General features: G+C 50.3%; 1 protein-coding gene across 1 annotated transcript; it reads left to right on the plus strand.

Annotated features, from left to right (window-relative positions):
- The first annotated feature begins 10,032 nt into the window (after positions 1-10,032).
- CXXC4 (CXXC finger protein 4) lies at positions 10,033-27,780 on the plus strand. Its single transcript, XM_082758611.1, has 4 exons — positions 10,033-10,168; positions 11,051-12,005; positions 12,090-12,281; positions 26,089-27,780. Exons 1-4 carry the CDS (start codon positions 10,143-10,145, stop codon positions 26,131-26,133), a joined length of 1,218 nt encoding a protein of 405 aa, XP_082614737.1. The 5' UTR covers positions 10,033-10,142; the 3' UTR covers positions 26,134-27,780.
- Positions 27,781-70,779: the final 42,999 nt, after the last annotated feature.

Below are 70,779 nucleotides of genomic sequence, written 5' to 3' on the forward strand. Positions count from 1 at the left end.
GCCAAGGAAGAACATCAGCCAAAGCGAACAGTGAACTAAATTTTGGAGGCTTAGCATGGGTGTCTACAAGCATGGGGTGCATATATTAACTGTGGACTCGCATCACGCTAGAGAGAGCAGGATGCAGGCAGATACTGGAAATAGAGACTCGGTAACAATAGGAATGACAGATGAATAACCCTGAAATCCCTAAATATAAACAAAAGGACGTCTGTCGTTGCTGCTGCAGGGTGTGAGACCCGGGAATGTAGATAGAATTACACACAGCTAGGAATTTCATGTGGTAGGCAAATGTGTGACCATTTCAGGACATGAAAACATGCATTCCTTAAGATCTATTTCTTTCACGTTCTCTGTTGGTCTACCACGACTCCATTGTTTTATGGTCACAGCACGGCATGAACGGAAAATTTGATTGCTCCTGTCTCAGTGAACTTACTCTCCCATCTACAGCCTGCTGCACATTCGACAGTGGTGGGGTTTAGCAGCTCCACACAGGAGAAGGAGCAACGGGGGAAGCAACAAGGAGCTAACTCTGACTTTCACAAGGAGAGAGGCTAAAAAGCTCCCGTCATTAAAGTCAAAATATTTAGAAGCCTTCCCAAAGGATACATTTAATTTCTGATTCAGAACCAGACTAATGTACCATTTAACCTACAAGTTTACAGGAGACGTAAATGATACACAGTAGGAACTCTCTCCAAAGAGATACAAAGCTCCAAATATTGCAGCGTGAATTGAATGGTGCATGAAGACGTCTATATTTTTGAGGTAAACATATTATTGGTGTTCCCAGTACCTTGCTTTTAAAGATGCAAAATCAATACCTATTAGGCGACTATTTATTCACTCATACTAGTGCTTTTACAATAACACAGGCATTTAAGGAATCATAAGATAACACCTGCAATTTGTCTAGAAGTACTAAAAGAAAATAATGTATTGTTACACAAAATGATCAGTGTCTGAGGTCTTTGACAGCTGTAAAAACAACACCCTTTCACAGGCAGCACTATTAAATAATTTTTAATTTGCACTAATAGGGGGGTTCAGGTTCGGTAATGATCCTGTGAAAACATCTACGGAAATACTGAGAGAAGATTTATTTTGTGGCAATACTAATTCTAGGTGACAGACAGTGTTCTCGAGGTTTTTTTGTTGACAAAGACAACAATAATACTTCCTCATAAATAGCTGTATAATGACTACAATCTGCAAAATCCAAAGTCATTAAAAAAATCTACATTCAGAGAACACAGTCCTCACTCTTTCTGAAAGACAGTTTCCTTATTATGACTTTTTTCATTTTGATGGAGCCAGATGCCAACAAATTTCTTCTCGGGTCTATTCTTTAAAAAGGGAGAGCAAATTATTAGCAGAAGCCAGCAGCAAAATAACAACAGAGTGCAGTTTGCTACAACAAACTTGAGAAATAATTACCAGATCCCTTCTGCATCCTTACTTTCTCCGTGGCTTTGCTGCTGAAGAAGAGGATCATCATTTACATGCAGATGCCAGGGTGCAGCTCTTTGCTCCCAGCAGGACTTGGTTCAGCACAGCTGAAGCGGGGACTGTGGCTTCAAACCACCTTAATATGCCATCCAGCAATCCCCAGGGCTGCAGAAAACTGGCACGGCCCCTGCATTAATCTCAAAGAGCATCATTTTGTCCCACGTTGCCCTCGGGACATCAGACGCTGCTGACCTCGTGTAAGTTTGACCCACGTCTTGTGGTCAGGGCCAGGAAATAAGCATCGGTGTCTAATTGGCATTCTTCAGTGTCACAACCCCATTACAGCTGGCATAAACACCAGCGAGAAGCACCGCTTCCCCCTGCCCACCTCCCGGCTTCCTCCTAGGATAGCTGTGGCCATAAAACAAAGATCATTAAAGAGGACTTTTGTATTAATGATTGAGTGTGTGTTACAGTAATCAGATAATGGCTATATCAGCTTTCATTAGACGTCTCAAGAAACCCATCTTTGCTATGCATGATAAACTAATTTCTTCTAAATACGTTGACAGCGTTCTCGCTTAATGCCCGCTTTATCTGTAAGGGCGGTTGTTTGCTGGCCGGTTTATTGCTCTGTGTAACAGCAAACTTGCATATTAAATGGGCTTGAGGGGTGTTAAGGCAGGCTCTGCATGCGGTGCATGCTCTGCCCGAAACTATTTGTGCAGTTTTCTCCATGCAATCCAGGTAGGAAAGAAAGAACCCTGTTAATCTCAATTACCAGCTAAAAAAAAGTCACGGGCCATTAAGCGCCGAGCAATAAATGAATTAACAATGGGCATTTCTGTCATCCCGCTCAGAATAACACTTTGTGGCTTTGAATCAAGTAGATCCAGCATAGCAGGGAGAACAGGCAAGGACTGCGAGACCGAGGGTATATTGGTCCGTGTCCAAGTGCTTGATAATATCTCCTGGCCTGCCTCTGGCGTGTTCTGACACGATGCCTCTCCTCGGGGCCTCGTTTCGTGCATCGGGCGGCCGCAGTGTAAAGCAGGTGTGTGTCTGCTCACGGGGGATATATTACACCCAGGGAGCAGGAGCTGAAAGGGAATCACCTCTCAGAGCAGACAGGACAGCATGCAGGGAATCTGCTGGCACGCCAGCCGTGGGGGAGAGGTGAGAGGGCTTCCCCCGGCAGCTCGCCTGGGCCCTGCAGCACCGGCTGCCCTCAGAACGGCTCTCGCTGGCTTAGGATTGCAGCTTAAAACCTCTCTGTGACAGCACACCTGGACGGGACGGCACTGTCTGAGAAAGGAGAGCTGTCCTGTTGAAACCAGGAAGTTTGCCTACGTCCCTCCTGGCGCCTCCTGTGTATTGTTCTGCCCTAATTTTCTTGTGAACTCCTCACCACACAGCTTATCCGTCTCTCTTCCACTGCTCTTACCAGCTTTTCCTGTTCGCTTTTCAACGCGTGCCTTTCTTGTCCTCCCTCCCAGGTCCAGGAGCTCGCATTTTGTCGCCCTTCTAAGGATGTGTTCCTCTGACAACCTGCTGGCAGCTGGGGTTTCGTCTCCCTTTCCCGGCATCCACTTTCTCCAGCCCTTGGGGTCGCACTGGTGAGTAGGTGAATGCTGAAAGGCATTCGGGGAGCTGGGGTGGCAGTCACAAGCTTGTGGAAGCCAGCAGGATCTGAAACGCAGCAGTTCCATTTCTGTGAGATGATACCTGCTGCTGAATGTCCCGCCTCGGAAAGGAGATGATTAATTGCAGTCATCTAGATGACAGACAGCGTGCTGTCGGCATCCAGCTACCTGCAGCATCTCTTAAACCACCCGATGTGGAGAGCGGCCAGCTGGCCTCCACACCGTTACTCATCCGTGGGCCCCTGCAATACCTCTGAGGTCAGAAAGAAACAAGTTCTGGGGACATCAGTAGGTGATTATCCGTCAGCCCTACACGTGCAGCATGCAGAGTCCCATTTTTATGCCTTCTGACAGAAAAGCTGGAGGCTGATTAACATGACCTCAGGGGACGGTAAGGGAAATGACCATCCGCTGCGTGCTGGTGCTTATTGCAAGTCAGAATGGTGGCCTTTGGGAGGGTAGGACTGCTTCTGGCACTGACACCGTCTTTGAGTCATGATTGATTGTCATTCTTCCCAACGAAGCCTTAACCATAAATAATAGTGTTGTGTGAAATCAGGTATTTGAAAAACATAAGCTTATTCCAGATGAGTCTGCATCTTTAGTAGCGACAGTGTGACAACAGATGAAGGGAGCAAGGCATTTACAGAGCCAGATAGTAAATATACACGTGCCTTTTGTCGCAGCCTGAGAGTTGAGATGATAACAGAGTCTGTGGCTAGTTCAGTGAGAAAGTGGCCAAAGCCATGCAACGTCACAACTACAGAGAAAGTATTTCTCTGGAGTAGGATCTTGTTCAAAATTTCCCTTCCTGTGGTATTCTCCTTAGGCAGACACTATTTTTCCTTTTGTTGTTTCCTGGGGCATTCAAAGAGTTGGGCTTGCTTACTGTTTTGGTTTCAACCCAAATGCTCTTACAGCATCTGTAAGAGCATTACCCCATCTCCACACATCCCGACTTCAGAATTTCTGTGGGTTCTCTCTACGGTGCCCGCGTCCTTCTCCAACATCGGTGGGTCTGTCTCCACAGGCTGGAAGTGGGATCATGCTTGTTTTGATAACTTGCTAGAAGAGATCACACATTTGAATGCTCCGTCACAGCTGCTTACCTTTCGCCACTGCCAGTATGCAGGAAATGCATTTGCAGAGGAAATTTTATCAAAGTGTAGTTAAAAAAAAAACAACACCTCAGAGATGTTACCTGTGGTTATTTCTACCAGTTCTCCTACATGTGAACTAAGGTTTTCTTCTTGTAGCTGAGAGACGTGTGTAATTTGGCTGGATGAGATGTGTTTACAATGACCAAATTTCAAGCATCTGCTTCCAAGTGCGAAGGTATCAGAGCTCCTTAGAACAGCAGCTCTTCAGGAGCTATGATTTTAGCATGGCAAGTGCGTTTGCTATGAGCCAAGTCTGGAAACCAGCTGAACAGTTTTAGAAAACGCGTAGCACTCGAACAGGAAACTCTTAGTCCAAAGAGGTGAAGCTTGACAAACTGAGAAGTACCTGAAATCAGGGCTTGGAAGAAAAAAAAAAGAGAGATCCTGAACTGTCAGGCATCCTTGACTAGCAGGATTGGAACAAACTTTTCTCATAGTTTCCTGGGAAGATGCAAGTCCCAAGAGCACAAATACGTTTCCTGAGCAGCTGCCCCAGAGCAAGGTTCATGCGATGCCGTCGGACAGGCAGAGTACAAGGCACTTCGCAGCGAGGAGCCCCAGAGCTGATCAGGAGAGCAAGTCCACGCTCGCTGCGTGCCAGCCGGGCAGCACTGCGTGTCCTAAACCCCCTGGCTAGCTGCTGGCACACCGCTTCTGCCACGGCGTTTAGATTCCTACAGCATCCGCGAGGCAAAAGCCACTCCACCTCCCCGATAAAGGGCAGCTTTTTTTTCGGAATCAGCGAGCAGAAGCAATTAAGAAATGAAACCGTGGCACCGGCGGGTGGGCCATGGTGAGCGGAGCGGAGACATCTGGAAGCACTGAGGTGCTCTGAGCACAGCCCCGGCCCTCCCAGGTGTTTTCTGCAGCTGGCTCCTCGGACACAGGTTTCAGGGCTCTCGGTCTGCGAGGATCCCAGCGCCGGGACCACGAGGGTGAGCGTGGGTTTTGTTTTGTCCGGGTGCTGCTGTAGCTCAGCCTGCGTGAGCTGGCAGCGCTCCATCGAGCTCCATTGACTCACAGCGGCGAAGGATCGAGCCCTCCGGGAGCCGGCATAATTGGAGATCAGCAACCTGGACGCCTGCCTGGGAAGCAGCAAGGAAGTGGCCGTGCTCGGAGCAGAATCCAGCCAGATTCGGGGTGGTGAGGCTCTGTCAGCTTCTTTAAAAAAGCGCCCTGCTACATTATTTTAGTAAATATTTGTAGGTGTGTGTAGCAGGGGGTAATCACCGCGTTTCCCTTCAAACACAAACGAGGAGAGCAGCTTTCACTAATACCGGATGATAAGCAAGGCATTTCAAGGGATGGTTTTAACCTTATTTTCGCTAGCAGATTATGCGTTACTGCAGTTCTCAGGTGCTTTTTTTTTTTCCCTGCAGCACACAAAGACAAGCTCATGTCTGGCCTTTCCTTCCCTACTGCAAGAACCGTGCGGCAGCTGGCAGTGCGCGAGGCGCTGGGATGGGGTGGATTAAAGCAGCAGGGGTGGGCACGAGGGAGCTGCACACCGGAGAGGGTCCCTGGCCGTGGCCAGAAGGAGGGGTGGTGCACACACACCAGCGGAGAGGTGGGCATCAACAGAGGAAGGAGCACGGGTGCCCGGTGCTGCCAGAAGTCACAGAGGCGAACCACTGTCCCTAAGGGCATGCAGGTACAATGCTGTTGTGCTCCCGAATGAAAACCAGCCAGTCCCAAGTGTAAGCTGGGAGATCTTCCAAAGGCAACGCGAGGGGAGCAGGAGCAAGGGCTTTGCTGGTCCCCAGCCCTCCCGCAGCGTTGGCTGGGCACACGCTGTCGGGGACCTCTTAGGGCAGCTGGCCCTGCTGGAAGGGAGCGCCAGAACAGCAGCCGGGCCAGAAGCCAGCCCTGCCGTGGGGTCTGTGGGCTTTGGGAGCCCCAGGGAATTGGCACGCTGAGAGAAGATTAGCAAAAAAGAGCCAGCCAGCAGTCTCTCGTGAGCTGCTGTCTTCGCCAGGGGATTGCCTCACCCCCAGCTCCCCCCTTTTTCTCAGTGGATCGGGATAGGGTTACGATGGCCACTTTGCGGCTTTGCACCGAGTGAGCAAGAACAGAAAAAAATTAATTTCAGTTTTCTTTCATTTTTCTTTGCAAGTTTCTTTCTGAACAACCTCAATATTTACAAAGGCAGGGCAGCTCCTGCGCTCGCTGTGTTGCAACATATCGCTCGCTCTGCATTCCTGCTAGAAACGAAATAGCCATGGTCTCTGGATGAAAAACAGAGCCTGCGATTCTTAACTTTCTGTCCCTCCCATCAAAGCGGGGATTATGGTGAAAAGGACAATCTGGAACTGCTTTCTTAAGACTCATCGTGAGAAAGTTGTGGCTGGAATGTTGGCTGCTCGGCCGATAAACACCTGTACATTTTCCACTCTTCCAGTCCTCTGAAGCTCTCGGGCTGGGGGCAGACTGCAGGATAAAGCAGATTCGTATCTGAGAAGAGAACAAAACAAAAAACCTTTTCTGGCCAGAAGGTTTCGGAGGAAGCCCGTCCAAACTGAATTCCACGCTTCTTCCCAGACTCTGGAGAAGCCTGCAAGTTTTCCAAGCCGGAGCAGATAGATTATATATAGCACTGCGACCTAACTCACATGACAATTAAAAAATACATGAAGCGTCCTTCCTTATGCATGAGGAAAGATTATCAGAGTTTTTTTCCCTTTTCCTCCTTTAGGTTATTAAAAATGTAACTCCTTGAGAGTAATAAATTAACTCGGAAAGGATTGCTTAAGTGAGGCTAAGGCTGTGATTAAAGGAAATTTGCAGTTTCAGGAGGATGCTGTGTTTGAAAAATGTCTCGAGTGTTTGGAGTATTGCAAATGGCATTTGACAGCTAACTGGGGAGAAAAGTGGTGGGGATGAACCTCAGCAAGAAAAGCCCTTGGCTTTTGCCACTTTGTGACGTTACCAAAACATCGTTGCGCCTCTTTGATATTTTTTTCCCAAAAGTTTTTCCTGAAAGAGCCGTCCTAAGGGATCGTGTGAGCTCCTTGGAAGGTTACGCTTTATTATCTTAATACCTGTTTGGGGGTGTTTTAAAAGGCACACGGTGTGAGTAGAGGCAGGTTACCGGGTTGATAAACTGTGCTGGTTCCAAAGCGTGCCGATCCAGAATGCCGCGGCTTCTCAGGGACCTGCGATCGACCGTGGCTGTCCGTGTTCGGTCTCAGCTTCTCTTAATTGCTGGAGTAATTAACCACGAGCCCTCGCAAAAGCCCTGGGCTGAGATTCACGTCTCGTGGCCACTCCTGGGAGAAAGTTCCCGGGCACGTGCTGCTTTCCCAAATGCAGCCCCCTAACGCCGAGGATGCCGAGCTCGATCTCAACCCGGGGTGGGAAGAAATAAAACTGCCATCGGTAAATAAAGCTTTCGTTCACTTCCACACATAAAGCCAATCAAACGGTACGACTTTCCCTTCCCTTTCTGTAATTTACAGAGGGCTGAGATGATTCCTCTGACAGAGACATCCATTTATTAACCGCTCGCTGCCTGCGCTCGCGGCAGCCGGCTGCGGCAATGCTTCTTAGGCTCTGCCTGGAGGTGCCGAGAGGAGCTGGGCGAGTAACTCGCGGCGCATAATTTATTGGACGAGCCCAGTCCCTCGCAAGAACTCCTCGGAAGACAGGTGGGGATGTTTCTGCACTTAGTTTTTGTCGGAATTGTTGAAGGGGAGGCCGGCCGTGCGCTCGCAGCGGAGCAGGGAGGCGTGCGGTGCGCCGCCAGGAGCCTTGCGAGCATCCCCACGTCGCGCCGGGGGCCTGGGTTTTTCGGAGCCCGCTTCCAGCAGGGCTGGCGGAGCATCCTCAATTCCCAGCCGTTCGCTTCAACGGGAACGAAGGTGGGGAAGGGGGGGCAGCAAGGGGGTGCGCGATGAGGAACGGGGTCCGCGAGGAGGGCTGGCGGCTGCGGAGCAACTTCGGCGGCGGCGTGGCTTTGCCGGGGAGCTGAGAAAAGGGCAGGAGCCGGGCGGGCAGGGCAGGAGCGAGGCGGGCAGGGCAGGATCCAGGCGGGGAGGGCAGGATCCAGGCGGGGAGGGCAGCACGGAGCCTCCCGGAGCCTCGGGCAGGGGCCGCGGCCCGTGCGCGCCCCTCGGCGGCGGCACCGCGCCGGGTGCCCGCAGCGCCGCGTCCTTCCCCGCCCGCTCACCTCGGCGGCGGTCGCCTCCACCGCCACCACCGCCACCGCCACCACCGCCTCCAGCACCGCCACCACCGTCGCCTCCCACCCCCGCCGCCCACCCCCGGCGAGGGGAGGCAGCGGGAGGCTCCCGCCCGCCCTCGCACACGGCGGCGAGCAGCGCGGCGCGCACACCGCACACACACACACACACACACACACAGACTCACGCACACTCCCTCGGTGCCTGCTCCTTCCTCGCCCCCCGCCGCCTCCCCCTCCTCCTCCTCCTCCTCCTTTCTCTGCAACGAGACGGAGAGAGAGAGAGAGAGAGGGAGAGAGAGAGAGGGGGAAAAAAAGCCACTCGCAGGTATTTTGTTCGGCGGAGCGGCGGATTTATTTATTTCCAACCCCCCCCCCCCCTCCATCCTTGCACCCCTCCCCGCCGCCCCTCGCAGTTTGTTTACAAGTAGCAAAGTTGTAATTGAGGAGCTGCCAAGGCACATCTGGAGATTTTCTTCTTCTTCTCCTTCTTCTTCTTCTTTGTGTTAGGGACTGATGTGCAACTAATTAAAGGCAGGCAGGCTGGTAGCGTCTGCAAATCCAAGCCCCCCCAAATAAAGAGCCTGGTAAGTGACTGGTTTGATTTTTTTTTTTTTTCCTTTCTCCCTCCCCCCTTCTCCGTATTTTTTTTTAGGGGGTGGGTTTTCTTTTATTAATTTATTTTGTGTGTGTGTGTGTGTGTTTTTCGGGGGGGGAGGTTTTTTTTGTTTCTTCTCTCCTTTTTTTTTTTTTTTTTAAATTTATTTTGTTTTGTTCTCGCCCTCTGGGATCGCAAAAGTAGATAGATTAACGCCAGGCTGGGGCAATAAAAGGCGCCGCGATATTAATTTATTAATTAATCTGCACCCGCCCCTCCTCCTGAATGCTAAATATGACCTTTGATCTCCCTGTCTTCGCCAGACCAGACATGCAATATTGCACATGTACGGTCGCATTTGGCTGAGGCCGGAGCGCAATGGAGAAGCCGGGGCAGCGATTGCCATTTCTTTAGCTCGCCCCAGGGCTGCGGTGCGGTGCCGGGGGGGGAGCGGGGACCCCGCGGCCGGGGGCACCCCCCTTGTGCCGGGAGGGGGCGGCCGGGGGGGGACGGGGCAGCAGGAGGAGGAGGAGGAGGAGGAGGATCGGGCTGTCGATGCTCGCCCGATGCGATGCGGGGGTTCCCTTCCCAGAACTAGTTGGAGCGAGGAGTTGGCACCGAGGCCGTGCGGCTTTTTTATTATTATTTTTATTTATTTTTATTTTTTTTCCCCCTTTCTGGAAATGGGGGTATAGGGTAGGGGTGGGGGGCGCTCTGCCAGCCCCGCCGACCCTCGGCAGCTCGCCGGGGCAGCCTTTGTACGGCCGCCAGACCTCCGGGGAGGGAGATATCGTCTCGCTGCTTCCCTTTTGGGGGGGCCCCGGGGGGGCTCCCTCCTCCCAAACCTTTTGGGGTCGAGGTTTCTCGCCCCTTCCCCTGCCCCCGGCTCACCCGGAGCCCCCCACCCCCGGCGCTGCGCGGCAGCGGGGGGAGATGAAGTTTGCGCGCTCGGGAGGTCGGGCTCCGAACGGTTCATTAATCTAATTATGATCGTAATTACCGTAATTGATAACCGTTTTGAACCCAACGTACCGGCGTCTGGAAACGAGACGCGGCCCCATTAGCGGCCCTGAAGCGACCGCTTCCGATCGATCGCCGTCCCTCGGAAAAAGATGCTAGAAATGCCTAAACTGTGCAGGTAAAAAGCAGCTGGAAAACAAAGAGCCAGTGTTCCTCCACCGGGGGCTTTTTAAGTTCCGCGGATGTTTCGCCTCACTTCTCGCAGGCTGCCATAATCCGCCTGGCTCCCGGCTGACCCCCCCCCCCCCCCCACACACACACACCGCCGGCCTTGCGGGGAGGGGGTACGGGGGGACACGGCCCCCTCGCCCCCTCCGAAACTTTGCCAAAATCGCCGGGGATGGGCAGCCCTTGCCCGGCGGGGAAAGCGCCGACCCCTGCCGGCTCGTCCCCGCCTGCACGCCCGGCGCAGCCCCCCCGGGGCCCGCAGTGCCTGCGGCAGGGGCTGCCCGACCCCCCCCCCCCCACGGCGGGGAGCTGGGGGAGAGCCCTCCGGCTTGTGCACAGCTGCAGGCGCCGAGATCACACGCTGTGAAATTGCCTGGCTTAAGCAGTATTATTACTATAGCTTTTTTTCTCTTTTTTCTTTTTTTTTCTTTCCCAAACCCAGCCGTTTTCCCTGCACCCCCCCCCCCCCCCCAAAGCCGGGGAGGGAGCGACCTGCCCCCCCCCGGAGCCAGCTGTGCCGGCAGGCAGCTAATGACCGCCGGGCGCAGAAGGACACGGTGGCAGCTGGCGGCTCCCTCCCCCTTCCTCCTCCTTGTGCCTTTTCATTTTATTTTTTTCCCTTTTTTTTTTTTTTTTAATCCTATGGTAGGTGGGCAGCCCCCTCTGCCCCACGGCGGACTTTTTGCGGGACTCGCCCACGGCCCTTAGAGCGGGGCTGGGGCTGGGGGCGATCCCCGGGGGTGCTGGGGGTGAGGGGGCGAGCCCGGGGGTGAAGCCGGGGGTCCCGGCGCCCCCCGGCCCCCCCTCTGGGAACCGACTTTGTGTGTTTCAGCTGCGGCGGCTCCCGTGAGGATGCAGCGGGCGCGGCTGCCCGGCCGCTCGGCGTCGGCGGGGACGCGCCCTGCGGAGGACTGAGCCCCCCGGCCCCCCTGCCCGCCGCCACCATGAACACCAACGTGTGCGTGGAGAGCGGCCCCAACCCCGAGGCGCCGGGGCTGCCCAAGGACAGCCACCTGCCCGAGGGGGCCCTCAACAGCCTTGTGGATTACAACTCGGAGATGGAGAGGTACCGCTCCTTCGCCACCTTCTACAAGACCAACGGCGGCGCCTTCCCGCAGGCGGCCAAGATCGCCCGCATCACCACCCCCATCTTCCCCAGCGCCGCCGCCGCCGCCGCCGCCCGCATCGGGATGTCCCCCTGGAACTGCGACACCGCCACCGCCGCCGCCGCCACCGCCATGCTCTGGGGCAGCGGCGGCGCTGGCGGCGGTGCCGGCGCGGCGAGGAAGCCTTCCTCCTCCTCCTCTTCCTCCTCCTCCTCCTCCTCCTCCTCCTCCTCCTCCTCCTCGGCCGCCGCCGCCGCCGCCGCCTCGCTGCACGCCGGCAGGGGCAGCATGCACCACCGGAGCGACTCGCAGCGGCTGGGCAAGCCCGGCTGCGCCCCGGGCGAGCAGCCGGCGCTGCCCATGGCCAACAACAATTTCCTCTCCAGCCTGGCCCCCGAGCACTGCCGGCCGCTGGCGGGCGAGTGCATGAACAAGCTCAAGTGCGGCGCGGCCGAAGCCGACCTCATGAACCTCCCCGAGCGTGTCGGCACCTTCTCGGCCATCCCGGCGCTGGGCGGCCTCTCGCTGCCGCCGGGGGTGATCGTCATGACGGCCCTGCACTCCCCCGCCGCCGCCTCGGCCGCCGTCACCGACAGCGCCTTCCAGATCGCCAACCTGGCGGACTGCCCGCAGAGCCACGCCTCGGCCGCCCCCGCCTCCGCCCTGGGCGCCGCCGCCGGGGCGGGGGGCGGCGGGGGAGGCGGTGGAGGAGGAGGAGGAGGAGGAGGAGGAGGAGGAGGAGGAGGAGGGGGGAGCGGCGGTGGTGGCGGTGGGGCCGGGGCCGGGGCGGGGAACCCCGCCAAGAAGAAGCGGAAACGCTGCGGGGTGTGCGTGCCCTGCAAGCGGCTCATCAACTGTGGAGTCTGCAGCAGTTGCAGGAACCGCAAAACGGGACACCAGATCTGCAAGTTTAGGAAATGTGAAGAGCTTAAGAAAAAACCGGGCACTTCGCTAGAGGTCAGAGGAGATGATTTCTTTTTCCCCAGCCTCCCGCCGTCCCTCCTCAACCCCCTGCCCCCGCCCCTGCAGTGCTTCTTGTCTAGCTTCAAGATGCAGCACCCCTTTTCCGAGGCCTCCTTCAGGCTCTGAGGGTCCCCCCCCCCCGTCCCCCGGCCCCGGCCCCGGCGCCCCCCTGCGCCGCCCGGCCCCGGCCCCGCTCCCGGCCCCGAGCCGGGGAGCCGGAGGCGGCTCCGCGCCCCCCTCTCCTCTCCCCCCGCCGCACGGGGACAGCGCTCGCCCGGCCCGCCCGTGCTCCGAGACCGGTGGCTGGCTCTGGGCTCTCTCTCTCTCTCTCTTTCTCTCTTTCTCCGGCTTTTTTCCTCTCTCTCTCTCTCTCTCTCTCTCCTTTTCGGTTTGCGCCGAGCCGTTTTGCTTTGCTTCGCCTTTTCCTTGGTGGGTTTTCTTTCTCCTGGTGGCGGTGGCGGCGGTGCGGGGTGGCGGGGAGAAGGGTGGCCGGGTGTGATGCACAGCTTTGGGGTGGGGGGGACACGCAGATACAGCGCAGGCTTCTGGCCGGACTGCACCCGCATCTCTTTTACACTGTGCCCTCGGACCTGACGATGCGTTACTGAATGCTCCCCGGCCCTAAAGGCAGGCTCTCGAGTTGGCTAGGCGTGCAGGCAGCTTCGACGGCGCAGAAATTTCGGTGACCGTACCCGAGCCCTGCAGACAATGGAAGGCAAAGTACCCCGCTGCACCCAACACGGCTGGTGGTTGATGTCGGTAGGCAAAGGAAACGAGCGAGGGGAGAGACTAGCAATCATACTTAATCCCTTGTCATTATTAAAATTATAGTGTGGCTGGCGAGGTGCATGTATCAGATGTGTCTGGAGGTGTCGAGGATGATGGATTTAGTACAGAGGAGCGGTGCACACGGGGTGACATCAAGATGTGTAGCCGCAGGAATTAGCAACTCAGTGAGGAGTCACAACTTCTTCCCCTGTCCCCATGCGCGCGGGGCGGCCGGTGCCCCGCTCACTGCTCGCAGGAGCAGAGGTGGGGTGAGGGCCCTGGGGGGAGCAGCAGCGAGAGCCCACCCATCCGCCCCGCGCTAAACACACGCAGACAGTGGCACTACGTTGGGACGAAGGCAGCGCTGGGGTTGTGAGTGACGTTTGGCCGATGGCGTTAACTCTTCTGAGGCCGGCCTCATCAGAATAACCGATGAATTTCCTCCCTTGCAAGAGCGGCCTCTCCTTGCTGGAAGTTTGTAGCTCTGCATCCTCTTGGCTGGTGTTGTGCATGTGTAAGGGCCCGGCATCACTGACCTCCAGCCCAGTACGGACTCCCCGGGTGCTGGACGGGGCTAGCAACCCGTGGTTTATCCCAATTACACACACACCGCGATTGCTTTCGTAGAAAGTTTGCCAAGAAGACGCGTAGTACCCCGGTCTAATCCCGATGGACTATCGTACCGAGCACAGCCCAAACGAGACTTCTCTGGCGAGAGGTGTGGAGCAGCCCCGCGGCGCCCAGCCGTGCACGAGGGCCTCTCGCCAGCCTGGGTGCTGCTGGGGCTTAAGGGGCGTGATAAATGGCAGCTTCTGATGGCTTATCGATCTGTGCAGAAAGTGAGCTATCTCTGGGAGAAGCGCGTTTGCACGCTATCAGATCTTCCGATGGGCTTGCGTGCGCCTCGGCGTGCATCTCCAGAACTTCTTCGCTCCTGACAGGGGTGTTTGGCAGCCTTAAAAGCCGCTCAGGCGTGTTATGAGAATGCCGCCCATTAAAATTGTTTAACCGCTGCGACTAGTAAAAACCGTGCTTTTATTAGCCACTTGTGTGCTCTCATAACCACCTGCCTTCGCGTCTTCTCTTGGCTTTCTCCCCGCCCCGTTTGCGCTCTGTCAGACGGATAAACACACACAAGCTCCTCTGCTGCTGGGCTGGGACTTTTCTCTCGGTTCCCACTGTGGAGGAGTCAGCAGGGCATCACCCCACTGCAGGCCGTGGCCGGCCCCAAAGCGTGCCACGGGACACAGCTCACCTCCTCACAGGAGCATCCGTAGGCCAGGAGGAGTCCCCAAGCAGAGCAACTTTCCCTTTTCGGTTGTTTCTCCTATTTCTGCTTCTTTCTTTCCTCTAATGGAGTAACGACGCGTGGCAGCGTCACTGCTAAGGCCGCGTGTGGCAGCGCGGCGCTGGCCTCGTGGTCAGGAGCGGCGGGGCCAACAGGGCCGAGCCAAGGCAGGGGCTGTGGTGGGTTCCCCTACTGCGTGGGCATCTCGGGCTCCTTCATCCTGCAGCCCTGGGGAGCCAACGGGGCTGCTCTGGCGATCCCTTGTCATCTGCGTAGGCACGGTCCCGAGGGAATGCAGCGAGGATGGAGGAAGGGGTGGCCGCGGGTGGCGCGTTCGTAGGACGTGAGAGTTGGGCTCGACGTCGGCTGCGAGTCGTGGAGAGGGTTCAAATCAGGGGCGGGACTGTGCTCAAAAGCGAAATAAACGGGAAACAAGAATAATAACAATAAACAGCAAACTGATTGATCCCACTGCAAGCATTTCTCTCTTTTTTCCTTTAAATCTGTTCTCCTGCTGCTGCAACGAAGGCCTACGATACAATTCTCAAGGTTACTACACCGAGTGTAAGACAGATTCACGTTAATACTTTCCAGTCCCCGACCCGTACATTTTTAATGGAGTGCTTCCCTCCCAGCATTTTTTTTTAAAGACCAGAACTACTTTTTCCTATTTTTCTTGTACCGTTTTCACCCTCAAAGTGTCCCAATGCTCTAGTATTTTACATAGAATGTTATTATTACTAGGAAATTTTATGTATGGTAATAATAAATCTCTAAAACTAAGATTGACGTCACGTTGCACGCTGCCTACTTGTGTATGTATATTCTGTCTTCATGCAGATTTACAGTTGGTTTAAAGAGGCATAATCTTTATTCACCCGTGGAGACTACTTATTTTCCTCTGATGGGCGTTCGCGTCTGTAACTTCTGCAGCAGGTTAGGAGGATCAGGAGCCAGATACGACTCTTTGAAGGAGCCCACCCTGACTCAGGTGGTTTTCCAGGTCCTCATTCCCATTAGCGCGGTAGCAAAAGCAGGCGGAGGGGCTGGCTCACGGCGGCAGGGTCTGCACGGCTCAGTACCGACCTGAAATACCAGCCCCCACACACCCACCCCAAATACCAGCCTCCAGATCCCACCGAGGCACCTCACCGAGCCGCATTTCGAGGGAATTTGGGATCCTTCCCTGGGGGTTGGTTTCCACAGAAGCGGCGCCCGACCCCGGCCATCTTACCGCCACGCGGCCTGGTCACGGGGCAGCGAGGCCAGGTTGGGTGGGCCGCCACAGGGCTCTGTGGCTAGGCGTCAATTTTTGGGGGCCTTGGAAGAAGTGATTTCCCCCCACTAAACATGCTTTCTGCGCTGAGCTTTCCATTCAACCTCTGGGGGTCCCCAGGGACGGCTCCATGCCACAAGGCCTCTCGCTGCCACCCCCGGCACAGGCCTGCCATGGCTCTCCATGCCCTGACCTCTGCCTCTCGGAGCACTCGTGGATGCTGTTTGACCTTCTGCTGTGGGACCACATCTCGCAAGGCTTCGTGCTGAAGTCAGTGGGAGACGTGTGACTGAGGGAAGCCCTGAGGGCCCTGCAGAGCTGAGCTCGTGGTCTGCCTACGGCTCTGGCAGATTAGCGAGCCTGAAAAACCTAGCGCAAGGGGGATCCTCTGAAATGGAGACGGATGTAGCCCGTTTTGCTCCTTCGTGTTTTGTTGTTTCCCCCTTCTTCATGTGATGCTTACAGAGCAGAGGAGCTGCCCCAGCCACGTGACGATAGCTGTGTTCAATCCAGAATGCACCTCGTGGAAACTGCTGGTTGATATCGTGCAATAGCATCTGTGTTTTGTAAAACGGGGACAAAAGGCACATTTTTTTGTTCCACATGAAGTCCCTCCCAAATGAAGATCACTCTCTTAGTGCTGGGATCTGGGACTAAACTGAACAGAAAAATAATTAATTCAGCAAAAATTGTAGGCCAGTCAAGGGTTGAACAGCCTCTTCTATACAGACACTGCTTTCTACGTGCATTGGAACTTGCTTGCTTTAAATCATTGGACTGTGATTGTTTGCCAGGGAAATTGTCCATATGGTAAGGGAGGTTAACCGGTTATGGCAGTGCCGTGCTCTGACTGCACTGAGCAGTTCTTTGCACATTTTCCTCCGTACCGATACAGGCTGTGCAGTGGGGTTCCAGGATGCTGCGCCAAACTTCGTTCTTTGCCCAGTGTTGTCACTGATTCATTTGTCTCATTTTTCAGTCGACATAATGAAATCGATGAGCATTGTTTAGGCTGGACAAGTGGCGTGTGTCATGAGAAATATGATGAATGAAGGCAGAGCTTTTTCTAGAGCAGCAATAAGCATAATGGGCTCTTATTTTCTTTCCTTTCCTTTTCTTTCTTTTCTTTTTCTTTCTTTTTCTTTCTTTCTTTCTCTTTCTTTCTTTCTTTCTTTCTTTCTTTCTTTCTTTCTTTCTTTCTTTCTTTCTTTCTTTCTTTCTTTCTTTCTTTCTTTTTCTTTGTCTGTCTTTCTGTCTGTCTGTCTTATCCAAGTCTCTTTGGAATTTTTATTTCAATCTGAGGAGCACAGAAGCCTGGACCCCTGTGTCAGCTACAGCACTTTTGGAGAATCTTACCGATGCTGTTTGTAACAAGTGCTGTGGGCTGTATACCCCATGCCTTCCTGAAGCGAGGAGACATTTAAGCCAGTAGATACTTGAACACCGTGTTGGGTACTGCTCATTCAGGGTGGGTAACCACATAGCGGCAGTTCAGTGCAACAGTCCCAATTTTTGTTTGCCTGTGCGTGTGTTGACGTTACTGCTTTGTTGGGCCACTTTCCATGCAGGTCTGCTTGCTAGGCTGACACCTAACACCATTACTGAAGTCAGGGAAGACTGAGCTTGGCTGGGGAATGAATTAGGGTGTCAGAAAATGATCCCTTTTGAATAGCAACATCTTGGTACTACATTTTTGTTTCATTTGAACTCCAGGCAGTTCAATAAAAGAGAGATACTAATTTCAGTACTCTGTGTCACGCGCTTGATGCCTAGCAGTGGCTGAGAACAAGAGCTTTCCAAATACCCTAAAAATTTGTATCAGCTGCTAGTTTTCCAGCTCTACCCATGCATGTGTTTTAAGAGTTCGGCTGGCGAGTAAGATATTTCTAAGCAGGCAAACCTAGAGTGTACACCCTGAAGCCTCACCAAATACTGCCTAATCCTTTTGATCACTGTTTGCGATGGGAAGCAGCTGCTGATTGTGCAGGGAAAGGCTTAGGATAAGCTTTCGGATGTACCCAAGTGAGTTAGGAAGAATGAGAAAGTAACTCGTGTCCCTGTAAGGAAGTCCCTGGGACTTGGCCTCTGTTGCTAACAATTCCCAAGTCACCTACTATGTGCTTAAAAACTGCCAGCAGATACCTTGCTTCCTGAGGTGCACCACCATCCGAAGAAAGCATTTCTTTGCTTCTGTAGCGTCTGTATTTGTTGAAAGCTCATCTGCCCTGAATGATCATACTGAACCACATCTTGAAGCAGGCTGTTTGGCTTGACGCTCTTTGCTATTTGGGAGCCCAGCCTGCTGCGTCTCTTTTCTCTTCTTTTGGGTACCCTTGTTGTTTCCCACAGCCATATCACGTGCAATCACATGCAGACACCTGTCCTGAAATTGAACTACTCTGTGGTGTAATCTGGAGTCATCCCCCGTTTCAGCATCCCATGCGTGCTGTTCTTTGTTGAGTTATGTTGCACCATACTTCAGATGCGACAGCCATTTAATAATACTGAAGCCTTAGCTCTGCAGGGGCTAAAAAGATCCCAGCAGGCTTGTTAACTTCTACTCTCAGACATTATGGGAAATATTTTCTCCTCCCTGGAACTCCTAGGCATCCTCTTAATTAAGACCATAAAAATCCATAGCCAGGTATGCGTTAAGCCTATTGAATTTTTTTTGCAGTTTTCCAGAGTCTCTTCGTACTTAACCAGATACCACACTGCCGAGTGAAATACGAGAACTTGAAAGGAATAAAAGCAGCCTGGGTCGTGCTGGATACTGCGTTCTGAGCGGGCAGCAAACTCATCAAATGCCTTTTCCCTAGCCACCATAGGGCTTTATTCTTTCCTCTGCTCTGCATAGTGTCTTTCCTCATTTCAGTCTCACAAGAGATGGCCATTTTAAAAGGTAGCTCCTCTCCTGACTCAGGAGTGTTCCTTTCACTTCCAGGCTGTCTTGGCTGTGGTCTCCGCTGTATTTCTGTACAGGATCATTATTAGCTGGTGTCAGGCTTCATTTGACTAGGAGCTAATAATGGGTTATTCAGTGATTTAGAAAGTGCAGAAGCAGCATTAAAAATTGAGGTAGAGGGAAGATCTTAATAAACACCGGAAAATTATGGGAAGTCCTACAGAGTTCAGGATGGAGATCACTGAACACAGTAGGTGAGGAGGAAAGAGCAGGCGCGGAGTGCTCAAGCAGAGGTGGAACCAAGAGCAGCTCAGGGCTGGAGAGGACGAGCAAAGCCTCAACAAGAGGGTGCTGCTCCTCAGCTGGAGCCGCTCGGGCACCGTGGGGCGGGTGGACAGAGTACCAGAGGTGGTCTGCTGCAACACGGTGGTGCTGGACATGGTGGTGAGACCTCCTGTGGTGCGAAGAAAGCAGACTACAGCTGCTGCAGCGAGCGGGTTTGCCGTTCATCGTGCCGGCGCAGCAGCTGAAGAGCCCACTGGTAGTTGTCTTCCCACAACTTCTCCGAGGGAAGGCTGAGGCTTTGCAGGGCAGAAGGGGATCCTAAAGAGGGTGAGCAGGGCTTTCCGCATGCTCTCATTGATACGGAAGTTTCTTTCATTCATTTTCATTCTTTTTTTTTCTAAATCGAGTAGAATTTATGGAGAGAATCTGGGTGCCGGGTGAGCATGTGGGATGGGAGGAGTTGTGTGATCCGAACAAGTTGTTCCAGAGACGAGGAAGCGAGGAAGGCAAACGTACAGACAAGCTGACAAATGTGAAAGAGGGAGGCAACGCTAGCAGTGAAGGGCTGAAAATGATGATTTGTTGCATGAGGACGTCTCGGGCTTAGAGGCTTCTTAGGTGTCACATACTGCATGTCCCAGGGAAGCCGGAGTACGCTAGCAGTGTGCCAGTCTGCACTACGTCAACACAAGGAATTTGCTCCATCAACACAAGAGAAATACCCCTCACGTTTTTGAGTAACATCCGTCCCTCTGCATGTCCTGGCTGCCGGTGGGGCCGCAGACATTGTGTGTGGGAGGGAGCTGAAGAGCGCAGAAGATAAAGGGAGGGCAAAGCGTGATTATCACAGTGCCATTGAAGGGATCAGAAGTGGAGAAGGAGCGTCAGGGAGCAGATTTTGTTACGTGTGCAGACTCCAAAATGAGTGCTATCCAGCAAACAGAGGCCGTTTGGCTACAGAGCAAGCAAAAGAGGAGAAAATATATTTGGAAGGGTCATGGGTCTGAGTAGCTGGCCGCCAGGGAGTGGGTGGGAGAGGACTTGGTGGCACGAGCTTGGTAATGACATGAAAGCTGTTCTCTCTAAATCACCAGCGTCTCCGTCCCAGGAGGCGGCGATCACCGTTGGCTGTTTGCTTGAAAGCAGATGTAAAATAAATTGCAGGTCAAAGTCCAGCAGAGTTGACGGTGTCATGAAAATAATCACCGAGATGAGTCTTAATTGTCATCCTTGAAAATTTCAGAAGACGTACCAGGGAACGAGTGGGACTCAGAGCCACACACAGCCTCATAAAGCTCTTCCCTCCGGTTGGGAGCTGTGGTGACACGCTGCACAGGAGTTTGTCTTGCTGCTGCTCTCCTTCGGTCCGGACAGACAGCCCATGGTGCTCATGGGCTGCAAGAAGCGAACCAGCACCTGCTGCAAGTCTCAGGCGTTGGCTGGAAATACCTCCCAGCCCAGGTAGCTTACCGAATGCAGCCTTTGAGTACATTTTTTCTTCTTTTTTTTTTTTTTTCCTTCTTTCCTTTTTTTTTTTTTCTTTTTTTCTTAAGGATTTTCAGAGAAACAAGCAAGCGGAGGCCAAGCATTTAATGGATATATTTTTCACTGGCTCTTTTATCAACAGCGTATGAGAAATCCCGAAGGACAGAAGCAGTTAGCTAACCAATGAGGCATCGTAGCCAGCGCTAGGCTCTGTGCAGGAGAAAAAGATGCCGAAGGCAGAGCAGCTCTAGGGGAAAGAGATTTAAGCGTAGGTTTGGCGCCGAGAAACATGCCTCCCCTCTGTTTGGAGACCAGTCCGTATGAGATTGCCATAGCCCGCAGCAGCCGTTTCGCGGATGATAGAGTTGTCAGACTGTGCGTGCGAAGGCTCCTACCACTGGGTGAGGGACCAGCGGGGATTGCTCATTAATGGAGGGAATGTTAACAAGGATAATTCTGGCTTGCGAGCCTGCGTGTGCAGGGTGGATCCGTGGTAGGGGCTGATGGATGGTCTTTGTGGGGATTTGATCAGGGAGAAGGTGGATGGCAGTGCGTGTGGCGCTTTTCTGGCTGATTGTCTCTGCCCGAGGAGAGTCTGCAGAAGTCACCAGCCAGGTCCCAGGTGAAAGCAGGAGCTGAGCAGTGGTCTGGATGTTTAATTTGTAGTGTCCTTTTGCATTGTAGTGCCTTGGGTTTTGTGTTGCACGATGGTAACAAAACACTGTCCAAGAATTTCTCTACAAAACTTTCCTCAGTAGGAGAGCTTTCTGCTTTATGCTAACGTGTTGGGCTATTTGATGCTAATCCCCGCTGTCAGGACGAGCTCACTGAGTGACAGCTCTTCTGACCTGCTTAGCATCAGCCCTGGCTCTGGAGTAATGCTGCATTACAGCTTGCATGAGCCCCGACCTGTCCCCGTGGGGATTTTGGGGCGGATAGCAGAGCGTGTCAGAGGTTTTGCTGGTGTGGCCAGTCCTGGCATTGGTGCCGCCGCTAACACTGCCTGGGACAAAGATGTTTTCCTTCGGCAGGATTAGGCTGGATTCCTTATGGCTTCTGATCTGTGTTTGCCATCTGTTTTCCCCAATGGTGGTGTACTTTTTTTTTTTCCTAGATCAGAAAAGTGAAATTGTTTACCCGTTCCTCAAATAGAATCTCATATATAAAGCGAAAAAAAAGTTAATATATAAAATAAACTCTGGCATGTGCTGCATGTAAATGAGAGGTGCGTTTGCTCGTTCTTTCTCCTGTGGAGAAACCCACAGCTCCTCAGGCTCACCCTCCTGACAGAGCTGAGCCCGAGTGCAGGATCTGGCCCTGCAGCAGTGGGACTTCAGCACTCGGTGGCCATGGGCACACGTCCAGCTACCCCATGGGAGCCTCTAGAGCTGATCTCCGAGGAGGCAGCTGGGGAGGAGCTGGGTTTGTGAAGCAGGGTCCCAGCCGGCTTGCCATGTCCCGTCTAGCGGGGCTGTTCGCGTTGTGCAGTTGGTGGCTGAGAAAGCCGAATGAGTTTCCTAACCTGGAATGTGCTAAATCTGGTTTGTGTCAAGTACGACGCAGGAGATACGCAGTGTGAGTGGAAAAATAGCTGCCGGCAAGCGGATTCATGTCCTCTTCAGAGCAAATAAAACCCACTTTTAAAATAAATGTTAAATCTTGCCTTTGGTTTGAGGGGAGCCAGGCCTGCAGCTCAGGTATGGCGAGAGATATTTTAGCTTGGGCTGCAGAAACAAGCTCATTGCTGGGTTCATGACCCTGTCTCTATCCATCGAGGCCACTGATCTGCTGCCTGCTCAGAGAGGGCTGTCACCCCCCAAAAATGTGGCTATGGAGAGCAGATTTTGGCTGGGGACAGTGTCTGCTGCCAGGCCGTGTCCGCCTTGCCAGTGGGGACGAGGCGGGGGGATGCCCACGCCGCCTTTTTGCTCCTTGCCTGGAGGAAAACATTCAAGGAGACTCTGTGTGGGCCGGGAGGTTTTCCCCACAGCCATCGCTGTAGGTGATGTATATTTATGAGAGGAACAAAGCGGGCCGAGGACGCCGTGGCAGGCGGCTCTGTGTGGCGGCCTGTCAGGAGGCCCGGAGCCGCCATTTCGGTGCGGGCCGGCTGTGGCCATACTCACATGGTGCAGCTGCAAGGAAAAGAATGGGAAACTGGAGCAGTTTGGGGATGGAAAGGGAGTTTTGGAGCACCAGAATCTGCTTCTGAGTGAGGTAGGCTGTGCCTTTATGCAGCGCCATTTCCAGCATGGCAGCCACCTCAGCTAGTGGTGTGGAGGAGAGGCCAGCTCCTCTCCGGCGGTTGTGGGCGTTAGGCTCTGTAGGCAACATTCACAAATATATTAAAAATGCATACGGTCACTGGTTTATGACCAGTGGTGGTCAATGTCTGCTCTTGGGCTGCTGATCGATCCCGATTGCGTTTTGTGCAAGGACCACGACTTCCCACTTGCACCCCTTGGCCGTCATGTAGCACTGGATTTCTCTGTCACCGATTTGTCACGTATATGCATTCATGTGTGTATATGTATACACATACATAAAACACAACTTACTGGTCCAAATGTCATGCTGTACACCCTGTGGCCTACATGCCTTCCTTCCCTCCACTTTTGGAAGGGATTGCAAGCAGGGATTGTCCTCCACGCTGAGACACTCGTGTAGGGTTTGTGAGGTCGACCTTCATAAAGTCATTTTTCCCTATGTGGCCAGCACCAGTCCTGCATGGTGCTTTGGGAAATACAGGAAAATCCACCAGTTTCTTTTGTGTTGCCATTGGAATTTGGGATGCAGTGAGGACAAAGATCCCCCAGTGCTATGTATTTCTGTGTTTGTGTAGGTCTTGGTAAAGACAGTCAGGTAGCCCATATCTTGAAAATACCTCAGCTGCAATACACTTCCCAAAGGGTCTGGATCATTTCAGCCAGGACTCACGAAGAGGAATGAGGAGTGCCACATCTGCCAAATAATTTGCTGTAGCCAGTGTGTGAGTTTGCTTCTGTGAGATGAGGGTTTTTGCTCTTGGATCAAACATCAAAGGGGTCTTACATAATGCAGCGTCTTTTAACATTGGTAAGGTATTAGGCCATAATCATGTAGCGCTCTGATGTATTTTATTATTCTATTTTATTTCTGAATGCGGCTCACCTCTACCCAAGTGATTCCCTAGCCCTACAGAAAATAATGATGAAGGCGATAAAGTCCTCTTTCTGTGCAGCTGTGGATTTGGGTGCACCCCAAGCAACAGCATCCCTGGCAGGGGTGGCTAGCTCTCCTGATTCCTCATCTACCTACCAAATCTTTCTGGAGGCCGTGAGGCTCATGAGCATCTCCAGCAGATTTTGTAGGCATGAGATTGCGAAGGCTGGGGCTGGGACTGAGCTGGGCAAGCGAGCAGGCCTCCTGGTGCCAGCGTGGTGGCCCCGTGGGGTTCACTGGGTTATCGGTCACAGCAGGTGTGGGAGGCGTTGTTCTTTAATGAACACCCGTGCTGTAAAAATGAAGGGCTCAGCTGTCGAAATGAGCCTCTGGTGATGGATGTATGTGTATGATTTTTCCACTGCTGCTTGATTTAAGGGATTTTCCCTGTTCTGTTGGTTCTGGTTGCCTTTTTCACCTCCTCATGAAACCCCAGAATTTAACGCTCTCGGCTCTCTATCGAAATGTATTTTTTCAAGGTGACGATTAAAATTTCAGATTTCAGACATCTGAGCTGCTCCTTCCCCTTCTGCAGCAAACGTTTGTCCCGGCGAACGCTGCCGAGAGGAGAGTGCAATAGCAAGTTTTAAAGCAAGAAAGTCATTTGGCACCGGGCTTGTGCAGGGATAAATTCTCCATCCCGCCGCGCTTTACAGCATTACGGGTTTCTGAGCATCCTCCTGGGAGCCAGGCTGCCGTTTGTCAGCATTTGCACCAGCGCGAGCAGCGACGGCTGCCTTCAACAATGCTGATCAGCTCCCGTCCTGCTCCTCGCCCGCCTCCCCGACGTGCGGGGGAATCTGTCTTCCCTGTCACTCAGGATAATGACGCCCCGCCGGCAGCGCGCGGGGCCGGCAGCGCGCTGTAATCTCCTTGAGAGCTTCATTCCCCAGCTGGGACTCCCGAATTTAAGCATGCAGGCGGTGGATGGTGGCTGCACTTGAGCCCGGCTGTTGGTGTGCCGAGCTGCTGAACGGGCTGAAGGGGCTTTTTTTTTTCTTCTTTTTGTCTGGAAATAACCTTGGCTTTTGCAGGGGCAAAATCTAAGGGTTTCACCTCGTTAAATCGGGTCTGCTTTAATTTGAGCCACCTATCCCATTTTCGAAAGCTTTCTTGCGTGGATTAATAATTCATTCCCAAACAGGGGGTTAGCGCAGTGGATATTTCATTGTAAATGCGTATCTGTAATTAGAGCTCGGCGTGCCGATGCAAAATTCCTTATCTTGTAGTTTTTCAGAGGCACCCATCTTAAACCACAGCCTTGCCCTTCAAAAATATGATGCCGTGTATTTAAAGGTCTGAATGACCTTTTAATCAGACACTGCACCTTTCCTTCCAGCTGATATGACAACGTCTGACAGTAACTCGACCTGATGCTGCAAGGAAATAAATAAAGGCCATCTCAGCTGCTACGCCTTTAAATCTGCCTAGCCAGCTGCGGTTTTGTGTTTGGGTAGATGGACCCACGGAGGAGCATTACGTTTAGTTTTCAGGCGAAGACAATATATTGAGTTTAATACATTTGCATGTCTGGCTGCTCTTTCGAGATCAATTTAGGCGTGTGATTGCTTCCTACCACTCTGAAGTCGAGCCTCTCCCGCAGCCGACCTCCTTATGAATTATGAATCCGCATCCCTCGCTGGAGCTCAGCAGCCATCTTACAGCCCGCGCCGACCCGCAGGGACAGCCCTGCCGTGCCACCGCCGCTCCTCGGTGTGCCCGGGGAGCTCGCTCCTGCTGCTGCTTCCTCACCAACCACGCGGGATGCAGCGGGGGCTGGCGCAAAGGAAACTCCAGCCCTTGGGGGTGGTCGTATCAGTGAGCACCACCAGCAAAATCAGCGAGTGTTTGCGTGTGGTTTCCCAGGGTCTTGCTTTTAGGATGGTCTCTGCTGCTGCTGCTGGTGGGCAGCTCTGGATGAGCCAGGCTGGCTGATCCGGCTTCAGCTCAGGGCTGGCTCCAGCTCCCTCCCTGGTCAGTAGCTCTGGAGGAGAGCCGTGGGTCTGTACGCACGGGCTCGGAGGGCACTGGCATCAGCTTCTGACTTTGAAGGGCAAGCAGGACCTCGCAGACACTGCCCTTGCAGGCTCAGCACCTCTGCCTCTGATGCATGTTGTCCTTTAAAGCTGTGAAAGGAATTGGCTTGTGCTCAGGTGCCCATGGAGGCACCCAAATTCAGGCAGACACCGTTTGGGGGGAAGGCAGCCAGGGGAAGGAGGGAGTGGTCCTGAAGGCATCCCCTCTGCCGGGACGCGGCCAGGCACCGTGGCGAGGTCGTGTGGTTGCTCCAAAAGCACCGTCTGGTTTCCAGGAGATGTTTTTGCTAACAATGTTTGCGTTTCCATGAATGCCTCGCTTGACTACCGAAGGAGACCGCGTGTTAGGTGTGCTATATGCTACCTCACGCCCGTCACGTGTGACCCTAAAGCGGCGCGTGCGCGTCTCCACGAATCGTCGAGCTGTGTGAGGCATCACGCTGTTCCTAGATAACTGAAAGTATGCCTGAAATGTAAAGGGAAAGAACAAGTAGAAGAAATCGAGTGTTGTAATGCCGCGAAAGAAAGCTTAACTTGTTTTCTTGCTTTTTTTTTAGAGAACACCTGTTCCCAGCGCTGAAGCATTCCGATGGTTCTTTTAAGCAGTAGTGTATCTTATTTTCAAGGCAGTCCGAAGTGAATGGCAAGCTAAAGTCTTGTTTTAAGAAACTGCTTAGTCCACCATTGAAGAATATACTCAGATACTATTTTCATTTCTGTATAGGGGTTTCCTCAAAAGCAAAAGACAAAAATCTGGGAGCCTGGGGAATTGGCCGGCTTATTCACATTCAGTACACTGATTCTTTCTTTGATGTAACTTAGCTATACTAGTGAAGTTGTTGTCTATTTTTAAAGTGGCTGTAAAAAAAAAAAAAAAAAAAAGTTTGGGTAAACCCCTGCTATAAAGTCATGTATCTTTGAAAAGTAACATATCTATACTTCATTTTCAAATATATGTGTTTCAGTACTGTAAACTGTACAGATAGCCGCTTGTATTTTGTGTGTTTAGACACAAGGAGACAATCATGTCTGAGCATCTATGGAGATTAACGGTTTGTACACAACGGTGTGGTTCTGCGAGTTAAATCCGGAGCAATAAATCCTAGCTTTAAAGATTATTTTGCTAGTTGTTTAGCAGCAGCAGCAGCAACAGCAGCACTGTTTTACCATGCATCCTCCCATAGAGACTTGATGCCAAGTTTTCCAAGACAAACAGATTGTGACACATCCAGCAATTACCTGCCGTCATGGTGTCGTAAGACGGGAAGACATAACATTGCAGATTACTCTTTCCAGCACTATATTAGAGTAGTGGTTTATGCACTTGCATTGCTTCCAAAGGAGCTTTACAGAGGGCTTTCCCTCAAAAAATGCTGTACGGTGTTCGACCCACTTTTCACTGTGCTGTGTGGTGGATTGCCCAGCCTAGGTGGCCATCCAGCACCGCTCGTCTGTGCAAAGTCTGTTCTAGAATGCAACACAGAGTGAGTACGAGCCCCTGGGATAGACGATGACTCGGCCAAATTACCCTCCGTCTGTGGGTTCTGATGTAAAATTTTCAGTCAATGGGGAAAATGTTTTATAAAGCCAAATGCAATACTTTTGGTCCGAGTGGAGCTCCTCACAGTCAATCTTTGATCATTGGACCGGTTCAGGTCTCACTTGCAGTTACATTCATTTGAGAGCCTAGATGTTTTTGCAGTATAAAAATTATTTTTATTTTTTTTTTAATTTACAAAAAGCAAAGTCTGCTTCTCCCCACACATTCCTCAGTCCACTGATCTTAGCTTTGCTGTCCCACCAGTCCCTTAGGCCCCCAGCAGCACGGCCTGCCAGGCTTCTTCCCACTCTAGCGCCGTCTGCCCTCCGGCAAGGCAGCGCACGGCGGGCTGTAACTCACGTGTCGTGAAAGATAAGGAGGATGATAAGGAGGATACCGAACTTAGGGATACCCAATACCAGTTGATCAACATGTTTTATTGCTTGGCTTCGTCATACCGCTCATGAGTGGAAAGGCCATCCCGTCAAAGTAAGCGAAGGCTGTCGTGCCACGTGCTTGACAGATTGGCCATTTTGTACAAGACAGGACTCCCAGTAGTGTCACAGAAAGGTGTTGGGCGTGGAAACAATTGGCCAGTGACACACAGCCCATCCAAATCTCCTCTCCTTTCAGCACTTTCTCTGTTATTTGCTCAACGCTTCAGCCTTTGGCCCCTGGTCACCCTCATGTGGTGGAGCACGTGGGGTGGTGGGAGCACCGCGGTCTGGGACCTGCACGGGAGGGGGGACGCCGGCGTTGTCAGGGGAGGGAGCTCTGGGGGCTGGCGGCTCTTGGGACCACTCCGGAGAGCCAAGGTCCTCCAGGAGGAGCCTCCTGGGGTCTCACGGGTGTCAGCAGGGCAGGGGTGGGCCGCGGTACCCGGAGGGGCGCGGGCGGGCTGGGCTCATGTCCACGTCACTGCGTTGTGCGACGCCGTGCCATGGCTTCAGGAACGGGAGCGCCATGCTCGAAACGCTTCTGTCACGGTGCCCCCCGTAGAGTTTGTGCACGGATTTCTTTTGTGTTTGAGACTTTTTGGTTAGGGCCTCTGTTGCTGACCACTAGGCCAATACGAGCTCTGTAAGGTCTTCTCTACCGAAACGCTGATTGACTTATCAACCGAAGCCTTATTTGCACATCTGGCTGGTAAGCTTGCCTTGCTTTTTGGAAAATTGTGATCGCTCTTACAGAAGTAGAGACAAAATTAAGTTCAGGCTACATTAGGTGTACAAAGAGTATTCATAGCAATGTACTTACTGTCTGATACCCTAATGTTGCATGTCTTGATGTGCTTTATTTTTTTTGTTTTGTCATTTTGTTTTTAAAAACTGATGGATCTGTATATTGTAATTGTGGTGTTTTACATGTCAATTCAAAATTGTTAAAACAAAACAAACAAAAACAACAAGCAAACCTGTTAATTATTGAAAACGAACAAGAGTTGATTTTTCTTTGATTTTCCCGCATGGTTTTCATTTCGGATGTTGTTCCTTTACACCATCACATTTAGATTTATGTGATGTAGTGCACATAGAGCGTTTTGGTTAGTGATGTTCAAAGAAGGAAATCCTTTTTCTGGCCTTCCCTCTCCCCCATTGTATACATATTTGTAAATCAGAATTTTTTTTTCAGGTACTAATGATCAAATTTGTGCTTTTCACAAAGACCAAGAACATTTTCCAGTATGAAAGTTTGTCCTCCTCTTTCATTCGCTCGTCGCAAAAAAGAGGTTAAAAAAAAAAAAAAAAAAAAAAAAGAACACAATTTTGCAGTCTTTTAGATGCGAACATTAAGGCTAATGGAAGCATTGTTGGCATACCCCAGATAAACGTGTAGGAAAAATGGTAAGGCTGAAAGGGAGGCACGTGTACCCGCTCTGTGAATTAATAACAGACCCTCCGTACGAGGGCAAATGCTCCCTTTCGTGCAGAACCCCTGGTATATAAGTCATGGAATTAACGTTAAAGAATACCGAGTTTTTAAATGGGCCATATCTGTAATCAAATAATGAAGAAAGAAAGTAGTTAAATGAACATACCATTCAGGGTCGAATACACTCAGCAAAAAGCAGTAGTGGGTCTTTGATCATGGTTAGATGCATAGTGATATCAAACAGTGGGTTCCCATGTAACAGCTAAATGTTTCAGATTTTGTTTTTATTAAATTTGGCAGTTTCACGCTGAGCTCTACTGTATTCTTAGTGAATAAAAGACAGCTCCTATGTTAGAAAGTACTCAATTTCCACAATTGCAGGGAACTATAGGAGTTTTTTTTTTCAGAAACACGGGCCGCAGAAATGTACTCCTTTCACAGTGTTCTCCTATTTCTGAACTGTGCAGTTATCTATTAAATTTTCTAATAGATATTTGTGTAAGGTGTATGTATGCTTGTGCAATTATGGAAAAAAAAAAAAAAAAACGGTTTTGGAAAACAGTGTATTTATGAAAAAAAATAATCACTTATGGGGCATGTACAAAACTGTATAAAAACATTCAATTTGCCCAGTAAAGTTGTTTTTGTGATATTTCTGTGTTGTTGAATAAAGGACTTTAGTATTCAAAATATCTCTCTTTTTCCATAAACAGGTTTTGTTTGTGGGATCTTAAACAGTGAAAACTTCTTTTAAAAAAAGAACCCTCAAAGTGAGGCAGAGGGTCCAAAAGCTGACCCCAGTCACGTGTTTGGGGATGAATGCTTATGACGTGACGGTACAACAGCTACACGACCAATTCCTTCTCAATTGGCAGTCGATGGACATCCCGTAAGCTGTGTACCTGCAGGTAATGCTGTGCTCTGAGTTGTTCAAGGTAGCAGGAAAAAAAAAACAACAAACCCTTTGTAAAACTAGGAGCGTGACGTTGAGATGTGGAGGCTACGGAAAGGGTCGTGAAGTTAGAAGTAAGACGGATTCAGCCCTTCTGTTGTGCAGGGAAGGAGGACCAGAGAGGGTGACGCGACCACTTAGCAGTTACCTTGGTAGGGAAGAGTGTAGGATGGTGAAAACTCATCCGTAACTCTGGCAGCAGAACCTAGTGCTGAGGGCGGGGTGTCACGGCGCTCCTGGAGCATCGGGGATTACGAGCGTGGTTTGTGAATGGTGGCGATGCCTTGCTCTTTGTTTTACTGCTGCTCAGTTCAGTTCTGCTCTCTGCCTGCCTCGTGAGCTACGCCTAGGAAAGGAATCCGTTTCCTGCTCCCATTTCATTTCCCCGTGCTACAGACGGGCATTAAAACAACTCCAGAGAGGTGGGCAGGCACAGCACCTGGTTGTCCTTGCTCCGTGAATGTGCCGTGCATGAACCTAACAGCTCGTGTGTGCCAGCGCGGGACTGGGACAGGGTGTGCGAGACGAGGTAGGTCCTTCGGGCCGACAGGGTCCTTCGATCCCAGCTGACTTTCCAGGGATCTTTTGTTTTCTAAAGGAAGCAGCAAAACCGAAAGGAACAGGGGTGGATTTTTCGCTGATCCCGTCTTCCTTCTTCGAATCCCGTATGGAGAGATGCTCTTGTGAGGCCTGGGCTGCTCATTAGACAATGCCAAGAGTGAGCCTTGAGTTGTGTTTGAAGAGGAGGAAAAGGGCTGCCAAGTTGCTCAGGCACAATTCAGTGATCTCTCTGGATTAGATGCAGAATTCACAGGGAGGAAATGTGCTAATTTTGTGAGATGGTCGATTTGGAAGCAGGAAGAGGTCTCCGAGTTCCTATTCCTTTAATGCTTTCTCTTTCAACTATTTTTCCCCTTGAGTATTGTTTTATACCAGTCTGAATGAAAGACGTCCCTCAGCTCCAGAGAAATACTCACCCCAGATATGAACCCTGCAGTTTAAAACTACCTTTAGCTTTTTATAGCTTTTATTTTTTAATTAAAAAAAAAAGAATCTAAAAAAGAAAAACCAATCCAAACAACAAGCAGGTAATTCTTCAAAGCCCAAACTGACAAACTCATTACTGAGACTATTAAGAGGAAGGGAAATATCCTTTTGCGTGGAAGCTCAATTCTTCCAGGCCGTGCTGGACTCAATTTGTTTTTGCCACCAGCCATTTCAGCTCTCCCTGATATTTCTCCAAGGAACAGGTCTGAAATTATGAATGGTCTAGCGGTGCAAAGCAACGCGCCTTCTGGGAGGCCCCAGTCCTCCTCGGATTCCCATGGGCTTTGCTGGATAACTTGTGAAATTGGAGGAAGTTGCGGAGGTGGCTTTGTTGTAAGCTCTACCTTCGTTTGATGCCAGGATCTGCTTGGTCACCAGCGTGCAGAGGGCATGGGTAGGTGGCCCTAAAGTCTAGGAAAATACGAAACGCGTCTTGTCGGTAGAATATACAGTGACATTTGAGACCACCAGCCCTCTCTGAGGAAAGAAAGGTGAGGTTCAGCATCACACAGATATCGGGATCTGCCCCCACCCTGGCCTTGATTCCCTTTGCCGTTTGGTATTTAGGATGGACGCGGTTGTTGGGGTAGCTGGGTTCTCTGGAAAGGTGGTTTTGCCTAACGAGAGTAAAGGAAATGCGTGTAGCAAGTGGTAATCCTGTAAGACACGTCATCTAGGCTGCCTGAATAAGCTGTAATGCTCAGGAAGTAAGCGCCTCCATTTTACTTTGAAGTTTTCTAACTATATTAAGGTGTTTTCGTGTTATTTTTAATATAATAAGCAAGAATAGTTTGTAATGCTGCTGCCCATTCCCTGAAAAGTGGGGTTTAGACTTGAATCCTAATGGCTTAATTTCCCAACAAACTTTGAAGGCACTTCTGAATAGACCAAGATGTCTAAATCTGAGTGCCCTGTGAGGGAAGCTCCTGTGGTTGGGGATTCATTGGTCTCTGTAAGCCACCCTTGACTTGCTGCGTGAAGGATCTGTGCTAGAAAATAATTCATCAGAAGCCTCGTAGGAAGATCTTCAGGTGCCGCCACGTCAGTCAGAGCCCAGACTAATTACTCGGAGCATTTTCCCCCAGCTCAGTTTATCGCATGTATAAGCACCCTCTATTTGAGAACACCTTTCTTCCCTCGCTCCTTTACATCTGCCCTCGTCACGGAGTTAACAATGCTAGCCATCTGCGCTTCTTCGGGAAAATAAAAATGATAGAAGAAATGCAGATCTAAGGGGAAAGAAGGTTTGCGTGTCGAGGCGGTGACTGGAATAGCTCGGTCCGTGTGGCTCGTAGGAACCTCTGATTTCTAGCTGGGGGTGTCTGAGGCCGCCAGGCTCTGTGAGAAGTGGCTGGTCTGTGCAGTGGGCTTCGTCTCCTCGGTGCCTGCGTTTTAGAGATGCCTAGAGGTGGATATCCATGCCTAGAGATGGAGAGTCAGCTTGCCCGGCTGCTGTGTTGACCGAGGGTGTGTGGGTTAATGCAGAGCTATGGACAAGCGGCTTCCAACCTGTTGGGGGAGAATTAGTGGGTAAATAACCTTGTCTAAAGAAATCTGCCACCCAGATTAGGAACTGTGAATCTAATTACTGCTTTCTGGTATTCTGCTCTGACTTGTTTTGCCTTTTTATCCCGATTGTTTGCATTCCTAGAACTGATTTGCCTTTTTTGATGCAATGCCATGTGACCTGCTGATTAATTTTTGTGAGCAATCATAAACTCCAAGCTATGGCTGACTTGCTATCTTTTTATGCTATGCTCCATAAACATTCATTCATTTCTTATGATTACTGTGTGGAAACAGACTTTCACAGGCTAATAAACTTGGATTTGAACTGGATGAAGAGTTTCCTTGTGTCAATTCTTTTGTGTGTCTAAGACAAAAAGAATAAATAAATTAAAAAAAAAAAAAGAGGAACGGACACATGAAGGTGCAAACATTGACTTGACTTAACCAGGTCTCTGTAGCTATCCCCGCAGATGCTCTCAGCAGTAAACCTGCAAACACCAGCAGCAGCACCTCCAGGTCATTTCAGGCGCGGTAAGAAATGAGAAATGCCCTCCCTTTAAACCAAACCCAAGCTTCCAGGGCTCAGGGCTGGCGGAGAGGGGGAAGGGAAGCGAGGGCTTGTCCTTAATTGCTCACTGCCGTGTCTCCTCTCCCCTAGACCTGCTTTCTTCACCGCGCTGACACGCAGCCTCCAGCTGAGACCAATTAGGCAGCGCCTTCGCCTCCGCTGCGCCGTGCTTACCCGAGCCGGGCGCTGCTCGTGCTGCTCACGTGTCGGCACAGGGGGTCCGGGGCTGCCTCCTGCCCTGCCCTCGGGGTCCCGTGCCCCAGCCAGCGATGCCTGGTGGACGTCTAGAAGCAGAAGTAAGAGGAATTCTCACCTTGTAGCTGTTTGTGGCGTCCCTCAAGAGGCGTGTGCACTGTCAGCAACCTGCACGGGTGGGATGGGGTTTCTGCAGGGAGAGGCAGCCGGGCTGGCCTGCTGCCTGCACACAACTGCAGACCGTCCTCCAGTGTAAAGGAGCCGGCGTCCTCATTGCACGCCCAGCTGATGGTGTTAGAAGCATTATGCACAAAAATCACATTTTGTGACTGCTCGCTGCAGGCCCGGGGTGTGGCCGTGATCTTTGATCTTGCCGAAAGGATTGGATGGTGGAAGGAGGACGAGTGCTTCACCTCGGGTGTGAGCAGGGACAGCAAGGGCAGCCGAGCTGAGCAGCCAAATCAGCCGGGACCCGTCCCCATCCGTGCAGAGCTGGCACAGCCACCCTGGCCAGGCACCGTTTGGAGACACCGCCGGGCCCTGGCGTTCATTTCCTGCTGCTGCTGGAACGGGAGACCTGGGCTCGCTTTGTGGGATGGGGACGATGCCAAGGCAGCCTCACCACAAAGGCGAAGCACGAGCAGGATTATTAGCTAATTGTGTTTTTTTTTTTTTTTTTCCTGTTGCAACCCAGCACATCTGACTCCAATAACATAAGCGAGAGTTGCAACAGTTGAGGAAAAAAAAAAAAGAGAAGACAGGGAAAGGAAAAAAAAAGTTCATTTGCCTACTCTTTTTTTTTTCTTTTCAATTTTAATGTTTAATTTTATTTATTTATTTTTAATTTTTGCCCTTATTTTAGCTTCCCAGGGCATGACCCTGCTGGTGGGTCCCCTGTCACCTGGCTCGTGCCCGGGTCAGTCACAGCTGCAGGGCACCTGCAAGACTCCAAGGTGCTCGAGGTGCGGGGCGAGGGGGGCAAGGAGGTGCTGCTCTGGGGCTCCTGCGTGCCAGCAGTCCCACTGGGAGCTGGTGCAGGGCATCGGCCAGGGGGTGCCGAGCTCCTCACACCCCTGCCGGCCACCCCACTCCACCTGTGATGCCCCACGCTGCTGTTGTGGTGCACCGTGGCCCCCACTGCCTTTCTCTTCTGCTTCATGTTAAGCAAAAGGGGTTTTAATTATTTATTACCGCCAGAAACTCCAGAAACAGAATTTCGCTTGTATAAGTGTCTGGGAGTTTGTTTTATTATTTTTTTCCCCCCTTGCCGTCAGTAACAATTCATTAATCATTATTTGGGAGATGTTGCTCTCCCTTCCCACCGGCAGGGCGGTGATCCGCACGGGGTGTGGGCTGCACCTTGCCGTGTCTCCTGCTCCCCTGGGCTGTCTCTGCCCCCTCAGATACCTGCTGATACCTGCCTGGGCTGGATTCCCTGCTTCGTGCTGCACTCCAGCGCTGCAGCACAGCATCCCGGGGCGCAGCAGGAGCGATGTGCTGGGAAGGGCCGGGATGAATTGCTGCTCCTCGCCAGAGCCCCGGGGAGCAGCGGGGGGGGGGGGGGGCCGAGCCGCAGCCCATCAGTTTCCACCGTGGTGCCCATGACTGCACTGACCCAGATGAGCATCGCTGCTGCTGTGTGACTCTCCCTGCCCAATTCACGGGACCCACCCCAGTGTTTCCTCCGTCGCAGCCCCAAGCAAACCTCTAACAGGTTATTTTGACCGTGTTTCCCTTAACAGAGAGCCCACCTTTACAGTAGAGTGCCAGCCTTAGGAAAGGTCACAATTACTGGAAAGGAGGTTTTCTATTCGGTGCTGATGTTATCTACGTTGCAGGTGAGTATTGCAGGGCGGACACACACGGTCTGCGCTCGCTCCTTCCTCCAGGAGCGCGTCGACGCCGGCCAGATGCTGCAAGCAACGGGGGCAGGAGGAGTGCCGGGCTGGGGAGCTGCTCAGCAGCGAGCGGCGGTGACACCCGTGACAGAAGGGGACATTGCTCTGCCTTCGGCTGGCAGGGCTGTGACACCTCCTGTCGAGTCCCATCTCCACAAACTGGGGCTGGGAGGCAGCAAGGCAGAGGCCGTGGCAAAAGGTCGCAGCGCTCTGCGTTTCAGGGGTTCGCCCCGGTGCTGCGATGGCACAGGAGGGCAGGCGTGGCGAGGGGCTGCTGCACCAGCCCTAGGCTCCTTCACTCCAGTGGTGCTGCTCTGATCTTACACCCTGCTGAGGTTTTACACCCCAGGAGTCCCTTCCCAGCCCTCCTGTGCCAGTGCCACCACCACGGCCACCGCTGGTGCTGCCGGCGTGGCCACGCGGAGCCGGCTGCTTGCCCAGACCCACTCGGCTCCTCTTTTCCCATCAGCAAACGCCCGCGACCAGCACTTCGCACCATTACACCTCCTCGGAGAGGCAGAAAACACAGAGGCTGTTTGTTTTCACATCTACCCACCTAATTGATGGGTTGAGAAAGGGGAGGCGGGAGGGGAACTTCAGCCCTATTAAGCGGCGGGGAATTGCGTGCGTTAGATTAGAAGTGTTTGTATTACAAATACCGCCAGGAGCCCCGGCAGCTCCGAGCCAGCCCTCGGCAGCCGGGGTAAAGCCGCCTGCGGTGCCGGAGCCCTTTATAAACATTTGCAGTGCTCCAGGTGCAGGGGAGGCTCAGGGCAAGCCGGGCACCTCGGAGGGGGCTCGGGCTGGGGGCAGCCTGCTTCCCCTTCCCAACGGGGCTGCTGCAGGCCGGGGCAGGGGATGGGGAGGAAAGAAAATGCTGGGTTGTGCAGCATGGGGAGAGCATCGGTGGGGCTGGAGGCTGAGGGCTCTCCCTTGCCATCTCCAGCTCTGAGCAGAGCCGGAGACCTCTCCCTGTTAAAAATAATAATAATAATAATAATAATAATAATAATAATAATAATAATAATAATAATAATAATAATAAAAAAGCGAGAGGCCCTTTAGCAAGTCACTGCCTTCCTGCAGCCACACGTCTGTGCGGGGAGCTGAGACGGCTTCCCCGGCGCGCTGAGCTGGAGACAAAGAGGGCGCAGGAGCCAGCAGTGTGGGGGGCTGCAGCCGCCCCCACCGCCCGGCCCCCCACAGCACCACCCCAGAGGGCGAGGGGCATCCCCCTGCCCTTCTGCAGGAACCCACAGATCGGGCTCCTGCCCTCACTCAAAGCAGGGCAGAGGCTCGGGTGGTGAGGTTGAGCTCTCCAAAATGGAGAGCGGTGCGGGGCGCTGGGCTGCTGCGGGGACAGGGCCCGGTGGCTGGGAATCTGCCCGCTTCTGGTCCCCCCCACCCCGAATCCCCCCAGTTTGCTGTTGATAAAAAAATGATTTTCATCATAAAAAAATCAGGAAGGAGCTCGGCACTTCCCCAGCAACCCGGCCATTAGCATGCTCGCCCTAATACTTTAATCCCCATCATTGTTTATAAGCGAGGTTACGCGCGGCGCCGGCTGATTTATGAATATATGTAATATTTCTCTGTTTTAATTGAAACGGCAACGTTTGGGTTCCACCTTAACAGCGCACCTTAAAAGATTATCTCGGTTATTTCACAGGCACCGAGCCGGCACTAATAGTCCAAGGCAGATATTGAAAAGCAGCACAGGGCCAGGCAGATCTATTAGAAATTCCCATCCACGCGCCTCATACATATTGATTTCTGACACCAAGCAGCAGTGAAAGCCCCCGTGGGAATAATATATTTAGCAGGGTTCGCTGCGAGGAGGTCACAGAGTGCATACAGATTAGCTACAGAGGACCAAGGCACTAGTGTTGGAGCCAAATGCTAGATTTTATATCATTTTAATCTGAACTTTTATAATCCTTTTAGTTCTTCTTTCTCTGGCTGGCAGAGGGAAGGCTCCTCCGCATGGCTCATGCATCCCTTTTTTTCTTTTTTTCTTTCTTTATTCCTCCCATAAATGTGCAAATGCTGTTGTAACGGGGAGGAAGGCACCCTTAGCATGAGCAGGAAGGGGCACAGATTGGGGTTTTACACGCAGAGGTGTGTGCACGGCCACAGACACGCAGCCAGGTGCGGGTGTGCACGTGGATATAATGGGCATTCCAGCTGGAGGCATCTTTACGGGAAGGTTTCCTTCCACAGGCTGTGTGTGCGTAAACCCCAGGCTCCGGCTGTAACGTGCAGACATAAAGGGCTGCCGAAGACCCTCTCTTATTTTATTTTTATCCCCGGGCTTAATTGAGCAGAAGTCGCGTTGGTGCTGTTGAGCCTCGGAAAGCGACAAGGACAACACCAGCAATACCTAACCAGCTCTAATTACCTTTCCGTGTGCTGATGGGGAGGAAACGCCTGCTCGTTATGCGGCGAGGTGTTGTGACGGATCCGATGGAGGTGTCAGGAGGGAGCCAAGCGGGCGTTTGGGAGGCTGGAGCCATGCCAGCGGCGCGGAGGGAGAGGTTGGGGTTGACACAGGCTGACACCGGAGCGAAATGCGCTCCGACAACAAAGGGGAACAGGAGGCTTCAGATAAACCCACACAAAAGCTCGCTGGCGTCTTCTGGGCGACAGAAGCATGGAGACTTACATATTTTTTTTTCTTTCTTTTTAAAAAAAAAATATATATTTTTTTTAGGAAAGGGCCCCTGCAATTAACCACCGTGTTGGTGGACCCAGCTCCTCCAGCGTATGGGGTACACACGGGATCCTCCCTGGCTCGGAGCAGAAAGCTCACTTTTTAGGTTTGTTTTCTACTTTGCAAAACCACATGGAGCATCTCCAGCCACCGAGGTGCCTGATGCACCAGGAGAGGCTGCAGCGAAGACCCAAGTTTTTCTTTTTCTTTCCTTCCTCAGCCATCTGGATGTTCATTTCTCTGCCTTGTGTGAGTGGCCCCGCTGAGCTGGGCTTTTACCAGTGGTCAGCAAATGCAGCAGCACACTTTAAAGGCAAGATTTAAAAAAAAAGACAAAAATAGCCAGGTCTGTAGAAGACCATGAAGGTTCTCGCTGCTGCTGCTTAGTTTGCGATGCAAAAAAGGCCCCGGTGTTTCCATTGCAGGGTTGGTAAGCCCAGAGAGCTGCTGTCACAGCACGCCACGGCAAAAACAAGCGTCTGGCCAAGGGTCCAGGAACCACGCAGCTAAACCCAGCTCCCCGAAAAAGGCAATGCTGTAAGGTTGGAGCTTTTTTAGATCGACGTGGCTGAGGATATACTGTGAAACTCAGCATTTCTTGAGTCGCGCTTGGCTGAGCCAAGTGCTGGTGTTTTATGGCTGAGGTTGGTGGCAGCTGCCTGTGCCTGGCCCAGGCCTTGGACACGTGGAAAATAAAGTGCCTGCGTTAGACCTGCCCTGAAGGAGAGGTGGCTCCATCCAGTATCTGCCTGGAGCCAGGTCCCAGCTGCAAAACCTTGCAAAACCAAGGCCTGGGCACAGCACAGGTGCTGGCAAGGACCTCACCTCTCTAACAGAAGGTTTAAAAAAACACATTTTAGGTTTATGGCCCACCTCGCAACCACCTGCCGTCACTTTTTGGCTCACCACGTCCTCCAGCCCAGCATCAGTCCACTTCTCCGTCCAAACAAGATTGCTGCTGAGAGGCTGGGACCTGTTCCAGATCAGATTTAGATTTTTTGTTGTTGTTGTGTTGTTTGTTCATTTTTGAAGATCTCCATCTAAGAGGCAAGCAGTCCCGGCACGCTGAGGTGAGCTCACTGCTGGCCCTCGGCCAGGCTCTTCTCCACAAGTGCCCTGGTTCCTCCTGGGTCTGGAGGAAACGACTTTGTTCTCTCCTAAGCTGTGGCTGTCAAACTTCACACTTCATCTTCCCATGCTGGGGCTCTCCCGCAGCCCCCTGTGGCTCCTTAGCGAGACACAGGCAAAGCCTTGAAGGTGGCACCAGGCTGCTGTTTCGCCTCCAGGATGGTTTTGGTTTTGGTAGGAGTTTTGAGGGATTTTTTTTTTAATAATAATTTAATTTATTCTTCATTTTTATAGTGCAGAGCTCAGTACTGCTTCCACCATCCCCAATTAAACCAAATTCCCTTTTTTATTTTTTTTTGAGGATTGAGGATTTCTCCCTCTTGAAGAGGGAGCCCGTAGTAAATACCACTAAAATCCCCCACGCTAATTTCAAACGCCGAGGTCGTGGGATAATCTGGAGATGTTCCTCCAGATGGGGCTCCACAAGCCCCTGCCCCTCAGCCCGTGGCTTTGGCAGGGCTGCGCCAGGGCCGGATTCACATCTGGCTTGTGATTAAAAGCACCTCCACGTGTGCCAGCTTCCTACTGTTTGTACAGCTGGGTTTTAGCACTCGGAGCTTGTACTGGGCTTTTGTCTCATCATGTGGTAAAAAGCTGAGGCTTGTTGGTATTTCTTTTGGCACGCTACCACACAGGCTGGGATAGCTGAAAATGAGCAGCGTCGGCACTGAGGGGATGCCCTGCCCAAACGAGCACACCACCCACTGTGGCTTCCAAATACCACCTCGTTTTATACACATATAGATATATTTGTTATGTATTTCAGTGTTTATGTACATCCATACATTTCTGTGCACATATACACATTTAATTTATTAAACAGTTCTAAGAGGAAAAGGAAACATCTTGTTCCAATGAAGATCTGTGCATCATCTTGTCTGCATCCGCTACAGCTCTGCCCTACAGGCAGTTTTCAGCTCAGACTTGGGTAAATAGTGGAAAATGGTGAAGGGTGGCTGCTGGAGAGTCAGCAGGGGGATGCAAGACGACATAACCTGCCCAAGGTGGCCTTGGATGTGCTAGAAAGGTGATTGAGACAGCAAGTAAGGAAAACAAGGAGATTTTATCAACAAGAAATACTTTTTTTTTTAAAAAAAAAGTGAAGCTAGAAGTTGGGTTGGGAGGCACAAAGTACAACACGATGTGGTTTGTGTTTCTTAGAAGGAGAAGAGTTGGTGGAGAACATCAGTAAACCAAAAGACTTGGTAGATGGAAACCTACGAGACGCAGGACTGAGGGAAAAAGTTCAGGTAACTTAGCATTTCCCTTGAAGAAGAGATCCTGAGGTCCATCAAGAGAGGACAGATGGGAAATGTTGTAGCAGAGCACATGAACAGAGAGTGGATGTCTCCAGAGAATTAAAAGTAGATCGTGTGACATACAGTGAGCAGAAGAGAAATAGCCTGGAGCTTCAGGGGCAAAATGAGAAGGTCCAAGACATGAATGAGATGCAACCTGCAATGACATAAAGAAAAAAATATATTCCGTGGCTATCTTAGAAAGGAGTTGAGGTGGCCCACTGCTAAATGAGGTGGGAAAGCTAGAAATAGGTGATGCCACGAAGGGAAAAGCACGCACTGTTTTGCTCCAGCCTTACCCACATCACCACTGAGGAACGATTTTGGGTGACGATATTCATCTCAGCAATCAGGAGGCCAAATTTAGGGTGGAAGAAGGAGACAGCAGGGTATCCTCCGTTAGGCTGGATGTGAGGAACTCACTGAAGGAGTCTTTCAGTCTTTCTGTGGAGAGCAGGGGAGGCTCCCGAAGTCCAGGAGAGGAACAACAGAGTGCCTGTCTTTGGAAAAAGGCAAACGAGGGAGCCAAGGAGCTGTAGACGAGCCAGTCTACTTAGCTCATGGAAAAATGCTGGAAGAAATAATCAAACAAATTATTTATGAGCCTCTAGAATATAGCACAGAGATAAGTAACAGCCAACAGGGATTTGTCAGGAACAAATCATGTCAAACTCACCTTATTTCCTCCTGTGACAGGGCAATAAGCCTTGTGCAGAGGCAATGAATATCATACATCTTTGCTGAGGGAGGCTTCTGACACCGTCTTGTGGGACATGACGGGAGAGGTGGCTTTTGGAAGGCCCCACCATCAGCGGTGCCCCGTGGTGGGACCACAGGAACACCCTGGTCACTGTTTTGGTGAATTGCTTGGGGAGAGACGAGGGAGGGGTGTCAAGGGGTGAAAAGGCAGGGAACCCAAGGGAGGGCAGGGATTCAACACGCTCATGGGAAATTTTGAGGAGAAGAGCGAGAAAAAAGGCAGTTTAATATGGCCAAGTGCAAAGTGATGCATTGAGGTAGGAATGAACGGCACACGTGGTGAGGAACCATTAGCCAAGGAGGAGATGAACAAGAAAAAAAAAAGATCTGCCAGGACTTGAGAGCATCACACGCAGCACACAATGCGTGGCTGTGAGAGAAGCAAAGGGGGGATCACAAGCAAGGCAGGCTCTCTCTGCTCCACTCAGGAGCTCAGCTGGCATTTTCTGCCCTGTTCTGAAAGCTGCTTTTTGAGAAAAATGTGGATTAATTGGCGGGAGCCCAGCAGAGAGCACCGAGGCTGATGTGAGGTCCGGGGAACACGTTTTGTGAGGAGCGTGGAGAGGTGGGGACGTATTTAGGCCAGGGAGGGGAAGGCTGAGGCTCGAGCCCATAACGATGTGCAGGAGGCTGATCCCACGTGGGGAGCAGACAGTGGAGTCCTGGGGCTCCTTCCAGCCACCCTTTCGGGCTGGGAAGGGGCAGATTTGCTCTCCTGGAGCTCTCCCCTCAGCTTGGCCTTGGCGCTGGGCGAGGATGCTCTCCGGAAAGCAGCGCCGGCTGCTGCTGCCTCCTCAGCGTTCGGGATGCTCCGCTGGCGGCGTGCTGCACCGAGCCCTGTGCTAATCAGCACAACGGGGAGATAATTAATTATTCCCCGCACCTTCTCAATGGGAACGTCAGGAAGGAGGGCTGAGCCGTCCCCGCTGCCCCCCTGTAATCCCGTGCCACGGCTGGCTTTATTGGCTCCGAGGGGAAGAGAGGCACATTTGCCTTCCCGCTGGCGCCGCGTTAAGCACGCTCACTTCACAGGCGCGTGCAGATGAAAGCGTAATTGCATGGAAGGTGAATTGATTGCAATTAACCTCGGGACTTGGCCTCGGGCTGGGGTGTCCCACCTTCCTCCCGGGGAAAGTGCCGCCGGGGGCGGCTGATGAGCACACACAGCACGGCGTGGCACACGCACACCTTGCCCGAGAGCGCGCATAAATCACGCGGGGAAACACGCATTATGCCAAAGCGATCAAATTAGAAATGAGGCACATCAATCACGGGATTACGGCGCCGGATTGTATCGGGAAACATAAATTACAGAGCGGGATCCCAGGTTCACCGAGAGGTTCCCGGCGTAATGAAACGGGGCTGGCGTCGCGCAAGGAAAGCATCACCTCCCCGTGAAATGGGAATGCAGGAACCCGGTCCAAACCACATGCATTTTTGCAACATTTTCTGTCAAAAAGGATCCCAACAACACGGACAGTTAAGCACAATAAGCCCCAAGGAAGCCTCCCCTGCCGAATCAAACAACGATTGCACATTAAAAAGCATGTTCGGAAGATAAGTTCGTAAGGGAGATAAAAAGTCTCCAGCAGGGCTGATAGTTGGATGGAAAAGCTGCTCCGAAGGCTGGTGACACGCGAGCGGGCTGGGAAAGCCTTGCTGCTAAGTGCGAGAAGTGGGAAGTAATCATTTTACCCCATGGTTTTTGCATTTCGTAAGCTGAGTGAGGCTCACGTGTTGCTGTAACAAATGCACAGCAGCAGGTGATGGACACGTTCCTGTCTGGAAAGCGTGCGTGCCGTGGCAGCAGGTATGTGCTCACCAGCCTGAGCGATGCCCACACAGCACCACAACGTTATCACCAGGCTGCTGCCCACAGGGTGCTGCACATCCACCCCCCTGGCCACCGAGAGCTCATTTCGGCAGCCACCGGGGATGCTGCAGGAGCTGGGGGTGCCCGTGCCACCAGCCTGTCCCTGCCACGGTGTCCCCAGCACCGCTGCACGCTGCTTTCCCCCTCAGGGTTTTATTAGCACCACCTCTGCCTTTTGGCAACAGCCCTGGCCAGCACCCCAGGGCACCAAAACTGGGCAAATAATGGGGAAAAAGTGGAGAAAAAGGTTTCCCACCTGCTGGGTGGTGCCCGCCCTCCCCCAGCCAGGCTCTTTGCCACTCACAGCGTTGTTATTCCCTCGCGATGGCATGGGTTATCACAGCAGAATACATATTAGTCGTGGCCACAGGACTAATGATTTGTATCTGAGCCCTCGTCTTAAAATCACTTCTCATCAATACATTCATTTTTATACACACAGCTTTATATAATTCATTACACATATTTCCCCGTACTGACCTATTTTGCTGCACCCTGCATCTATCACTGTAGATGCTATTCTGCTCTTTAGAAAAAAAAACCTGCCTTTTCCACTTTTCCGTTCATTAATATGTGCCGAAGCTTCAGTTACATGTTGGTTGTTTTTTTTGGTATTATTTTCTATTTTTTCCCTTCCACCTGAAAATAAGTTTTGATTCTGGAGAGGATTGTGAAAACGGAATGAATCTGAATTAATTAGGCACTCTACTGGTGCTACGAAGGGAGTATTGCAGTTTACCCCCGATATGTTTTCTGCTTAGTTCCCCTCCCCCCCCCAAAAAAAAAAAAAAAAAAAGTAAAGAATTAAACATTTTACAGCGTGTCATTCAGGAGCAGCAGTTTGAAAGGAAACCATTTCTGATGGATCTAGTTCAGCACTGAATCACAGCTCCGAACTGGGTCAGCCGGGAGAGCTGGAGACCATTAGGAGACCTGAGAGGTGCCTGTTCTCTGCGAGGGGATGAACATTTGGGGTCTGATCCTTGGCAAGCAGAAGATGGAGAGCTGGAGCAGGCCACCAATGTATAGAGCCACAGAGTTATCTAGGTTGGAAAAGACCTTTGAGATCACCCAGTCCAACCACCAACCGAGTCCCATCACTAAACCATGGGATAAGCAGCTCTGATAACCCCAACAGAGGCTGAAGCAGAGCAGAGTCGGGAGCAAACCAACTAAAATTGAATTTTTCCATGCCCAAGGGCATGGTGTGGACCTTCCCCGTGCCTACAGGGGTCTCAGGGCTGGTGGCTGCAAGGCCCAGCATGGAGCTACTGCAGCCCCTGTCACCTGTGGAAATACGGCAGGTCAAAAAGATGGGAGGTGCTCTCGTTCCCTTCCCAAACAGCGTCGCTCACTTATCTCCTTCTTCAGCTTTTTTCCTCGTCCTATTTTATTCTGGGCTCGCAGGGTACATCAGGATACCTGCCAAATATGTGCTGACTCAGGACTATGATTTGTGCGCCGGCTTCTCCACGCTCATTTGCTGACTGTAAATTTTTGTGTGTGCTCTGGGACAGGCTTTTTTAATTTTCTGCGAATTGCTGCATCCTTTTTTTCAGATGTTTTTGCTACCCATAGCATTACGATTATGAAATGAAGTTCAAAGAACACTGGTAGGGAGAAGATAGGCTGGAGCATTGCTTTTGCTTGTGGAATGGCTGCATGTCTGGAAAATAAAATTAAAAAAAAAAAAAAAAGAAAGGGAGTGGGGGGGATATTGAGTTATACAGAGACCACCAGAAACCCTGCACTGCTCTGATGTTTCGGTCATCAGCTGCAACGCCGACTGGAGATAAATCAATCTGCAGCAGCTGCAGATGTGAAATGGCCATAATCACCAAGGGTTTTCCGAAGGTGTGGAGGAACGGGGGAAGGCCAGGGAGGCAATGGGCCCATAAAGCAGTGCTCCAGCTTCTCCTGCCGTTCCTATTAATTCCCATGCATATATGCAGTGCCTGGAGTTTGCGAACTTGATACGCTGCCGCCTGTTTCCAATCTATAAAAGTAATGCGGGCTGAAGGAGGCTGTGGTTGCCTAAATCCTGTTTGTTTGTCGCAGTCAACTGCTTCTTATTAGAACATGATTTAATGTGCTTGGCAGCAGTAAAACTACTAGTTTTATGTTCTTTTAATCTCAAATGGAAGCTAAGCTTGGTTCTCCAAAATGCTAAAACCAGCTGTGATCTCATATGAGATTCTTGAAGAATGGTGCTGGGTTTGTTTCGGAATAGCAAATCTTTAGGCATAGTGTCCCAGATTTTTGAGATAAAGTATTTATAAAGAGAATATGTGTGTTTTTTCTTTTCTTGCTTTGTTATTTTTTCTTTAAGCCAAAAGGAGAATATTGTGTAAACTATTGTCTGCCTCTTGCTGCAGTTTCCTTACCTTTTTCACCTTACATGCAGTTAATTTTGCAATATTTCTTCGGCGATTCTCAAAAGAGCCTGAATTATTAGCCTGTTGCTCTTATTATTTTTGCTTTCAACCCGCAAGGAGCGGCCACAATTGGTTGATGATTATCTAATATTTGTCACAGGAAATCCTTTCTGCAAATGCGCTTTCAATGTGTAATCATCACACCCTATTGTGGCCCCGTGGCCGCAGAAGGGTTGAGCAGCACACTCTGCACATCCATGTAATGGATGGCGTTTTCATGCCAAATGATTTCAGAGTGCTATCAGTGCCAAATATATTCCTGGCTTTAAATGCTGTTTTTTCCACTCATTGTGCATGTAAGCTCTGCTTTCCTTGCCATAACTCGGTGTTTGGAATAGCTAATGACTGCTGCTGATGATGCATTTTAATACAGCGAGTGGGCCAATGAGATGGACAAGGTGCTACCTGCCTCCTCTTCCTCCCCGCACATCAAAGAGCAGCCAGACAAAGGCTGAGGAGGGTTTTTATATTTTTTGGTCTTAGATTGGGTGACGCAAAAGCAAATATTGGTAAGGTGGGCAGCAGCCCACCAGGAGAAGTCAGGCTTTGTGTGGAAACGTGTGCGGAGGTCCCTCAGCTGGGATTTGGATTTTGAAGACTTTAAAGCATAAACCAAGAGCGAAGCTTGGAAACTGCATCCACTTGATGGAAATTTCCCAGCGGTGTTTTAAAACGTGTGTACGGGCTGGCCTGCCTACCCTGCAGGCATACTGGGGGTGAAGGGATGAAGAAAGAGAGAAAGAGAGAGCATGGCACACCCACCAGTCAGTAACACTGAACCTCGCAGCCATCTCACGATGTTAAGGATTGGAAGGGACCTTTCCTCGCAGACACCACTGGTTTCTCTTCTTTCTTGCACACTTAGCAGTGGGGAAGGGGTAAGGTGCCTCAGATCTCCTTTGGGAACCACTCGATGCATCATTTATAAGGCCTGCGTGGTAAAACCTTGCTAAGTACACCTCGATACACTAATATCACGAGTGAAAACCGATTCATGAAAAATTTTGAACAGCAAGCAGCTCTCAGAGGACAGGCTTTGGTGGGTCACGGCCACAGAAGAGTAAGGAATAGGACGTGCCCTGCCTGAAACTAGAGCACATAGGAGAAAGGTCTTTGTGACCAGAGAAGACGTTTTATAGCCTAGGACTTTTAGAAGCGTTGGTTTGGGCTTCTCCACCACTACAGGCAAAGCCTCCATGTTCAAAACTCTCCTCTTGCTGCCCAGCTTTGAACCCCGGAGAGGAAACCTTCAGGCAAACAAGCCCATGCGCTCTTCTGGTCCTCTGCCAGTTGGCTTCCCATAGGAAAAATGGCCAGGAGGTCACTCGTGTTTGGGGGTGAATGTCTGAAAAGGGCATTCTGGAAAGGGATTTCCAGAAATTCAGGGTCTCTGGAGGATGTTGGTTCTTTCTAAGAGGCTGAAGGGCTTCAGAGAGCAGCAGCTATGTCTTCACAGCCAGAAGGTGCACCGTGATCCTACTGACCATCACTGATGGTCAACTATCCCTCAAGCTAACCACGCTTTGTATTACTTTGCATTGCTCTTATTATTGTCATTCATTTTGATGCAGTCATTGTTGATGCATGTACCCCACGATTAGGACTTTAGCAAGATTTAAGAGGACAAAGCGGAGAAGTTTTGGGGCTGCTCCTTTTAAAAGCCATGGGGTGCACCCCAGCAGGTCTCCAGCGTGTGATGGTGTCAGACACAGCCCCTGCAACTGGTACAGCCCTCACTGTGTCCACTGGCCATAAGGCAGCAACACCAAGAAGAGAGTTTTAATTCCAGTCACCACTAAGGTTGAAAACATCGATCCTCAGGACCTGGCCAAAACTTTCTGGGTGAGTGCTCATGGCTAAAAACACAGCTCTGTCACGGTCATCACGTGTCATCAAACCCAAGCCTCCACCTGCAGTTTGCAGTTGCTCTTGGACGCCTTGTTCCTCTAAGCAAGCGTGTCGGAGCCGCACGGCGGGCTGATGAATTCCCGGGACAACGCGGTGCCGCGTTAGCCTCACAGCACAGCCACCACGGGGCTGGCTCCGAGAGGAACCCCAGGTAATTAACACGGCTCTCACCCTTTCGCTTTTAACACGCTTCCTAATTAAGCTCTCCGGAATCTGGCCGCGGTGTCGGCAAGATGATTTATCCCCCGGCGGTGGTCACCAGCGCCAACCTCGCTGTCAGGGAGGCAGGCTGATGCGTGTAGGGCCGTGAGTTATGGCAGCCCTCCTCCTCGCCTCTGCACGGGCACAGGGCTGGCGTGGAAACTCGCAAAGCCAGGGGGTAAATGCACGAATGTGGCTGCAGGACAGCTCTTGCCTGCTGATGTGTAATGGATACATCTATAAGAAATGATAACGATGCATATAAAAAGGCACTGACCTGTAATGAGCCCATCCTGCTTTTTTTTTTCACCCCCAAATCTTTATGTCACTCCGCTTGCAGATTAATTAAACCTAATAGATGTAATGAAACGCCAAGAGAGCTGATCCCTTTCGAGCGATTCAGCATCGATTTGGATACCAAGTGGATTTCGAGCAATTATCGTCAGTAGGCAAATTCCCCAATAATTGTTTTACGCACGACCAGACCGTGCTGAGGTGCAAAGCCTACCCATGGACGCCCGGGATAATTGCCCCCTTCCCCCCCGTGTATCTTTACGTAGCTCTGCGCTCTCGGTGCTGCGTGCACGGCTCCGGTTTAATTCCCCGTGATGAAGGCGCTGCCAGGAAGCCCAGCATCCATCATCACCCTCCTTCAGGGACCAGCGCCGGCAGCTATTAGCGCCCGCTCCATGCAGATAACGCTGCTCGGGTAGGGGAGGAATCCCATTTCCAAAAAAAAAAAAAAAAAAAAAAAAAAGAAAGAAATCTCCTTGCAGATGTGCTCCGCCGCCCTCCCCCTCCGTGCCGGGGGATGGAGGGGGCCCAAATTGGGCTCGGTGCCTCCCGGGGGGGCTGTGGGAATCACGGCGGGGCCCCCCCGCCTGCATCGCTGCCCGGAGGACGCGGAGCTGGCGATGATGAGGGCTCGCATGAATCCCCCGAGCCAGCGAGCAGGGATTCCTAATTGTCAGCTGCGCTGTGCTGGGCTTGTTTAAAATAATTAGAGTGCGGCGGCTTAAACAGACCGGGGGGATGTGTTTTTTTTTTTTTTTTTTTTTTAATGCCTCCGTATGGGTTTTTATCAGTTGCTATCAGCTCCTGCTCCTCTCCGACACCGTCGCGCTGGGGGATGGGGAGGAGAGCGAGGTATTATGCTTTAAGTACACAAATGCTGTCGCCAGGATGGGGATGAACCAGCCCCAGCGTGCGAGATGGATGGAAACAATACACCCAGTGCATCCCAGCTATATTATTAAAATAGAAATGGGGGTGGGGGAAGGGAGGATGGGGGGGGTGAAAAATGTGCTCTCTCCTCTTCCTCCTTTTTTTTTTTTTCTTTTCCCCTCCGAGAGGGCTAGCTGAAATCTTTCTTAATTACCGCTTATTCCAATGACAGAATTGTAATTTATCATTTAGTTGTAATTTGACATATGTTCACACCTTTGCCATTTCCAATTTCCTCCCTCCTCCTAATTGTCTGCCTGGCTCGCCTGTCACGCGCGCCCTCCTGGGATTAATTCGAGCTGTCTGTCTGGGGCTGCCGGGAGCGTGACGGTGCCGATGTGCACACCGTTTATCCACGCCATCACCCAGCCGTCACGCGCCCGCCTCGCCACGGCCCCCATTGTTTGTTGTTTCACCCCCGCCTGGCTCTTCTGACTTTGGGGTGTTTTATTAGACTCTAATTACGCTGCCGGCTGTCAGCCGCGGGGAGAGGAACCCTTGCGTTAATTACCGGGGGGAGGAAGGGGCCGGGAGATGTCTCTCGCTCTGCCTCTAAAATGCACGCCACGTTTATGCGCTCTGCCTCCCATGCCTCCTCCGTGGCTGCTTGCGGCCTCCTGGCCCCCGAGCCTGAACTTTGGGGGCTTTAAATCCGGAGAAGAGGCATCGCCCTCTGCCCCGGCTGTCATCGGGCTGCCCAGGGCCAGGAGAGGAGTTGGGGTTCCCCTGGGGGCTGGAGGTGTTGCTTCAAGAGAAAACCATGAGCGACAGCCCTCCAGCTCTCCTCTCCCCACCCAAATCCCCACGCGCACCTTCCACGATTTCCTCTGAGTTTTTATGGCACCGAGGAGAGGCGATGTAAAGCGACGAGCAGGATAAACCACCCCCTCCAGCTGTTAAGCCCAGGAACGCCAAAGAAAAAGTTTAAAATGAAAATCCCCCAAAGCATGTATTTCCCGTGGTATTTCAAACGTCCCTGCCTGCACCCCCTGCCACGGGACGAGCGAATGGCAGGCAGTGAAGTCCTGAAACGATGCCGTGGCACGGGAAACTGCGGGGAGCGGCTTGGGATGAGCCCAGCTCATCCCCACAACCCAAACTCGAGGGGCAGAAGCAGGAGTGAATCGGGCAGCGCTGCCGCGAGCAGCAGGGATGCAGGTGGTGGGGATGCAGATGCTGGGGATGCAGGTGGCGGGGACGCAGATGCAGTGCATGAAATCACGGCGGGACTTCGGAAACACAAACCCACCCACCCGACACCGTGCCCCTCACCCAGGGTTGCACCTCGGCACCATACCACGGGAGCTGGAGGTCAGTGCATCGCCGCTCGCCCTGCCACATGTGCGTGGTCACAGCCTCACAGCTTTCTTGTAGCACCAAGATTTCCCCCAGGTGTCTACAAAGCTTTTAGGAGCCAGCATTTCTAGCCTTAGCTGGCAAATAATGAGCAAATTGTGAAAACGCAAAATGCCTCGGGATGAGCTCTAAAGGAGAAGGTCCTCCAAGTACTTAGCCACATTCTCCAGCCTGGGTCTAAAGCCTGAGGAAGGAGGTGTTATGATTTAGTGCTGGCCGGCTGCCTTTACGGCTTATTTCATATATTGGAAGCTTTTCACTGGCAATGCTGTTGGAAATCAATGTGCTCATTAGGAATCGATGCTAAGTGCTTTTGAAAAGTCCCTTTCTTTTTAATTTCTCCTAGCTATCAGTTTTGGTTTTTGTTGCAAACCTGACTTCCTGAGGCCGTATTCATTAATAGATAAGCAGCAATAAGTCGGTTATGAGCACGCAGGAGGCTCATGCTCCACGCTGGCATACGCAGTGCCCTTCCTACCTAGAAATAAATCTGATTTTGCAAGGATGCGCAACTCCATCAGCTCGCAGAAGGTCTCCAAAACCCACATGCTTTTGCTGCAGCTGTGACAAGAATGGCAAACTCCAGACAGCGAGGAGGGACTCGAGCCAGACCCGAGCCAGCAAACAGCCTTCAGGGTAGCTGTCCTCTGCAGTGTCAGCTGCAGCACTGCGTAGTGGCAGCCGGGAGATAAAGGGAAGGAAATGGATGTGCTGAAACCTGCACTCCTGGGCGGGGAGGAGAACGGAATGGAAACTTTTTCTAGAGGTATCATTATTATTAGTATAAAAAGCCACCTCACCTTGGCCACATGGCTGGTTTGCCATGGTGCTCACAGCCAGCTGCACCCCAAAAACTTGCAGGAAGGGGCTCCACCTGTGCACCTAGGGCACGTGGGATGAGCACCCCCACATCTGTTAACAAAACCCTCTGTTAGCCCTGCTGCTGTTAAAAAAAATAATGGGGAGGACAGGTCAGTAACGCCTCACCAGGAGGCCTTGCAGACGCTTTGCTGTAGGCTCTCTCAGCCTGTATTCGTTTGGTATCTCTCTATCTCCTCCTCGACCATGGTATAGCACAGCACAGCTGCTGGAGGACAGATGAGGATACAGCAACTCCTTTGCATACCCTCAGCATGCAGAGTGTACTTGTTGCATCCCTATCAAACCAAATCCACTTTTGTTTCCAAGTACAAAGAGAACCAGCCCAGCCAAGCGCCATGGCTGCCTGTGAGCACTTGAAGTATTTCTTAAAACAAAAGAAGCCTCTTTCATTCACATATGGGAAGGGAATAAACTTACTTTAAAGAAAGCTCTCCCCTCAGCCCCGTAGGCAGAGATCAAGCACGTCCCCTCGTCATCCCAACGTGCAGGGATTGGGGAAACTGTGAGATGGCCAAGTCCAGGCGGCGCCCTCGTGGAAACTGTTTCTGTGCACTAAAATGTGGTCGCTACTGGTGGCCGCTGTAAAAGCTTTATTTGTAGAAAGTGACAGGCTATCACACTTTATATATAAGCATACATAAAAGTGACAGGCAGTGGAACGGGCTGCCCGAAGCTGTAGGCTGGGAGCTCTACAGCCCTCAGTCCTTTTATTTTTTTTCTAACTCAGTTTTCAGCCATTACCCCAAAATACACAACAAACGCTTTTATCTTTTGAGGACCATGACCAGGCACACGAGGAGACCCTCCTGCTTTCACCCAGGTGCTCGTTGATGTTGTTTTGTGCTTGCTCGTGTGTCGGGGTGAATTAGGGTGATTCCTGGAGCGGGATCTGGGTGCTGGGACCACACATGCCTGCTTTTGTGACCTTAGGCATGGCCAGGACATGCACAAGCAGGTGGGAGGGCACCTGAACATGCAGAGCCCCACAACATTTGGTAAGAAACATGGCAGGAATGCTCTTTTCCACGCTCTGGAGTGGAAATCCCATAGGTCCCGCAGCACAGATGCAGCTTTAAGTGAAGCACGTGCAGGGGGCAGAGGTTTTGGGACGTGGTGGATGTGCCTTTGAGTGCTGTACGCACATTTCCTTGCCTGCAACACCCCAGACAGACATGTGGGAGGTCTACGTGAGTGTGCATGTCTGAGGGGCATAAGTAAAGGACCAGCCCAGAGCAGGACACCCTATGTGGGGTGGCACGTGTCTGCTGGGGACACCTCTGCCAGCTCTCCGAGGGTCTCCGAGGATCACTCAGGTCACCCAGGCACCTCTGGGAGCTGCCACTTCATGCCTTGCATGAGGAGAAAGGCTGGGGAGCAATGACATAATGAGCCGAGCAGAAAAAGAGTTGTTATCGGAAAGTAATTTGTAATACAGCCTTTCAAATAAATATCCCAGCTATTCCTCTGCTTTATAGTGTCATTTCTAACTCTAAGAAGTCAGTGTATAAATCTAATGGAGTAGGCATTCATAAAAGTTCAGGTTGAGTAATAAAAGTAACAATTTTCTGTAATGATACTTTATAGATTTGAATAAGATATAAAATATTTTTGCTTTTACAGCATATGTATGTAAAAGGAGTCAGTATACTGTATCTATAAAGCAGGGATTACTTTTAAATTCTTAACATATTTCTAGAACAAAGTAAATAATACTCTTTTTTTTTTTTTTTTTCTTGAAAGACCATTTGAGAGCCACACAAGAAACTTTATAGATATTTTGTCCGATAACAATTCTCCTGCAGCCTTGGAGAAGGAAAGGGAACCCACAGGGTCTCTTTGCCCCTCCTGTGTCTCACCACCACCATCCAGCCCCCAGCATTTATTTGTGTGCAGCCTGTAACCTATACAACGCCTGTGTGCGTGCTGGCTGCTCCATCAGCCCTGTGTACGTAAATCGGGTCAATACACACACTTGCATATGGATTTACCCTCCAAAATTACTTGGAGGACATGCTAAAAAAGGGGTCTGATGCAAATATGAGATGTGTAAATTTCCCTTATATATATCCCCACACATATACATATTCTCTCATGTATTTACATAACGTGCACACATTTCTGCATGCACACTCGAGATGCTGTGGGGCTATTTCAACTTGCATATCCATTTGATATCAAATCTTGGGGCGTGCAGCGCACAGCACAGCCAGAAATACCTACATCTATGGGAAAACAAAAAACGTGACTCCAAGCACAGGCAGCCTGTGCATGTTTCTGTTGACTTGCTTATGGATTTACACCCATCACCTTGTCTTTGTAGAAGCACAACATGGTGGTGGGAGGTGGTATCTTCATGGTGTCCTCATGGTGGGAATCTCATGTACTCTGGCCAGGTCACCATACAGCCAAAGCTATCTTTCTATAAGGCTTTTCGAATAAGAAAGCCTATAAAAACCTTATACACGAAACATTCACGGGCTGTAGGCAGTGGGTGTCCAGAAGGCTAACAACAGACTGATAAAAAGCAAACCGTCTTTTGGGTCAAAAATCCAGTCACATTTTGGTGGTAAATTATGAAAAAAAGGGGTTGGGAAAGTTACTGTGCTGTAGCAGAGTGCAGTTCAGAGCTGGTAGCATTAAGGGCTTCAAGGTTTCAATACTGGTGAAGTCTGGTTTCTTTTCATAGAATCACAGAATCATTAAGGATGGAAAAGACCTCTGAGATCATCTGGTCTAACCGTCACCCCATCACCCATCAAAATGTCCCCAGGCACCACGTCCAACCTTTCCTTGAACACCCCCGGGGACGGTGACTCCACCACCTCCCTGGGCAACCCGTCCCAGTGCCTGACTGCTGTTTCTGAGCAGAAATGTCTCCTCATTTCCAACCTGAACCTCCCCTGGCACAACTTGAGGCCATTCCCTCTGGTCCTATCACTGGTTACCTGTGAGCAGAGGCCGACCCCAGCTCCCCACACCTTGCAGTGAGGGGCCCGAAGCTGAACACAGCACTCGAGGTGCAGCCTCACCAGAACCCTTTTTTTTTTTTTAATTATTTTATGTTAGACTTCATTTTTTTTTTCATTTTCTTTGCCGGTTGGCATATCTCTAAAAAGTCAGTGAGCATTTCTGAAATTTCATTGCACATCCACGCATCATTACCTGCTGTGGGGGCGCGGTGTGGTGGGGGCTTTCCCTGGAGCAGGGAGGGGAGGCAGCAAGGCGCAGCCTGGGCTCGGGGGGAGCAGCACGGCTCTTCTCAAGCAGAAGGCTTCGGTCCAAGACAAAGGAGGATTGCTTTCTCTCTAGCTGTACCTGGGGAACGAAAAGGAAACAGCAAGGGAAGGATTACAAAAATAATAATAATAAAAAAAAAAGGTAGAATCTTGCTATTTTTAAAACCCGGTCCAAAGATGAACAAGTTGGTGAGCAGAAGGAAATGCTCTTCATAAATGCCTGACTGCAGTGAAATATGTGAAATATTCCAGGAAAACACGACAGAGGAGTATTTTTGCCAGTAAGTGTTGGAGCTGAGCAAGCCTGGCACATCTCAAAGAAAATGATGGACAAATGCTGCAGGGCATGCTGAGGAAAATAAAATGCTTACCCTTTATCCCAAATCCATTCATCTGGGGACCATTCTGGGAGCTGAACAAAGTTCTCTGAGTTTTCTTTTCTTTTTTTTTTTCCTCTCTTTGGCCTTGTTTTTTTTTTTTTTTTTTTTATTTTCACTATACAAGTGCCTCTGTTCCTGGCTCTGGCTTGGACCAGGAGCTCCTGGCCTGGAGGAGAGATGTCACTGGGTGAGGGCACTGAGTTACCTGCCCCGTTCACGCAGCCCTCCCCAGGCAGCTTTTCCCCCAGACTAGTTCTAATTTCTTTGGTATTTTGGCCATTCTCTGTAGTCGTGGCTGAGGCGCAGGAGATCTGGGTGCAGACGGTCTCTAAATCAGGATGGACTTTTTGGAGCAGAGGTGGGACATTTTAGCTAACTTTTCTCTAAGCTGCTGTCTTGCTCTGTACCCTGGCAGTACACCCCATACTTCTGACAAGGGCCAAAGGCACCACGATAGAAAAGAAAACCACCCTCCAGTGCATCTCAACAGAGAACATATTTTTGCCAGGTTCTCCTGAGTTCTCTGGATTTCAGAAAAGCTCAGGAGAAACCTTGTTTGGTTGTCTTTTTTTTTTTTTCCCAAGATCTGGGCTGAGCAGGCACCATTAACCATTTCAGGTCTCCCCTTGCTGCCAGCCGAGGGGAAAATCCAGGTCCGAGTGCTTCCACTTCTGCCTTGCACGGAGGGAAGCAGAGCCAGAGGCTGGGCGCCATGGGACTGATGTTACACACGTGCCAAAAGCCATTAATTAAATTAGAGATCTCCGGCGGCGGCCTCAGGAGCAGCTGTGCCATCAGTCATCGCACCCCAGGCTGACACGCAGGCACTGTCACAGGCAGGGAAATTGTGGTTTTTTTTTTTTTTTTTTTTTTTTTTTTTTTTAAATGGACGTGGCACCACCTGTGCTGGGGGTCCCACGGCGTCACGGAGCCCTGCTGGTTTGCCACGCCTCGTCCTGGTGCTGCTGAGTGGCACGGCGTGGCGTGGAGGATGAGTGGATCCCAGCCGTGCACGGGAAGAAACGAATTGCTGCTCTCTGCAGGATCTGGGACGCCCGATGGGGAGCTTTCCGAAAGAGCTGCGGCTTTTAGGCAGTTAATCAAATAAGAAAGGCTGAGGGTAGTCACTACACCCTTGGCAAATAGCAATCCAGACACAAGAGCAAATAATTTGTGTCAGCATGACAGGAGAAAATGGAATGTAAACTTGCTAAACAGCCAACAGATACCAGCTTTTCTATATTTGTTTGTCTGTCTCAGCCTGAGGAAAGAACCCGGTCACCTTTACATTTGGGATCCATTTACACTGCCAAGGGCTTCGTTTTTTTCTCTCCACCCCCAGAAAATATATTCGTGGGGAGCAAAAGACAGTAACTTCACACCTCCTGGGCCAGCTCCCCCATGCCCACCTCTACTGCGCTGCCCACAGACAGCCTGGGGCCTGTCAGTGGCATGGGGCAGCCCGGCAGCCCAACTTTTAACATATTTTTATGCAAAATAATAATAAAAAAAGGAATAATAGTTTAGTGCCGGTGAGAAGCGGCCCGCGTGCAGATGACCCGCGAAGAGAAAATTGTCAGATAAATTATTTGTATTGAGTAATTTGACCGTCTGTCCTTGGAAGCCTAATGAATAGGTTATTTTCTGCAGCAGCTGCTGTTCAGGCTCTCAGGCGCGAGCCCACGTGGCCCTGCTGTTCAAAGGGAATTATTGTGCTGGGCGTTTTAAAATAACCCTTCAAAAATTAAAACTGGGAGTGCGCTGCCTGTTGGCGGGGAGGAAAGGTGGCGTGAGGAGGGTCGAAGCAGGTGGTAAAATGCCGTGAGGCCCCCAAAAATGCAGCATCCCTTCGTCCTGGTGGCGTGGCCTTTCCTTCGGGACAGAGAGCAGGCCTCACCTTCCACATCCACACGGCTCTGTGCCATTTGGTCATGCTTTGGTTTATGCAGGACATGTCGTGTCCCCCTGCCCCGTTTCTGTGGCTGGTGAACGTGGGGCTGTCTGCCTCCATCTCCCTGCTCTGGCATCTCGTGGCACTCAGGCGGAGATGTGGGGAAAGCCACCCTGTGCCCTGCCAGCCTGCTGTGCGGTGAGAGCTCATTTTGAGGCAAAATCTGCTGGTTTTGTGTTGAAGGTTGTTTGGCACATTGCAAGTATGTATCATGTGTACAGCCCACATGTGATGTCCAGTGTGTCTGTTGAGCCCGTGTGCACTTTTACACCAAGTTTTCTCAGTTTTGAAAGACCTACACCTCTCGTGGTTTCTAGAGCCCACAATTTTTAAGTTTGTTCTCGTGATGAATTCCGAGCCAGCAGCATGAATCTGCTGATCCCTGCTCACGCTGCTCTCACAAAATCCCCTCGGATCAAGCCGTCTTTTGGGAAGATAACCTTGCCTCCCACCTTCTCTTTGATGCCTGCTGTTACTGCACCCCGAGGAGCGGCTTTGCCCCTGGAGAACTGCCTCTGGTCACCAGGCCACAGGTGCCACCTGCCCTAACCACGGTCCACAACGCAGAAAATGCTGCTTGTTTTCTTAACAAGGGAATAGCACAAGCTCAGAAACCACCCTTAAAGCTGCTCCATGCTCAGCTGGCATCACCAAAACGCCCTTGGGACACCAGAGGGGCTGGTATTGCTGTGGGCAGAGTCACCAGCAGCATGTCCATTATCATTAATGCTGGGACATATGCACAACAAGTACAGCAGCAAAAGCAGGCTGTAACAGCAGGTGGCTGTCACATCAGTCACAACTTTTTTTGTCTTTTTTTTCTGCACATTTGGGCTGATATATATATTTTCTAGGTAACTGAGGTACAATTTTTCAGCAAAGAAGCAACTTTTGCAGTACCTTTCATTGCACAATCTGCGTACAGTGCCCTTTTTTTTTTTTTGATCAGGACTGATTAAGATTCATCTTTCTTTTCTCAGCCTCCAGAAGTGCTGGCTGAGGTTTCTATTTACACCTGATACGAGATCAATGGGCTAACAATTAAGACGGTAGTGTGCTGCTATTTCAAGTCTGTTGCCTGTTTATTTGGCACAGCTGTCTATGCATGCGGGCTGCGCGATACAGAGGTTGCCATGGTTAAAAACTGTGTGTGCCGAGCGCTTGGTAAATAGTTGCACAACTTGCTGTGTAAATGCCAGGTAGCACATTAGAGTTTCTCTTGGGCGGTTGCGCTCAGCCACGAGCTTTCTCCCCAATTTCTGTGCCCGCATTGATTTTGTTCGCCTGCACGTACCCGTACGGAGCGAGATGAGGAAGAGGTCTGCCACCAGGAAAGGTCTGCATTTGTGTTTAGCGTACAGAGATGAGGATGGAGCAGACGTACAAATCTTCACAAGCATGAAAGGCCACTGCAAGGAAGCCGGGAGTAATCTCCTCCATCGCTGGTGGCAAGGGAAGGAGCCGTGGTCTTCAATCGCCGCGAGGAAGAATCGAGTTAGGCATCAAGGAGTGACTTTGTAATGATAATGACGGTGAGGCAACAGCCTGTGGAGGCTGTCAAATCTCGATTGCTGAGGATCTCTAAGAGCAGATTGCATCTCTCTTTGGCAGGAGTGATATACTGCGACTAATGCAGCCTTAAATCAAGGAAACGGGCTGGATGACCTCTTGAAGTGCTTCATAGTCCATAACTCTATTTATGCCATTAATATTTGGAGGCAGAGCCTGATTAAACCGTGAAATGCACCAAACGCCGGTTCTTCCATCCACAGCCTGCTGGGAGAGGACCCAGGGTTATGTGGGGAGCAGCTCAGCCCGCAGGAGGACGGGATTGCTGTGCCCAGACTGCCAGCCAGAGCGGGATGCTGGCAATAAAGAGGTACCCAGTGAGCATCTTCTGGTCCGTGCCCCTTTGGCTACCTGGCCTCATGTCCTGCATCAGGGGCAGGGAGATGCTGGCATGCAGCACGCCCATTCTTTGTTTCCCACACTCCAGCTCAAGGTTTTATTTTAAATAACAACGCATCAGCAATAGAAAATTAAAAATGTATTGCTGTTGTTGATTTTTTCGCTTCCATTCCGAACAGCTTGTACTTGCATTTTCCGGCACGTCTTATTTGCGTTTGGATCCGCAGATGTAAAGGGGGCCCTTGGGGTCAGGCGGTGCAGGTTTCCTATTTTTCACATCGCTGCACCCACAGAAGGACAGAATTTGGCATCATTCACATCGCATGGGGGCCTTCCTATTCATTCTGGGTTTGAGGCCGTCTATTTTTCTTGCAGTAATGCTAAGGAAAAAAGAAAAAAATAACAAAAAACCACAACCAAACCCACAAACATTTTTTTGCAAAAGGCTGCTGTAGGCCCAGATACCGCTGTGGGTTGTGAATGAACACGCTTCCCGGCGACGTGGCTTTTGCTAAAACAGGAGAAATATGAGAGGCAAAAGTAACCTGTAATGGTAGCATGCTGCAAGATGGATTAGCAGATACAGGGCTTCTGTAAAAGGCTCACCTCTCACAAGAGCCTGGAATTGCTCATCTGCCAAGTGAGGACTTGCATAATAACCGCTAATTGTTATGTGATAAATTAATGAATTAGATTGAAGTGCTGCGGAGATAAAAATAATCTAGATGTTTGCATCACTTTTATTTACCTAAATCGAAAACATTGGTGTGGGATCTGCAAGGAAATTAGTAAAAAGTACTGGAAGAGAAGTTTATAGACATGATGGCTTCCCAATTTCTCTGTGTGGCAGCTGCATTTTAACCGTGTCTGCCCTCAACAGCCTGCCCTGTTCTCAGTGCTTTGCCGTGCTGGCTTTACATGCAGCCTCTTTCCTTTCTGAATAATCAACCACAGCTTGCACAGCTGCAAATAAAAACGCACCCGGCGCAAGCCTGGGTAGGATTTCTTACCGACGCCACAGATGATGGAAGTGATATCGCCGTGGGGCCTGGTGCGGGCTCACTCCTGCCAGCAGTTGTTTTCACGCTCAGTGGCTGTGGTGTGGAAGATTTTGGGCAGACCTGGGCAAGGTGGCTTCCAGAGAAGGAGCGAGGAGGGCAGCCCGTGCCCACACCTCGCGTGGCTTTTCCTCATTTCCCATAGCAAGAGATTCGATGCAGCGTTAATTATGCAAACTTCACGTCAGCTCTGTGCGGTGCTCTCTCTGTAGCAAAACAAAAGCACAAAGGAACTGTTTTTATTATTATTATTATTTTTATTTTTTATTATTTATTATTATTCCAGAGTCATATTGCTAGCCAGTCTCCCGGGCTGGCCCGGTGGCCCTGACCGCGGATGGGGTTTTGCGGTGAGCAGCCAGGAAATTCTGCCCCTGGAAATCATGCTCTAGAAAGCAGCTGGAGGCAAACGAAGGATGGAGGGGAAAGTCCTAGCAACTGGCTGTTGGCATGAACAAGCCGTGCTGATGCGAAGGGGGAGCTGACAATCCAGGTGAGCTACGTGCCCGCGGAGCAATGGCTCTGCTTTCGATATCAGCCGCTCTGAGCAGCAATCACGGTGAGCAGCTCCCCAGCAATTCAGCCTGGAATATGTTTGCATGGCTCGCCAGATAATTCGGAGCGGTGGACATATTCATGGAAATTGTGATGGCTTTCAGGACAATGCACGAGCAGGAGAAGGGGCTAAATCCAACAAATCGATTCCTTGCCGTGAATAGCTCAGACAGAACGAGTTCCTCGCGATAAGGCATTGTGCATTTCCCATTTCTAACTCAAATCAGCACACTGCTGTGCCATCACATTGTTTACGCCTGGAAATTTAGACTCAGTAAACCCTGAATCACAAAAGTGAGGTTACAAAAAACTTTTGGCATGTGGAAAAACAAGTCCTGTTCACCCCCCGCAACCCACTCCTCCTCCAGGGTGCTGCTTCCCCTCTTTGAAACCATATTTTTTTTTTCCACTTGGACTTCTCTGTACTGGGGCAGATGCTGGCATTAATTGTCCCCCTCTCCTGGCTGTAATGCCATGATTTGATTTCAAAATTCAGGTTCTTTTGAAAGACTGGGGGGGAATTTTTTGTCTCAGAGGCACACTAAGCCCTGTTGTACCTCTGCTGGCACTCATTGGCCCCAGGTCAGAGGCACCAGTTATCCACCAAACACTTTTTCTGGGTTCATTTTCCCATCACACCATTGTGAACCTGGGAGATCCAGCTGCCAGGCTTAGGAATCAGAAGAAATTGGTGTGTCCACGACCCCTGCTTTGCCCTGTGCAGCACCCGAACAGAACTCAAAACCCTATCAGACAATTTCAGGGTGGCAGCAACTTAGTGTCTGAGCGCAGCAGAGCTGGATTTTACCCAAAGACTGTTTTGTCCAGATATGCCACTGAAAAGAATTGTCTCAGCTGGGTTGGTAATTACATGCAAATGCTTTCTCTTACGCTCCTAAAATATTTGCCTGTTTCTGTTTGTGCTGCTGGATGCATTCGAGGAGTACTAATTGCTGCAGTCTCGTGGGGAGGGGCATATCGGCCAGCTTAGCCACAGCACAAGGCATAGAAAGTTATGATATTCCCTTACTTTACCCCGTTTGCTGATCCTTTTTGTGGTTGGTGCAAAGGAACAGGCTCCCTGATACCCGTAGGCGTGCTCTCAACCCCAGCATCGCTTTTGGAAGCAGCTCACATACCTCCAGAATTGTTGCTGGGTGGCTTTTTTTTTTTTTTTTTTTTTTTTTTCTTTTTTTCTCTTGGCTCTCCAAACGTACTAAAGTGTCATTAAGACAAATGGCAAACATTTCTCCTTTTCTCACATCTGTCAAAACTTCCAAATCTACTTTCATGACATTTCACACGGAATTTTTTTACGTACCACTCAAAGGACATGGAATCCTAATGAGCCTTGCTTTCGTGATTTTAATCTGCCGTGTGTGCTGCTGCCCTCGTATAATAAATTAACAAAAGGGAAGCGGGGAACGAGTGGTATAAAGAGCTGCGGGCTGGGGGGGAGGGAAAGAAAATTAGGTTGGTACCCACACAGGATTTGGAGGTGCTCTTTGAATGTAGTACCAGTGCTGTCTCACCAAGGGGGCACGTTGCAGAGCGCTTCTCCATCCCACATCCCTTGGGCAAGGAGGCTGCGCTCCTCGATGGCAAACAAACTGGAGCCACCGAAGGAAAATGCTGTAGGACTTTGGAGGATCTTTGCATCGCCGGTGTCAGCAAAGTGTTAGGAACTGAAAGAGGGCTTCGTTTTTGTCCCTGAATTTTAAAAATAATTTGTTGTTTCTGCAGTGGCAGACTTGGCCAGCAAAATGTTAACTGATGTGCTTGCTTTTACTGGCCGTAAATGTGTTAGCTGCTATATAATAGTTTCTAATGGGAGAATGAGAACACTATTTTTTCTTATCAAAAACAGAAGGAAAATGTACCAAAAATTGCTTAAGTGCATCCTTTATGGAGGAAAAAAGTGGACAGCCATTTCTCTTAATTCAACACTGGGAAACTGTCGATGCTGGTAGCTCAGGTTCTTCCCTGTTAATGACTACAATACAAATAGAGCCACCTCCTCCCCGTCCTCTGCGCAGGGGAAGACAAGCTCAAATGGACCGGCTGCTTGTAATAGCTTGGATAACAGCAATGTAGTTAGCAAGATGCTGTGCAAGTCCGTGTTAGCCTGTTGAAGGCAGCCCATGAGCAAAAGACCTGGTTTCAGTACGAGAGATGCTGATGAAGAGCTCTGCTAGCAGCATCTGAAAGCACCCAGGAGGGTGCAGGGCCTCTGCTGCCAGACAGGAGTGTTGCACAGTGACAGCATGCTACCTGCAGCTGATGCAGGATGGCTGGGCTCCCATCTTTAACATACTAACTCTTCGGAGATGGCCTGTCTCTTTGTGTCACAAAAAATGTGGAACTTGTGGCTGGTGTGACACAAATACACAGAAAGAAAACGGTAAGGTTTGTTACTGGGATAAGGCACACAGTCATTGAGATGCCCAAGGTCTCCAGGTGACTTCCAGCCCCTGTCTGAACCGCCACAGCCCCTGTCGGTGGCCTCAGAGATGAAAACCGCAGCCTCCTTCCTGGCAGTGATGCAATGCTCAGACCAAATTGCCTCTCGCTGCCTCCCCCGAAGCCAAAGTTCAGCTTTCTCCAGCAGCGTCAGTCAGCAGGAAGCCTGGATAATAGTTTGACACGGTATGCGGCAGCACAGTGCCTCCACAAAGACCTTGCAACTGTGCTCCTAATAAATTTCCAGAGCTTCCCAATGAAGCCGATCTGGCAGAAACTTATGAAAATTTGATTTCACCTGCAGCCAGGGAAAGAGATGGGGAAGATGGGTTAATGTGCTTCTGAGAAGAAGATCCTCCAGGAGGAACGTTTACAGGTAATCACCCGCCCTGCATTTACCTTTCATGCCTGATGTCATCTTTTGCTAAATTGCCAAGATGTTCGTTCACATCAATAGCAGCCTCGGAGTGCTCCAGCTTCAGGAAATCAGCGTGCGTTGGGGGCCTAACTCTGAACTCAGAAGAAGAGTCTCGTGTTTTTTCATACCACCGGCGAAATGTAAATGTCGTTGGTGCAATGTTCACTCATTATCGCTGAATCAAAGAGCAGTCTCAGTTCCTGCTGGCATCCTATGTAAAAAAAAAAAGAGAAAAAAAAAAGTCTCTCTTCCTGTTAGAGACATACATTGCTATGTGAATGGATGGTACTGTCTGCTGCTCGTGGCTCACGTTCGCGTTGATGAGCTGCCCTATTTGGGGACTGTTTGGAGGAGGCACGGGGCTCGTAAAATCATTAGTTGGAAAATAAATCTATGCCCGAAGAATTAAGCACACAAAACACACGAATAAATTGATAGAGGTTTGTAAGGAGGGGGGAAATGGCACGAACTAGGTGTGACACCACGGTTTGAGGCAGATGAGCTTCCTTGGGGATGAATGACAGGGCTGAAGTAAAAATAATCAGAACTCCCGTGTAAAGTGATGCTGATGTATTCTGAATGTCACATTACGCTGCACAGTGCTATGCTCACTCTGAAAACGCTCTTTAATTATAGCTGCTCCAGCCTTAAAATCACAACACTCAAATAGGGTGGAGGAGGGCATCATTTAAGCAACACAAATCACATTACTGAGGGTGCAGCACAAATAGGAAGTTCACCTCCTAGACAATTTAGCAAGACTTACATTTGATTCTTAATTATACACAGGTCTATTTAAGGCTAAAAGTTTAAAGGGGGTCTGATAACATTTTTATTAACTATTGTCCTTTTTAAATACTTCTTTCTGCTTTATCTTTCCAATGCTCGCACGGTGAATTGCATTTGTATGTTTTTGCTTTAGGAGAGGAATGTTGCACAGCAATAAAATGATGGGATGTGACACCCCTTTGCCTCACGAGACTCTGCAACTCTGACTCCTGAGATAGTTCTCATCTTTTGAGGGGTGCTTCTCTTCCTTGTTGTTCCTTTGCTGATAAATACACACAGTATCAGTCTGTTACCTGCTCTTCCCATGCTGTTGTCAAAGACAGCTTCTTGCCCTGGACATCTCCTCCTAAATAAGTTATTCCCAAGGATCTGCAGATGAGGACAACACCTGAAAACTGATTAGGGGATGGCTTAAACAGTCCCAGGAGGTGGGGGCATCTCGTGTAGGGCCAGGGGACCAGGGGTGAGGGTGCGTTGGAGGTCGGTGTGGTGGCATATTGGCCCTCCATCACGATTTGGCAGGCCAAAATTACCTGGGCAGTTCTGTCCTCTCCTCTCCGTCAGCTGTCACAAAGGGAACCATCCCCTCAGGCTTCTCTAGACACATCCCACGCTCGGACAGTGATCCATGGGGGAAGTTTTCAAGCCCCAAATTCAGTTCTTGAATCAAATGAGACAGCTCCGCCCATGGCTGGTCGAGTGTCTTGGAGAGTGCAACCTGTGCCTCTGTCGGCTTCGTAAACTGCTGGCCTGGCTACTTAAGCTAAAAATAATTCTTTCATCGAGCACTTTTCTCCCACAGTTTTCTTTTCAGGACTTGGCACCAAATAAAGTAGCTTAAGAAAAAAAAAAAAAAAAAAAAGCACAAAACAGGACAGAATTTCAAGCAGAAAAACTGAAAAGCCCTCTTGAGCCACGGCCACACACAGTCATATGGATCCCTCCAGAGCAAAGTTTGCCACTTGTACTGCAGCAGATGTTTTCTTTCCTTCAGATGGCACTGATGCATCCACTCGAAGATCTCTGAAGAAGGATTTAAGACCTGGAATCACCTAGGCCACTGCTTTCCTTTCATACACCTCTCCCGTGCCAGATGGAGCCAAGGGATTCGGGTGCATTGGTGGAAGGGCTTCTCCCTCCTCGCCTGGCAAAGCCCCTCGTCTTCGTAGGGAAATTCCTGGGGAAGTTCAAGCTGGGTGCCCGCGCTGGCTTTGCAAAACACATTTAATGGTTACGAAGAAATTCATCCATATCGTGAGTGATGATTTGGCAAGCAAAGAGAGAAAAAAAAAAAAAAAAGAAAAGAAACAGCAGCTGGGTTCCTTAAGGAAAATAGCAGCAACAAAAATCTGTGATTGACTCAGATATTTATTAAGAGAAAAGCATGAATGAAAAAAAAACTGAAAGAACGTCTGTTCCAAACTAAAATGTTTTCCTGACAGCTCCCCATGAAAAGATTTTAAAAACAGTAACGTTAGTGGCAAAGTACAGAAATTAAACTTTTCTCTAAATAAAAATAAGATGTTGAAAAGTACGTGAAATGTGAGGAAAACGCTTTTAAGTATCAGAGTGCCCCACCACGTTCCCCACGAGCAGAGGATGTGTTTGTCAAAGGCCTCCAGACTTAAATTCTCAATAACAGCGGGCTATATGTGCCATAATTTACCATTAATGAACAAGAATGTGGTATTTCAAGGGTGTTATGTTTCAGCGAGGTACATATTTTGAAAATTGCTTTGTAGCTATTTGAAGTTAAATGACTGATCCCCCTGCTGCGGCTCAAAAGGTGGAGCCACTGGGCTACCTGCTCCTACATGAGCGGCTCTGTGATCCGCACACACTACTCCTTTTTCTAATTTTACTTTATTTAGGTGTAAACCTTCTCTGCGCCCACTCTTTTTGAGGATCGCAGAGCGGAATAATGCACGTGAAATGGGTTCAGCCCTGGAAAACCAGCGGTTCATTTTCGTTGAGAAACCTGGAGCCATGCAGAAGCGCTCATGCTTGCTCCTTCTCGCTCACTCTTTTATTTTTTTTTTATTTAATATCTTTCTGCTCTTATAGTGCCAAAGGAAAAATTCAGTCAGAGCCGAGTCTCCGCACGAAATACAAGAGGTTTGCTGGAGTCCCCTGCTGTGCAGGGAAGAAGCATCAGCTGATTGATCCACCATGTCATTTCACCTTCTCCCAAGATTTCACAGCCTTAAATGTCTTTGTCTGTAAAGATCCTAAAGCTGGTGTAAATATGATTGAGGTTTTACACCGGGAAAGAAAATCAAATGTAAGCTTTAAGGGAAAGAGGTGTGCATGCGGAAGAAGCAGGAGCCGGATTCGGAGGCGTCGCTTCTGAAGCCACGAGCACGCCTGCGTTTTGCCATCTTGGAGACCTGGGAGGGAGCAGCTTTGATCACGCTCCCCACTCCTCCTAACGAGGCTCAATTTGCCACGCTTACGTCCATCCATTCGGGTTGGGAAGTGCTCGGTGCTGTGCACGTCGCCCCTGCCACGCTGCGTGGCTGCAGCCCCGGCCCTTTGTGCCGCGCGCTCGCAGATGGATGGCTTTTTCCATCATACATCACGGCCGTGACAGCAGGCTGATGATCTACAACGCCGAGCTCTGTAGCTCTGATGATGTGGCTGTGGCTGCAGTAATCATGTGGGCCTACTCCTGGGAGAGCAATGCTGCACGGTGTGTGTGTGCGTTGTTTTTTTTTTTTTTAAAGGTGAAGAGAAAGGCTTAAATCCCCTCTCGTCTGCTATCTGCCTCCTCCCCAAAGTCCCAGATCAGCGGGGGAAAAAAAAAAAAAAAAAAAAAAGATTAATCCATCTTCTGCGGAAACACCGGCACCGGCACGAGAGAGCGCACTGATTTAGATGCTTGGCAGGATGTCACAGAATCCAGGATGGTAAATAAAGACTTGGCAGATATGTACAGGAAAGAGCAACTTTCAGGTCTTGCACCCCGACGGGTGAATATTGCACTATGGGGAGCAGAAGGAGCTTGGCTTTGGCGTGGCTGCAGTTCAGCCGACACTCACAGCCCCTCATAGGCTCCCAGCTCTTGGATTCTTCAAAACATCCAGCACCACAGCACACTGTGCCTTAGCCCAAAGCCCAGAAAAGTGAAGGGAGATCTTCAGCAAAACGAGACCAAGCCTCAGGTGTCACAGAAGTTGGGAGAACTGCCTGTGCACACCGGTGCAAACAGTGCAGGTTGCCTCTTTTATGCCTTGTGTTGCTTTCTGAAGCGTGTGTTTCTGCTCAGGTCACAGGGTTTTAGGAGGTGAAGCTGAAATCCGTCTCCGAGTCAGTGCAGGTGAAACCATTCCACCTCTTCTCCGGCAAATGAAACAGCACGTGCCCGGGCAGACACATTAATGCTGTTAATTAAGCTACACTTGTTTGCAGAGGACCTTAAGCAGATGTGGCACTGAAAACGACAAGGCGCCGTGGTGGAGGGCGGTGACCCAGCCCTCAGCTCGGGCTGAGGGGCGAGGAGAGCTTTGCTCCTCCAGATGCTCCAGGGATCCTTTCCCAGCAGATGCAGCCTGGGGGCATCTCTGCCAGTGGAGGTGCAAGTTTTAAGCTGAAGGAAGATAGTTTGAGATCAGGTATCAGGAAGAAATTCTTCCCTCAGAGAGCGGTGAGGCCCTGGCACAGGCTGCCCGGAGGAGCTGTGGCTGCCCCATCCCTGGAGGCGCTCAAGGCCAGGCTGGATGGGGCTCTGGGCAGCCTGATTTAGTAGGAGTGGGGAACCAAGGGCAGAGTGGCCCGTCACTCCTGGTGATTTCCCCACTGATTTGGGGGGCCTGGTGTCTGGTCTCTCCTGGCACCCCCAGGCTGGTGCCCACTGCCCAAGCCCTCTTGACACTGCCCAGGACTCTTCTTCCATTACCTGGTCCACCCCAGAATTACACTCTCCCTAATGTTTAACCTACTTTTTGCCTACTGCAGTTAAGATCCATTAGTTCCTGTTCTGTCCTCACTGACTAATGAGAATTGGTCCCAATCCTCTTTATAATGTCCCTTAATGTGCTGGTAGACAGTTATGCGTCCCTTCAGCCCGCTCTTCTCCAGGCTAAACACGCCCAGCTCTCTTTGCCTTTCCCTCGCAGGTCTTGTTTTCCAAATCCTTTATCACCTTTGGTGCTTTCCTGCGAGCTCTTCCCAGTTAATCTCTTCAAAAATACGCTGCCCTGCGCCGAAGGCAGCGCGCCATTGCCTCTGCTGCTGGAGGAGAGCAGCAGCAGCATCATTCTCTCGCCTGGTTTTCCCACCACGCTGTCCTTTAATCCCGTCCTTCCAGATCTCTGCACATCCTCCTGGGTCTGAGCAGTACCTCCGTGTGGGCTGGCTCTTACAGGCACACGGAGATCCGCGTGCTTGGCTGTGCCAAGAGCTGCTAATGAAAACACCAGCGAGCATGGGGGAATAAACTCGCCACCTGTGGAGCCTTGTTTGGCATCCTCATTCAGCCTAATAAAGAATCATTCATGTTTAATTGCTACATTTGATTGTTTAATTACAGTTATTTTACATGCCATCTTGTAGTTTTGTCTTGGCTTTAGACACTATCTGCTACCTTACTCTTTCTGAATAGTGAATTATACTATAATAGAAAATTATGTTAGTCAAAGAATTAGAGCTAGGCCTTCAGATTGTAATCAGGATACTTTTTTTTTTTTTTTAAATCTGTTCATAAAACCCTTTTTACTTGGCATTGCTTTACAGATTCAGATCCAGAGGTTTTTTTCTGTGTGGCAAGAATTATACAAATAACTCTTTCAAACGCTCTTGCTGGGCCACAATATGGGTAGCCTCATCTTCTCAGTGAAGTTTTATCAAATTATGCTTACTTTGTTTAAATGCCAATTCATTTTAACAACTGCGAGATTTTTTTGTAGCGGCTTAACTTGGCATAAAATTAGTTTATTGCAGGTTCACTTAGTTCGGCAATACTCTGACTTCAAATCAATACAAATCTGTCCTAAACTTCAATGAGACAGCCTGCCTGCAAACCTCACTCCTCTTGAGCTAGATGAATGAAAAGGAAGCCAGGAAAACCCCCGTGTTTCTGCAGTGGTGCCTTTTTGTCGTCCCCATCTCGTGCTGGTATTGTCTCTGGGTTCACCGCATGCTCCCCAAATGTGGCCTGGCAACGAACCCTTTTTCATTTAGGTTTCCACAGGTCCAGCTCCCTTCTCAATGATATGCTTAATGACTTCCAGAAACAACGGCACACCTCTGGTTCATCTGACAACCCCTTCTTTGTACTTCTGTAAATCACACCGAGTCCTGCACCGCAGATATTGCCACATGCTGAGCCATCCCTGCTTCTTCCCGTGGCTTCAGGAGCAGCACAAGGTATCACTGGTTTGCTCTGAGCCCTCCTGGCTTTGCTTTTCGTTTTCTCGTCCCTTGGTAATGCCTAAATCTGTCTCCAAGCTGTTTGCCCTTGTGTTCTGCCCACCCAGAAGAGAGGCAACTTTCAGAGACCGCTCTTTAACTAAGCTGCCTAATTGGAGAAGGCTTTAAGATGCTAGCAACTGGCGCCTGGGATTTAGAGGAAAAATATGGAAAAGGCGTTTATCAAATAATATAAAGAGGGACTAAATTCAGGGCACTGCACTCTGTGTAGGCTCTTTCCTAAGAAAGAAAAGAAAAAGCGAGCTGAAGAGCTGAAGGACAATTTAATGCTAGTTATTTGCCTGCTTGGAGCTGGGAGGCTGTAAGGGATTTCCCTTTGGATGTCTCTCAAGCTCCTTCCCAGGAAATTCTCCCCTTGCTTTTATTGCTGTCTTGCCTTTCCCCTTCTTGCCTCCTACAGCTAGGAAATGACCTGCCACCTGAGTGCCTTTTTTTTTAAGGGTAATTTCAGCTACTTCTTGTTAAGATTTTTTAAAAGATCAGGCTTATGTACTCAAATCAGTTTAAAGTGCTTTGCAAGGATATGGCGCAGCAATCATTATTCATCATTTGACCAGATATGAAAATAATCTGCACTCATAATTAGTTTCTTAAAATGGACAGTGTAATTTTTACACACGCAGTAACAAAGTAGGAAGCGACTGCTATTTCTGCAGCAGACAAGGAGCATCTCGCTGAGACAAAGCTACGGCGAAGCAGGCAATTTTCAGTTCTTTTTCAGCAAGCTTTCTATATCCTTTCTTGCCTCTGCACTCACAGAAAGCCAATTTTCCATGTCCCTTCTACGCACAAAATGGGGCAAGATTTTAAAGATACAGCTCCACGCCATCTGACTGCAGCAGGCTGAAAGAAAAATGAAGTTGAGCACTTAACTGATCCCTTTGCAATATTTCAGGGTAAATTAAAAATCAAAATGTCAAGAGGTTCAATATGTCAGCGAGCTTTTTTGACAGGGTGGCCACTTTGAAGCCTAAATGGGAACTGCGCTCTTTTTAGAAACCAAAACCAAATGCGTGCAGCTGCTGCACTGGCCCTTCGCCTTTTTATTTTGCAGGGAATAAAATTAGTAAAATATTCTGGCTGCTGTTTTACTCATTCTCACAGCGGAAAGCCTCCATTTCATAGAGTAGGTATCTATTTAATCCGACAACTATTTTTCATTATCTGCATTAAGGTAAAGCCTGCTGATCTCGCCCTCTGCTTTTCCCACTGAGAAAAACCATCTTCGCTGCCCGCAACGTGTTTATCTTGCTTGGCCCTCAGCAAACCATTTTATTGTTTTGTTTTGTTTTGCCATCTCAGTTTGTGTTTGTAAAACAGGGGAGATAATAAATGATAATACCTACCTTCTTTAGAGAGATGCGGTGAAGATTAATTAGTTCTTGTTTATACAAAGATTGGCAATAGTGATCTGCGGGTTTGCTAAACACCGGAGTGATTGCTATCGCTGCCTCGCTTGACAAAGAAGCACAGTCAAGGACAGGAGCTGGTGCCACTGCAATCATTTATAGGACCGATGATAGCTGTGGCCTTGGAGAAAACTCTCCCGAACCTTCTGCATCTGAGAACAGGAGGAAATGCGGATCAGGACTCACGGGTGAGGTAGGCAGAGCAGCACTGGCGGGATGGAGCTGTGGTAGGCCCTTCGCTTTGTTTCAACAGAAGCAGGTTCCCAGCTAGTCCTCTGGTGAATATTTCTCCTCATTGGAGC

Source organism: Aythya marila, assembly GCF_965140915.1.
Source record: "Aythya marila genome assembly, chromosome: 4".
Classification (NCBI taxonomy): domain Eukaryota; kingdom Metazoa; phylum Chordata; class Aves; order Anseriformes; family Anatidae; genus Aythya; species Aythya marila.

Coding starts and splice junctions, on each gene's coding strand:
- CXXC4 (XM_082758611.1), top strand. CDS start 10,143: ATGCTAGAAATGCCTAAACTGTGCAG. Junction 12,006..12,089: donor CCCTGGGCGCCGCCGCCGGG/GCGGGGGGCGGC, acceptor AGCGGCGGTGGT/GGCGGTGGGGCCGGGGCCGG. Junction 12,282..26,088: donor AACCGGGCACTTCGCTAGAG/GTCAGAGGAGAT, acceptor CTTTTTTTTTAG/AGAACACCTGTTCCCAGCGC.